The sequence below is a fragment of the Beta vulgaris genome, chromosome 2 (genome assembly GCF_026745355.1).
Source record: "Beta vulgaris subsp. vulgaris cultivar EL10 chromosome 2, EL10.2, whole genome shotgun sequence".
NCBI classification, from domain to species: Eukaryota; Viridiplantae; Streptophyta; class Magnoliopsida; order Caryophyllales; family Amaranthaceae; genus Beta; species Beta vulgaris.
In genome coordinates, this window is record NC_079203.1 from 41,268,870 (window position 1) to 41,340,958 (window position 72,089).

The following is a 72,089-nucleotide window of genomic DNA, read 5'->3' on the forward strand; positions in this document are numbered from 1 at the left end:
AACTTTAAAAATTAGAACATGAACCTCCATAGTCACAACTCACAAATTGAACTAAAAATAAAAATCCAAAACTACCATTCCTAGACAAAAATCCATAGCCATATTATTCTAAAATATAAAAATAAAAAAAAAATCAAAACAACAGATATCATAACGATAAACAAAATGTAATCAAGTTAGGAAGAAAACAAAAAAAAATTAAAATAAGAACAATAGGTCGTAATTTCCAGCGAAGAAAGAGGAGAAAGAAGCCGTATATTTCCGGCGAAAAAAGAGGACAAAAGGCGTGTAGATTCATCCTCGCAAAAAACAAAAACTAAAAAAAAAAGGAAAAACAAAAACTAAAAAAAAACAAAGAACAGACTTTAAAAATACTTTTGCTGTTATTTATTTAACAATAAGATTTATGTTTTGGTTTGTAATAATTAATTTACATTCTATTTAGTTGGTATGTAATAATTAGTTAAAACTTATGGTTTATTGTTTTAATTAGAACCATTAGCCTTGCGGTTATTATTAATAAAATTATCGCTGCATAGTCCCTTTGGATTTTCGACTTTATTTATATAACTTTAAAAATTAGAACATGAACCTCCATAGTCACAACTCACAAATTGAACTAAAAATAAAAATCCAAAACTACCATTCCTAGACAAAAATCCATAGCCATATTATTCTAAAATATAAAAATAAAAAAAAAATCAAAACAACAGATATCATAACGATAAACAAAATGTAACCAAGTTAGGAAGAAAACAAAAAAAAAATTAAAATAAGAACAATAGGTCGTAATTTCCAGCGAAGAAAGAGGAGAAAGAAGCCGTATATTTCCGGCGAAAAAAGAGGACAAAAGGCGTGTAGATTCATCCTCGCAAAAAACAAAAACTAAAAAAAAAAGGAAAAACAAAAACTAAAAAAAAAAACAAAGAACAGACTTTAAAAATACTTTTGCTGTTATTTATTTAACAATAAGATTTATGTTTTGGTTTGTAATAATTAATTTACATTCTATTTAGTTGGTATGTAATAATTAGTTAAAACTTATGGTTTATTGTTTTAATTAGAACCATTAGCCTTGCGGTTATTATTAATAAAATTATCGCTGCATAGTCCCTTTGGATTTTCGACTTTATTTATATTAAGTTGTTTTTTAGAAGTATTGAAAATTTCGGGTTGTTACACCAATATTAATTGGGGTTTATTATTAATAATTATCGCTGCATAGCACCTTTGGATTTTCGAGTTTATTTATATTAAGTTGTTTTTTAGAAGTATTGAAAATTTAGGGTTGTTACACCAATATTAATTGCGGTTATTATAGATAATTATCGCTGCATAGCACCTTTGGATTTTCGAGTTTATTTATATTAAGTTGTTTTTTAGAAGTATTGGAAATTCAGGGTTGTTACACCAATATTAAGAAGATAACGAACCACCTTTTTGAACATAGTGACTACTTTAATCTATTTAGTGACCATTTTAATCGAGTAAGGAACTAATTTAATATATTCAGTAATCACGTTCTTAAATTTATTTAACGACTGATTTAATCCATTTAGTGACTAGTTTAATCCATTTCGTAAGATTGTCATATTATTTCTAAAAATTATTTGTTGTAACTCGAGATTCAAAAGGGAAATAAAGGAAGGAAAATAGAAGAGACAACTACGATAGTGCAAGATCCCTAGAAATAGTGTTGGGTTATAGAGAATTTATTTTTGCTAAGTGATTAAAGAGAAATTGAATAAGCTTGTTAAGAGAATGTAGACTTAGGCTATGTTCAGTTCACCTTATTTTTGCTTATTCCAGAAAAAATAAGATCAGATCAGATCATAAAAAATAAGTTCAGATCAGATCAGATCAAATCAGATCAGTTCAGATCATGTTTATATTTAAAAACTCATTATTACTAGGAAAATTGGATTTTAATAATCCAACCTTTAGGCGGTCTTCTTAAAACAGTCCCACTTATCAGTTATTTTTGAATAATCCAACCTTTTGGTAATATCTTCTCATAATGGTCTTTGACCTGTTGTCACTGGCATAATAGGTCAAGTGTGACACATGTCACCCTCTCGTTGATCAGAACATTTTCTCCCTCCTCAACTTCTTTTTCTACATAATCACCGCCATTACCACCACCCTACCCCTGCCCCTTGCAGCACCACCCCCACCCCCACCCTATCTCATCCCACTGCAACCTACCCCCAGCCGAATCCCCTTGCAGCCCCACCCCCACCCTAGCCCACTGCAACACAAGCCCTTGCAGTCCCACCACACCCCAATTCGCTGCAGCCCCATCCCACCCCCAATCCGCTACAAACCCCACCTCAGTTCGATGCAGCACAACCCCACCCCTACCCCACCCCACCCAGCCTGCTGCGGCCCAACCCACGCTATCCCAATCCCTATAGCCTTACCCAGCCCGCTGCAAACCCTAAACTCCACCCCCACCTGATCTCTCCACCCGATTCCCACCCCCGTAACAAACCCCCTGTAATCCTCCCACACCTCGCCGGTAGCCCACCCTCCCCCCTTTTCCCTTCCCTTATGCCCCCGTTTCCCCTACCCTCTCTCCTATCCCTTCGTCTTTTTCCATCATGTCACCCCTTCCCCCTCTCCTCTCTCTTTGTCTCTTTTCACCCCTTCTCCTTTCCCTGAGCATTCCCGACACCACTACTATTAACGACGATGACCACCACCACTACACACAACCTTCGCTACTGTTAACGAGGACAATGAATACAACACAATTTGATGAGAGAGACAGGAGAAAGAGAAAAGCGGCGACGAAGAGAGAAAGGGGGTAGGGACCTAGTGGCTGGGGCGGGGAACTGGTCGATAGCGCGGTGCCGGTGGAAGAGATGGAAGGGGTCAAACTAGACAAGGAGGTGAAGGGGGAAGAGAGAGAAATGATTAGGAGGAGGGGGTAAAAATTACCTTCACAAGTCACTGGGATCATTATGAGAAGATATTACCAAAAGGTTGGATTATCAAACAATAACTGATAAGTGGGACTGTTTTAAGAAGACCGCCTAAAGGTTGGATTATTAAAATCCAATTTTCCTTATTACTACTCCATCTGCTTTTATTTATTTGCTACATTTTCCAAAAAGGGTTGCTTTTTTTTATTTGCTACATTTCCTTATTAGGAGACTTGGCCCACCAAAAAGTAATAGTATTATATTTGTTTTCCCTCTTTTTCCAGCAAAAGGTACTACTTTTTTCTCTTTTCTCACCCTATTTAATGCTAAAAGGGTCAAAAAGTACACTAAAAAAGAATGAAAATGACATTTCATAAATTCTTGTGTAAATCAAAATGTAGCAAATAAATAAAAGCAAAGGGAGTATTAAATATCTTTCATTACATATTAGTAAAAATTATAATAATTGAATATTAATAAAAGATTCATTGAGACGAATCAAACAAGACCCCACATGACTATATTTTTCTTATATATTGAGAAAAATCTGAAAGATTCTCTCTAATTGTAAATAGTTTCAAGATTCTAAGTGAGAAAGAAAAAATACAAAGGGAGTATTATTATTAACTAGTACATTTGTTCAAAAGGATTATTATTATTGTTGTTGTACTTATTAATTATTATTATTGGTAATTATTATTAATCTTGTTGTTATCATTATAAATGTCATTGTTATTATTATTTTAAGTTATTTTGTTGTTATTAGATAATAGAAAATTAAAAGTCACGTGTAAAGAACATAAGATTGACGCGAAAATAAGAAATATATAAATTATGATAGCTCAAATTCATGACAACGAAACTACTAAGTTCGGATTACATTTCAAAATAAGCTAAGTGCGAGATACAAATTATAAATTTAGATTCGGTATACCTCTTCCTACCGAATTCCAAATCTCTCTAGCTATTTGAAGTTGCACACTATTTATTTCTTTCTTGCGCAAGTCATATATACCTTATTTTATTTTATATGAAAAAAAAGAGTTGAGTCTGCCGACTTCTCAAGTGTGAAACATTTTTTTTAAGGGAAAGTGTGAAACATTGTATAAGTGCTCTTATAAATTAATGACTTGGGTTATATAATTATTTTTAGTTAAGGGAAAGTGTGAAACATTGTATAAGTGCTTGATTTGGGTTATATAATTATTTTTAGTAATTATTATTATTATTATGATTATAATTATTGTTATTGTTATTATAATAATGATAACAATAATAATTATTATTAATAATAAAAGTTGTAATGGAAATAAAATTATAATAGTAGTAATACTATAAATAAGATCTTAGAATGTATTGCATAATAATGATTTACAAAGTAATAATATAATAGTAATAATATATTTTATAAAAGATAAGATCTTGTAAATCTGATCAGATTAGAACAGACCAGATCAGTTCAGATCATATCAGATTAGTTCAGATCAGAAAAAATAAGTTAAGATCAGATTAGTTTAGATCAGAAAATTTCAGGTGAACTAAACATAGCCTTAAATTATCTAATTTAATTTTATATTAAAATTAGATCCTCTATTATAGTAATCATTTGTGTGATTCCAATTAACCATCACATTCCACCACCACATTTTTAGCATTGCATTGATCACCATTCTTAACAGTTAACCAAGCACAAATTAATGTTTTTGTTTCATTGTTCTGTAGACTAATGTTCACTGTGTTGTCCTCGTTCAAGATCAACCCCAGTCAGTTATGGCTTCCAAAGCTCTAACCAACCACTCTCTCTCCTCAAATTCATCCACGTCATTATTAACATCCATAACCAAAGCTCTCCATTCCGTCAAACCCCAGTTCCTCAACAACACCGCACCAAAAGCACCCAAAGAAATCCCTATTCTTACCCAATTCACCCCTCATTTAAACCCTAATTTAGTCATCCAAGTTATCAACAACCAAACAAACCCTTACCATGCTCTCGTCTTCTTCGATTGGGCTTGCAGACCATCTCCTAACCCTAGAAAGTACTTCCATACTTTCCATTGTTACAATGCCATGTTTGATCTTCTTCTCTCTCATCGACTTTTCACCACTGCTACCCAGTTCCTTGAATCCCATAATAAGCTATGTGACTTTCTTATTGCGAAGCTAATCAATGCTTTTGGTGTTGAGCGCGATGTTCGAGGTGCTATAGATTGGTTTAATCGTGCGAAAATGGTGGAGAAAGATGGTAATTGTATAAGTTCGTGCAATACTTTGTTGGGTGTTTTGGTTAAAACATGTAGGATTAGATTGTGTCGTGCTGTATTTGATCGGGTTGTTGAGGAGGGTGTGATTAGAGTGGATGTTGTTACGTATACGACGATGATTCGAGGGTATTGTAAAGTGGGGAAGATGGAGGATGCATTGAAGGTGTTTGATGAAATGCGGTGTAGGCCGAATTTGGTTACTTATGGGGTTTTGTTGAGTGGGTTTTGTAGGAAGGGTATGATGGTTGAGGCAAGACAAATGGTTGATAAGATGATTATGAAAGGGGATTGTATGCCGGATTTGGTTACGTATTCGACGTTGATTGATGGGTATTGTAAGAAGGGGGATATGGAGGCGGCATTGATGTGTTTTGATGAGATGGTTGTGCAAGGTTTTGAGCCGAATTTGATTATTTATAATGCGGTTGTTAATGGGTATTGTTTGATTGGTAAGGTTGATGAGGCTAAGAGGATGATGACTAAGATGAGATTGGATGGTGTAAAGGATGATGTTGTTACGCATACGAGCTTGTTGAGGGGGTTTTGTGTTGTTGGGAGATTAGATGAAGCTTGTCAACATTTGAGGGATATGATTAGTTTAGGGATTAAACCTGATGTTCAATCATATGGACTTCTTGTGAATGAATTATGCAAGTTGGGAAAGGCTAGTGAGGCAATTGTTCTTATGAGGGAAATGGTAGCACGTGGCGTGTATCCATGTATTAGTAGTTGCAATGCTGTGTTGAAAGCTCTTGTAGAAAGAGGGGAGCTTAATGAAGCTGTATTTTACTTGAAATGGATTCCCGCAATCGGGCGTGCTCCCAACTTCGTTTCGTATTTTACTGTTATATCTAGTCTAAGTAGGTCGGAAAGAGGGGTTCAACAAGTTGAGGAACTTATGACTTCTATGCTTCAAGACGGTCATAAGGCTGACTCTTCTATATATAGTTGCTTAACAAGGATGTATACTAAAAATGGTGAACTGGAAAAGGCATCTCGCGTTCTCTGTGATGCTTTGAGGGATGGATGTGTGATTAATCTTGACAGTTTTGCTGTGTTTATTGAGGGATTATACGCAAGAGGAAAGATGTCTGATGCTGAACAACATTCTCAAGAGTTACTTGAAAAATGTTCAGTTACTATGTTGGAGAAGTATCAAAGGATCTTAAACAAGCTAAAATGTAAATATTCAGATCACAAAGCCTAATTGTTGCTACTAAGCATAGATGTGGACTCACACCAGCTCATGATCAACGTGCACGCAGCACGCTAATACATAGGCAAGGAGAGTACAGAAGGTTACATAGGCCATTGTCAAACTACCTCTTAGGTTTCATTAAGCTCGTTATATGATCAATGCGAAAAACGTTAAATTGGATGATTAGAGGTCAGTGTTGTGGACCTTGGCCAATTTTGCTGAAAGCAGGGAAAGGCTCTTTTTTTTGTACTTAATTTACTTTTTTTTTTTCCCGTTCTTCAACATGAAAGAATGGAATAAAGGAGAGATTGGAAAGTAGCAGTTGGGTGAATGAAGATGGGCCTATGCATTTACTTATATGGTAAGAGAAGGTTATTTATGTTCATCTCTCGATCAAAATTTTAACTAATAATGCTATAAAGTGGGTAACAAATGCTATTATAAATCGTATGGAGTTTAGGATCTTGTTTTCTAACATCAATAAAAGGTTTTGTTTTTCCTGATAGTTGCACTTTCACATTTGTGCTTGTGTAGACACACATAAATTACATTCATTGGATGCAAAATTGAAACCTGTGATATTGTGAAAGTTTTTTTTCGTTCCCTTCTAGTTACCGATGGATATTATGGAATTATTGCATAGATTTAGAATTAACATAAAACATATTGGTAATTGGTGATGGAATTTGTAAATTCTAGACGGTTCGTGAAGAATATCAAGTATTTATTGCTTATGATGGCATCTACTTTCAGGATTTGCATTCTAAATCCTTCTGCAATTATGTTCTGATAATCTGATCTATGTTGTTATAGCTATCCAGACTGCATTTATAAGAGTATAAGACTAGTAAATTATTGACAACTTCTGAACTTTTGTTTTCTCTTCTTGTATATCTACCTTTCTCGTTTCTATTTCATCTGCTCTTCAACATAATTCTTCATCTAACACTATTGCCCAATCCTCAGTCCTTGACAAGACAGGAAAAAGGGAAGGAGTGTCCAGACGAAAAAGATTTTGCTCATTATTAAAAATCTGGAGATTTCTGTTGACCCTGGTCTTTGATTTAAATTAAGCTTCAGCAGTTTGTTCGCATGTCTTTTTGAGGTTATGATCCATGTTTGTAGTTTGGTATCTTATGAATGTATTAAGTCTTGGTGCTTAGTGCTATGAAGAGTTAGTTCTAATTTTGTTCGCTAATGTGTTATGACAGAGAAGGAAAGGCTTTTCCTCTATGGATGAGCAGGGAGTCAATATACCAGCTGAAAAAGTACCTTCAGAACTTCCAAAACATGTCCTCAACTTTCTGTAAGATGACATTTTCAAGGGATTCATCGTCTATTGCTGTGTGCGTAGCAATTCTTGGTTGCTCTTAGTGGCATCCTGATTTGGAGCTTGATATAATGTCTCAGAAGCTGACAAGTTAGCACTTCATACTAATTTTTGAGCTTGCCTAATAAAAGAAACTGAAATACTGGTTATATCAGAGGAGAATCTTTGTAGTCTAGAACTTCAAAAAGTGGGAGCAACTAACTCGTCCTTTCACATGATGGACAACAAATCACTATTACAAGCATTAAAACAATAGGTGAACAGTGAATGTGAATGACCTCTATTTGCACAAAATTACGCTGCCTTGTTCGTTAAAAAAAAAAACCCCGCTGAAACTCTTGATGAAAGGCATTCATCATTAAAATGTCTCCTACCAGAGAAACTAGTAGGTAAAGGAACATCTAAAGGGCGATTGTTGAATACATCTTAGAGATGTATCGCAAGTGGCAATTGTGATTTTTTCCCCTTCTAATTTTATGTGTTATTTATGAGTGATTTTGTGGCTTTCCTCTTTATCTTATTGTTTTTTGTAGCTAAAGCTTTGGCCCTTTGTCTGTGAAGTAGTTCCATGACTACTATGGCTGGTCACACTTGACCTTAAACCTTCTGGCCACTTGTACAAACGAAGAATAACTATAGTTAGAGTTTTGCACATTCCTAAGTTACAGACCTTTGTTATGGTAGCTTAATAAATTGTATACGGTCAAATGTTCTACGTCAATATGTCGCGTTGTCATTGGTTTTTTCAAATGTCCATATGCAGGTTAGTTTGTATCTTAATTATGATCTCCGGCCTTGTCGTGACTCCTCAAGATGTCTATAGCAAGGTAGTCAGCAAATCCGACAGAATAAATGTATTTAGATTTAGTTTGGTGATCACTGATATCATGGGACCAGGATAACAAGCACTGAACACAGATAAATCTTTTGCTCCATCCCAAATCCCAATGGCACAATTTTTGTGTTGCTAATTGTGGTTGAAATGATGTTTTCTCTTAACCACATGCTACTGTTCTGTAGTTAGCACTATCAAAGGACAAGGAAGAACAAAGCTTAGAAGTTGGGAAGACAAGGATAAATGGATAATGAAGACGGTACGCTGTATGGAGCATGTGGTGAGAGCTGTGTGTGATTCAGGAGTTGTGGTTTTGTTGTTAATTTGTGATGCATGTCAAAATGCGTCAAGATTACTCCTGTAGATTTTGAGCTCTTTAAGCAGTAAAAATGTTCGTTACGCAGCAATGGGCAAAGCTTTCTCTCGACAGTTTAACACTTAAACAGGAAGGTTATTAGATCTTATTGTATCATTTCATTATCTGTAAGTAAATGACAAAGTAAAAAATAATATGGTCTATAATTTGTTGAAGAGGGATAATGGGATATATTGTGTTTCTTTCTATCAGAATATTGGGTGACTAGATATGATATTCTCTTCCCACCCCCACCAGAAGAAAAAGGAAAAAATATCCAGAAAGAGTGATGGAATAGCTTGGTGTGTAAGCAATTGGAGAATAAACAATTGGTAGAGGCAGCAATTAGAATTCAAGAAGGTTACCATAACACTTGAAGGGTGAGTTCGTCCTTAATCCTTATGACCTTATCTACCAGTACCCGCCACACTTGGGCTTCACTACAAAGTCCAGTAGTAACTCAGTGAGTGGGTGTTGCTAAAGGTGTAGGGGTATAAATCTATACTGATATAGGCGTTTCTAAACAAGAGATGGTGGGCACATGAAATTGTATAGTATAGAGTTTGATCTTGTGACTTCAAGTTTATATATCAAAGTCTTAACCATTAGGCCAAGTGATGTATAGTGTTATCATCTTAAAGTATGATATTAATAAATGAAAATTTTCCTTATCCAGGGTATAATCTGAGCCTAATAATAGTTTCGCTTTCCACTTGAATTAACTAATAGAGCACATGCTGCTTTATATGGCTAAATGTGCATAATTCGTAGACTAACTGTTCTTCGATTAATTGTATTTTTTGAAGGTCATAAGAGTACATATTTTTGATAGATAACAATGGGTTTAAAGAAGAAAAATGAAGGGTTGAGAATAATAGTAATTGGCACAAACAAATGATAGTACTGAAGAGTATTTGAAAAACATAAATATATAATCAACTAGGAAGGAAGGATATAAGCTCCAAAGGTTTCAAATATTATGACTTGATGAGTTATCTCAATTATTATTGTTATGTTTCTTGTTCAAAGGAGAATAAAAATCTCTTTATTAAGATATTAGAAACTAAAGGTATCAAATAATGTACTTAATAGAAGACAAAGTAAAATATAATTTAAAATTAGGACTTTTGTTAGTATTTAACGAGCATATTTGGGAGAAAATGCTAAGTATTAGGGACGATACTCCGGGTAAGTTACAATTATCAAATATATTAATATTTATAAGTTTTATGATTATTATTCGAAATTTTCTAGCTAGTACAAATTTGAATAATGGACATTGTGACATGATAAGTTTTATTACATAAAAAAAAGTATCGAGGAAGTGCATGATAAAAATAACAATTTCAATGGAATTATAAAACTTTATTATGTTTTATTTTAAAATATTAAACATTAAAATTGAAGTGGATTCGTGGTTAAACTCTTATATTTCATTTTAAAGGCCATGGGTTCAATCCTAGTAGCTACACATTGTTAATATTTTTAGTGAGATAATAAACATGTGATTGCCCTGGATTGGAATTGTTTTTCGAACTTGATATGCATTTTTTCCATTCAAATTAAAATATATTAAGAAAAACTCAACATTTAAAAGGTACAAATATAATTATGTGGACACTTAAAGTATGACTAAAAGTTGGTTGAGATCGTAATTATGTCATGTATATAATAGCAAGAGGTCATGAGGTTCAAATCTTATTGCAAGCTAATTTTACACATTATACAATTCTAGTGGAGTAACAGAAGTGCCACGTCGAAAGTAAACAAATCCTAACTGAAACAAGGGTTAAGAGGAAATTGTAACGGGTACCCGACATAAAAAAAAGAGAGGAAAAAAGGGTCGAGTAACAGGCCTGCCACACGCACGCCCTCACCTGACTCGCAAATTGATTTAGGTTTTCTTCTCTTCTCTCTCGACACTCTACCCTCTACCCTCTACCCTCTACATTCTACACTCTGCACTCACTGATTTGCAACAATGGCGCTACTCAATCATCACTTAACTCTGTCAACCCCACTTTCTTCATCTTCATCTTCCTTATTCTCTTCTTCCTCCTCCAATCTTAATTCTTCCAGGTACATTTTCCCTCTCACTATTTTTTTCTATTCATTTCAATTCCTTATTTTATTTTTATTAACATTCTAGTATTATTATGCTGAAATTGCAGAACTCAGCTAGTTTATGTTCGAGTTAAAAATGTAGGGGTTTGCAAATGTGTTGCAACTTCATCTGCTGAACAAACTGGTACATTTCAATTTTTAGTTTCTTGTTTATAATTCACTTCGTTTTTATTATCTGATGTTGATTTCTACTTTTGGTGAAGCTTACACTACTAAGGTTTCTCGGAATTCCAATATGGCTAAGCTTCAAGCTGGTTATCTCTTCCCTGAGGTCTGTTTTTATGTTTCTCTCATAAAAATCAAGCGCGTTTCGTTTATTTTAGAATGGAGGAAGTATATGTTCTATCCGACCTAATTACTTTAGTTAACGTGATTCGGAAAAGTAAGCATAATATCTGGTTGGAAATTAAGTTCATTGTTGTATTCAACAATCATAAGGTTTTAGGAATTATATGTAGAGGTGGCCTGATACCACCAATTGTATCAATTCAGATTCTAAACTGTTACTTCCTCGAGGTTTTTTAGTTCTACCATTTCTATTTTGCAAGTTTGCTAAAGCGAAACTTTAAGCATTAATGTATTGAATTGAAAGTTTATATTTTGAAAATGTATATCGAGAAGAATCTAAAAAGATCCGACATGACTATATGAATAGGAAGTATTAATTAGAGAAGCAAGCCCCCCCAAAGCTACTAAACTCAATGCTTGATGGCTGAAATTCCTGTTGTTGGAATTTTTATTTCCTATATTGTTGTTGCTATCGTTCATAATTTATTTATGTTATCATTTTCAATCTTCTCCGCAGCAAATTCTTACTGATATAACTCAATATGATGGTCTTGCATTTATCTAGTCTGTTTCTTTGCTCGCTCTTTCTTTGAATTTGCTCTTTGATCTTGTATATCCTGTTGTTGGAGGTCAGATTGCCAAAAGAAGAGCAGCACACTTGGTAAAATATCCAGATGCTCAAGTGATAAGCCTTGGAATTGGTGACACTACTGAGCCTATTCCTGATGTTATAACATCTGCTATGGCTAAGGTACTTTGATTTTTTTTTTGTTTTGAAATTGCATCTCTAGAAGCTTATGGTTCTGTTCTTTCATTGTTACCAAGTTTGACATTTATCTAATGTTGCTTTATCGTTTAGCTCCTGGCTCAATAACTACTGTTTTCTCTTTTACTCTTGCTGACATACTTTCCAACATTTTGAAATAGCTAAGCCTTGTTGTCTGGTTGTAATTTGTAAGCTTACAAAGAAGTTGTCTAGTTGATAATCTTAAAAAGAAGTTGTCTAGTTGGCTGGTGTCTTATATTCTGGTTAGTGGTCATGCTATGTTTTATTTGCCTTAGAATTTGATGGATGGTTTTAAATGCATTTATGTGGAGACCTGTACCACAATTTAGTATAAAAAGTAAAGTGATCTGTCTCTGTATTATGTTCTCGTCATTGTTTCAGATTTTTGTTTTCGTTTCTTTGAACTGTTGTGTACCAAACTTGTAGAGAGCACATGATCTGTCGACGCTAGAAGGTTATAGTGGTTATGGGGCTGAACAAGGCGAAAAGGTATGACACTTTGTCTTTTGTTTCTTTTTTTTCTTTAAAGGTGCGTTATGTATGTTGTTCCATGTGCGATGTATATAGTTTACATGAAGTATTTTGACATGATATTTTATCTTCAACTTAATTACCAATTCTGCTTGAAGTTTTGGAGGACGAGAGGCTGGTTAGTCTTTTTATGGAAAGGAACATAAAAACTTTGTGACCCGCTATTAAATTCTATATAGACCCTCCCTACCTGGGGCAATACAATCCTTATGGTTTATATCTGTTAAGAATAATAAGAATTGAAGTCCAGTTTGGATGGTGAGTTAGTGATAAGAAACTATCTAGCTTGGTTTGGAGCATGATTTTGATACTCGGATGTGATCGCGATTAAAGTGATGGCGTGGAACCACTTTTTTGGGAAATGTGGATGGTTTGCTACTGTCGCAGGGACCTGTATCTTGGTTGTGGTAAGCTCAAAACCCTTACATTATGGTGATGAGGCCAAGTTTCTATACCATGGTTTAGAGAGCACTTGTTGGGTTAAAGGTTTTCTTTATTTATTTTGTATGAAGATTGTTCTTTAAAGGTCATCTCATACCTTTCATTCTATGAGATATAGATATGGAAATTTTTTCATTAGTTACATCATTTTGATGAATATCATCTCTGTAGGTATCTTAGAAGATTTGAGTATGGTAATGTGATTCACTTATTTGGATTAAGTACAGAGTAGATCTTTTGACTTTCTTTATTTGTGATATTGGAAAGTGTTTGTAGCCTATAACTCACAACATTAAATTTGTTCCATTAATTAATGATGTAAATCTTTGGAATTTGAAAAGAATAGGTATATTAGTTTAAATAATTATTGATATATGCTCCAATAAGTTTGCGAAATGTAAAAAAGAACTTTTAGGCTCTCTCAATTTTTTTTTTTTGTTTATATCTAAAGTTATTGATCATATACGTAAAAGAAGGGAACTTTGTGCTCTGTATTACCCTACTATCTTCTTTCCATTTCTGTTAGCCCATCGTCGTAGAAACAAAGCTTTTGAAAAAAGAGAGAATCGCAATATTAGCTAATTCAGCTCTCAATTCTCATGAACTTTACCTTAATAATAATTACGCTCTTTACTGAAGTTGGCCTTCGTAAGGGGAAGGGCTCCTGCAGGATGTACATGACAACCTTCCTACAGAACTATTAAGGGGGTGTTTAGTTACACTACGGCATGAAATGGAAGGAAGTAAACTTACGATATTAGACAGGTATAGGCATATGGAGTAAGAATTTCTCCTCTCCTTATGGTGTATGCATATGGAAATCCATTTCAGATGGGTTTCAAAGTTTACTTAACAATTTTGTTTTGCCGTGACATTGCACAGTAATCAAAGAGAAGGTCCATCAGGATATTCTTAAGAGAGGGAACTTCATCTTTACTAGTCTTGTCCATTTGTACCTTAAGAACATACCTTAATCATCACCTCTTCTTTTGTCCCTGGCATCCCTTTATTTGTGAATTTGGTTCTTTTCTCTTTGGCTCTTTTCCGGGTTGAGCTTGGTTGAACCTTGTCTAGTGGAAAATGTTCTTGTTTCTGGGTATAGGAGAACAAAGCATACCAACGGTTTCCAGAGGGTTTACGGTCATGAAGGTTTTGAGTTCCATTGCTTGAGGCTTTTGTACAGCTGGAGTCAAGTTATAGTTTTTCAGTGTCACTTGACTTTTCTCTATAGATTGCTAGCCGATAGCTTGAGGCTTCAGCATTTCTGTCCTTGGCCCTCCTTTGGTACATGGGAGACAAGTAGACAACTCCCTTGTTGCCTTTCTTATCTAATTCTTCTTTACGTATCAAATATAGCCTTGCTGGGGGAATGACTGGTGTCCTTCGGTTCCTAATTTTCTATCCTGAAATTAATGCTTATTTACTCATTCGGTTCACGACTTTGTGTCACGGTCATGGTGCTCTGTTTGAACTAGCACTTCCAGACGGCAATCAGTTGCAATCATTTCAGATTCTGATAAAATAAATTTGCTACTTTCCTCGGTCATTTCCCTAAGCCGACATTTATTTGTGGTCATTAGTTATAATCATATTGCTTAATGCATCAGCTGCTCCCAGTGTTGGGTGTGTGGTTGTGGGCATATATCAAATCTAGCAGCTGCTTCTTCACCTGCTAGGGTGCATCCTTTGTGTCAGGGAGGATAAGTGTTAGGCTTGCTGAGAAAATAAGTTCTAAGACTTGGGAGATGGTACAGATTTGACAGCAGTAAGGGAGAAAGGGGACTATTTTTTATTGTTCGGCGATTTCTGTCTTCTTGAAAACCACTTTGGTGTCTTGACTTTGCTCTTTCTGCGCACCCATTTTCTTCAAAATCTCCTGAATGTGAAGTTAGCGAGACATCCATGATGCTAGATGATATATTATTCAAAGTTCTTGGATATTCCAAATCGTAAGTGCATGTTGATGAATTGCTGCATCTACTAGTCAATATGGAACTTTACAATTAGGTATACCATATACATGATGTGAGCACTTTGTGAGTGAATTACTTTGGTGTGTAGACATTCTAAGAAGGCATTACATTTATCATGCATCATTTCCTGAAATTACGTCATTTCTCAAATGTTTCAATGTTGCGTATATGCTCGTTTGCTTTGTTATAATTATATTGCATGTATCTAAAGATGATAAATAATGGTGATAGAAAGTAAGAGCTGCAATTGCTTCATCGTTTTATGGAAACCTCGGCATTGAAGAAGGCGATATATTTGTCTCAGACGGAGCTAAGTGTGACATATCACGGCTTCAGGTTGGCTTTTTAATTTGTGTAACCTGAGATTTGAATTATTGATGAGCTAAGTGTGATATACACTTCTCTTTATTTATTTATTTTTATAGTTGCAATGTTTTGATTTGCACATTTGTCTAACATACAACTTTGACCATTTAAATCTTTTGTTTTCTATCAGTTTAAAAATACAAAAATTGTATTTTATGAAAAAATATACATTGAGGTAAGTATATAAAACATCTAACATACCAACATCTGTTTATATATTTCATATGTTTCAGAATATTTGCTACACTTTCGTAAATTGAAAACATTACAATTTACAATACTTTCTACATACCATAAATCGACTTTATTTATTCCTAAACTTTCTAAAATATCCTCAAAATGTTGGTGGTTTCCCCCTTCCTCCTTTAAAATACCCATACTTTTTTCCTTAATGAATGTTTTTTATTCAAAAGGTCGTGGTCCCCACTTTCTCTGTCTACCTTTCGTAAGAACTCCTAACTTTCTCTGCGTAGTAAGTGTTAGAATAAATTACGAAATGAACAAGAGTCACAAGATGACAATCTTCTAGGCGTGGATCACTTTCCCAAAAGTAATATTCCGACCCTATTTGTAAAGCACGGGTATCATGGAACCTTCGAGATACAAAAAAGAAAACAATAGTGGTCACGCTTACTATGAAGTATGAACACTATCAATTGAGAATGAATTTGTGAGAATTTGTGAAGATGATGAATCTCTTAGATTGATCTTTAGAGTTTGTATCCAAGAGAGTAGTTTTTTTTAAATCTATTTCATCATATGAGAAGTCTCATATATATATACCAATGCTATATTATTTCAGAAAACCGAATCGCTACATTGACAAACCGTCAAATCACGCGAAATCACGCAAAGAGCAGCGAAAACAGACGCTTGTCGCGAGTCGCGACTGAGCACTGTCGCAACCAGGCTCGCGAGTCGCGAGCATCTTTCTGCCTTGCTTCGTCTTTTCTCTGCTTGGCGAACAAGCACTGTCGCGCGAACTGTCGCGAGGCGCGACGTAGGTCGCAAGTCGCGACCAGCAACTGCCTCCCTCCTTGTGCGTGTGCGAGAGAGTTTGAGAGAGGTTGCGAGACTTGAATGCATTGTATAATACTTCCTCCGTTTCTAAATAAGTGCAACATTTGCATAGTGTTTACTATTCACAGTTTAAACTTTAATTAGCTTTGGTGATTTACATTTTAGGAAAAACATAGTCATGTGGGATCTTGTTAGATTCGTCTGAATGTGAATTTTTTTAATATCAACTTTTTATAATTTTTACTTATTGATAATTGAAGATATTAATGGTTAAAATAATGCATTGGCAAACGTGCAAACAAGAAATGTTGCACTTATTTAGAAACGGAGGAAGTATATGTATAGCTTGAGTCACAACTCACAACACCATGACCAAGTAACTCAACTATGCATCATGAAATAAGCTAATCCTATACTCTAAATCTCCAACAGTAAGTATTATGAAACAAAGAAAGTATGTTAGTAAGAAAATCTGGTAAAAGTTAATTACAGTGTCAAAAGTCAAAACGCTCCTATCAAAAGAATGGAGGTATTTTTTTTCTTTTTTCTTTTTTAATTTTATATTTTGACTTTTGTACTATTCACATACCTCATTTTAACCATATATTTTACTTTTGTCTCAATGGTATATTTTCAATATAACAGCTTTTAGTAATTTCAAAGTTGTGCTTTGACAAATGTGAAAGTCAAAGTGGTAGAATTGAAAAGAAATGGAGATTGTATATTTTAATTCTACATTGATCTGAAGATTGGTGATAAAAAATTTCATTGTTAATTGCGGTGTGCGTTTACAACTTTACATGGGGATAGTTCAAACAAGATTGCACTACATTGATCTGAAGATTGGTGATAAAAATTTTCATTGTTAATTGCGGTGTGCGTTTACAACTTTACATGGGGATAGTTCAAACAAGATTGCGTTGTATTTTTGTGAGTATTTCACATTCTCTGTCATTCTTTTGTTTATAACACTAAAGTTCTGTACTCTTTTCTTCTATGACAGATGCTTTTTGGATCTGATGTTTCAATAGCTGTTCAAGACCCATCTTATCCGGTATGTTGTTTTGGTGTAACATTACCTTTCTCATATATTTGCATGGATACTTTTCTATTTATGTTGCTGATTAGAATGAGAATTCTTCTGTGTGCTAGGGACTATTTTTCATACAGTTACGTAGGCAAATCACATCCCCCATTTCCAAATAATAGGCCAACTTTTCTTTTCCAAAATGAGATTTTACCTTCAATTTTATTTTGCGATTTCTTTTTAGAATCAGTCAAACAACTTCATATATCGTGATGAGTTTCCGTCTTTATAAACAATTCTTTTGGTTAAATGTATAGAATGGCGACCTAATGAAATAGACAACAGTAATAAGCCTAACAAGATTATTTATAAGTGTACCATCTATACATAATCTAATGACTTCATGGTCGGTGGTAGTACGTTAGAATTCAAATGTGACTTTATTTTTTTGGAAATGGAGTATTGCATAATAATATCCTTGTGTGCGGGTGTGTATGCCCAGATGTTTGTGCGACGTGTATTTATACGAATTTTGGAACTGCAATAAGAAGCTTTGGTTACCTCATCTAAATTTTATCTGAAGATTTGTTCTAAATGTTACTGGTTTGTGGTGACTGTAATGTATGTTATGGGCTCATAAATCATGGTCCTACTTTTTTTTTTTGAGATAGTGTATTGTTGTTGCTTAATTGAAATTGGAAGAGCGGTGTTTTCTTTACGATTTTGAAACCATCAATATAATTCAGAGTCATCTAATTTAAAATTTGTAACACAAAGAATGGAGAGTGTTATTTTCCTTAAGAAAATTGTTTGGAAGACCTGAACTATGGGCCATCCTCTTTGAATAATTCCAACTTTGGGTTATTTTAAAACAATCTTTACTACAAGGCTTTTCTAGAGTTTCTTGTTATTCGTTAAGGAGGTAGCTCTCAGTATCTTTTTTCTTTCTCACTGCCCTTTTTTTCCTCCTCTCGCGTGTTGTTACCCTTCCTTCCCTAGCCCAGCGTTTATCCTCTAATAAATGCCGTCTGCTTTTTCTCCAAGGAATAGAACATGGGAGCTGATTAAAATGCAACTATTTTTATGGGAGAAAAACATACATTTTCACATTTATTATCTATTTTTTCTTAGTGCTGATGAGTATGACTAGGTGAATCTTTTTCAAATTTGGGATAATTGGTGGGTGCAATGTTGACGATGTGAATTGGAGCCGGGGGGGGGGGGATTTGAGAAGCAGGTGTGATAGACACCAGAGAGATGATAGGAGAGAGAAAAGAAGCTAAACTAATAATAATGAAGTAGCCAGTCGCAACTTGCCATTTAAATGAAGTAACCCATTAAATCAAATGCTTCTGATCATGAGTTCATTCTTGGAAGACATATGTTACACTTGGTATTCTCAAGTAACCCGTTTGGATTATTAAAAGCAGAACGACAATAGTTGGATTATTGTTATTAAATTTTCCTTACTAAGAAGTTTTTCCCTAGATATTGTCAAAATTTTCCCTAGATTGTCAAACTTGAACTTATTTCCGTCCATACCATCCACATAGGACAGGACTTGAGAAAAATCATTTTTTTCATTTTCTCCAAATCTAACCGCTTAATGCTAGTAGCGGTTAACTTTTGAGGAAATCGCTGCTCAAACTAGTGGTTAAGAAGAAAAAACTAAGTAGTTGTTTACTTCCTTTAACCGCCAGTTGTTGTAGCGGTTCGCTTTTATGCTGTCACCTTATCCCAGTTCTTGAAACTTGTTATAAATAGAAGTACTTTCTGTGCTGCAGGCTTATGTAGACTCTAGTGTTATAATGGGACAGACAGGACAATATCAGGAGGATTCGAAGAAGTATGGTAAGATTGAGTACATGAAGTGTATTCCTGAGAATGGCTTCTTTCCAGATTTGTCTGCTGTTGGCAAGACGGAGCTTATTTTCTTTTGTTCACCAAACAATCCTACTGGTGCTGCTGCAACAAGAGAGCAACTAACCAAACTGGTGCAATTTGCTAAGGACAATGGGTCAATCATTATCTATGATTCTGCATATGCTATGTATATCTCAGATGACAGCCCACGCTCAATATTTGAAATTCCTGGAGCCAAGGAGGTAAGCTGATGTGATTTAATGGTGCTTGATCTTATGTTTTACTTCACTTCCTGCTGCTGGTGTAGCATTACAATGATTTCACTATATGTAAGTCTCTGTAATTAATTAGTTACTCTTGCTGGGTGAGTACATGAAGGTGGTTATTTGTTCTTTGCTATTATAGGATATACTGTTTATAAAAATTGGAATACAATCAATACATCAAATCTTTTCTGCATGTCAATCTGATTTTTTAACAGAAGAAGTAACACTTCTGTAATTGAGTTGAAAAAGGAAACATTTAGTGATACTAATATGAAACATAAATATAAAGTAATATAAAGGTTAGATTGTAAATGGATGAAAGGGGAATAATCAATGAAAAAGACAAGAAAAGGGTAATTTCTAGAACAGAAAAGGTCACTGTGCTAGTAGGATTTGAACCTGAGGCTCATTGCATACAAGCAAAGAACTCAACTGCAACGCTAGTGCTGAAGTAAGCAAACATTTAGGTATATTATGCTGCTATAAGTTTACAACTTAATCTTTATGAGAGGGAGCCTATAATATAAAGCGCCGCGACTTGGGCCAGGGTGGTCAGCCCTCCCCCCCGCTCCCCATGTATGCAAGTAAGTACCAACTTCTTACTTCACTGCCCTTGGGTGCTTTCTCGGTGGCTTCTCAGCTTCCTATTTTTCTAGGCTTGTTGGGTTGACTTGCTTTAACCAGGATGTGTGAAAGATGTCCAGGTTGCTTGCGATGTAGATTTATGAACAAGTGCTTGTTCAAGGTATAAACCTAAGTGCTTGTTCGATGTAGATTAAATTGGTGGAGTTTTCGAGAGCACGATTGTTCAAGGTATAAACCTAAGTGTTTGTTTGGTTCAAGCTATGGAATGGAAAGGTGAAAGATTACCTTTATTGGGTGTTTGGTTAAGCTATGGAATAAAAGAGGAAGGAATGGTAAAAGATTGTTACCTTTATTGGATGTTTTATTCAAGTTGTGGAATGAAAAAGAAATGACAACCACTACCATTGAGAAATGGGTTTTTTTACTTGAGGGGGAAGGAAAGGTGACAAACTAGGGTTAGGGGAATCCATTACCACCAAGTAATGTAATGATTGAGGAGGGACTGAACCAAAAAAGAAGAAAGAGAATAGGTAATTTATTCTGTTTCATGGAGCTCAAAAATGTTGAACCAAACATGCTCTAAGTTCTTCTGATGATTTTGCTTGATTGGAGCCTACGTTGCTTTGACTATTCATTTTACCTCAAATATCCATGTTGGACACTGACACTCGAATGTAGGTATGAAACTTAGACACCTCCTTTTGTACAAAAATAATGCAAAAGTTTGAGAAATTGGTCAGCCAAGTCTGAGTAACATAGGTTGGAGTCAAGTGCTTCAGTCACTCTTCAAAGTTGAGGGAGGGATATGTATGTACCTAACCCTCTGTTTGTATTCTGGAGTTCTATTATTTCTGTATAAAATTACGAACTTGTTTATTTGACTAGGCTTATCAGCACACAAAATAAAAATTACTTGAGTTCAAAAGTAATATAAACCAACCCTTGTGTAGTTGTGTCTCAATTTTTCTCTGGCCACCATCTTCTGATTCTTTCCATCAGTTAACTGGTTTATTTAAACTTTAAGTTTACCCTCCAATTATCGGTCAGTTTCTCATTTTTCTGTTGCCATATACACAACGATTTTCTTTCTAGGTAGGAGAGAACATGGTTAATTTGGATAATTGCTAATAAACACATTTGGTTTAGGGATCAATGATGTGTTCTCGTTGTTCTTGATGCTTTGGTAAATTTTTTTGTGCTTTCCCTGATTTCTATGACTGGCCATTATTGATGCTTTTGGTTGCGAACACCTTTTGGCCTTGGCAGTTCTGTCTCCATGATATTAAAATGATATCTTGTTGGACCATCTAGATGTAGGTTTCTAAACTATCTTGCATTTAAAGTATTTTAATGGTATGAACTATGAAGTAGTCAGTTATGGATCCATTTGTTTTTTGTTTCCCAGAATAATGCTTGATGAGCATAATATCTCTCGAGTTTTGTCCTACATCTAATTTGTTCTGCTGGAATAAACTAGGTCTTCCTTTCGTGTACAACTTATCCATCTGACCTATTGACTTCTCATGCCTGCGTTGTGTCTATATAGTCCTACTAGATGTCTTTATTGGACCACATAAGGCTTATAGGAATTTTAATCTATTTTGGTCATGGCAAGTGTAGGTTGCTATTGAGACCGCCTCTTTTTCTAAGTATGCTGGGTTCACCGGTGTTCGTCTTGGCTGGACTGTCGTGCCGAAAGAGCTTTTATTTTCAGATGGTTTTCCTGTTGCGAAGGATTTTAACCGCATTGTATGTACTTGTTTCAATGGCGCTTCCAACATATCCCAAGCAGGTGCGCTAGCTTGCCTTTCTCCAGAAGGCTTCCAGGTCAGTTTCTCTGCTTTCATTCTTCTATATACTTGAGTGTAGTTCTATTGTACTGAAATTTTTTCGATGTTTATACAAACAATCTTGCAAGTTAGCTCGTCTTGAGATTCTTACTCTTTGCTAATACTGCTATCAGAATACCTTTCGCTCTCTACTCTCTCCCCTTCATGACTCACTTTCTTAAAGGTTTACATTAACAAATACAAAAATGAAAGATAATAGTACTACCTGCAATCACCTGATTTAGGTGTTGGACCAACAGTAGAATGGAGACAAGAACCTAGCTCTTCTCGTAATCTTGTACTCATTGGTTACACACAAAGATTATTTTTCTTAGAAAACTCTGAGAAGCCCATCTATACAGGTGCCTCACTAATGTTTCCTCAAATTGTATCTATGGCTTGTGGGAAAGGTCACTGCCCGCCTATTTAATGTGTGCAGACTAGCATTTGTTCTGATTGCCTAATTACATCTATATCTTCTTACTTCATTGCAAAACCCAATAATTAATGTTTGAACATGTTGCAGGCAATGAAGCAGGTAATTGGTTTCTACAAAGAGAATACTAACATAATAGTTGATACATTCAAATCCCTGGGCTTTAATGTGTATGGGGGAACAAACGCGCCATATGTGTGGGTGCACTTTCCTGGCCGAAGTTCATGGGATGTTTTCAGTGAGATTCTCGAAAAGACTCATTTGGTCACCACACCTGGTAGTGGGTTTGGACCTGGAGGTGAAGGTTTCGTCCGGGTTAGTGCTTTTGGTCACAGGGAGAATATTCTGGAAGCCTGCAGCAGATTCAAGCAGTTGTACAAGTGATTTATTCTTGAACAATTTTCTTACCCTTAGGGCTCTCAACTTGAATAATCATGGCCATCTTGCCTGGTTTCTGTAAGAATTTGAATAATGATGTGCATTTTTTCTTTCTTCTTTATGCCTCCTTTCATTTTTTTTTTCCTTCTATCAAGTTTTGGACACATCCTATTATCAGAAGTTATTGGCAGGGTCAGAATCCGTGTTAATTCAGACCTTTTTTTGGTCTGTATTATCTGCCTGAAATCTTATGTAAAATAGTTCATCTTTAACCCTCCATAAGGTTTCTATAAACGTGAAATAATTTTTGTAAAAGTTGGATCTTACAATAGAAGTCTATAAATATTAATCCTTCCTCAATCCCGCAACAACAAAAAGAAATTCTCAACAATGTTAGACTTGTTCTTTAGCTTAGTATATCGCAAACATAAAATAGTTCCCAAAAGTATGCTTTACATAAGTTTGCCTAGCACTAGTTTTATGACAGTCTTTCTCAAAAAGAAAAATGTTTATGATATTCTTGTCTATGACTGCACCTTTTTTCCTGTACTATTCAACAAAAATAAGAATAGCTCTTGTATCATTATACTTATTGAGAATTTGTTATTTGAGTTTCAAATTCTTTAGTGAATTCTGAATTGAGAAGTGGATCTTTAATTAAATTCACAGTGACATTAAAATAGTAAGAACACTTAATTTCGTTCATTTTATATATTAGCTTTAAGGTTCTTAATTCATATCCTTATTCGAGTGTATTTTCGAATTATAAACCTCGAGAAATGGTCAAAAACCCATATTTCTTTCAAGATTCCTGGTTTTCCATAAATGTTGACCAAAGTACTAAGTCTTACACATCGGTTTAACACTTGAACAGGAAGGTTTTTAGTTCTTATTGTATAATTATCTGTAGTAAGCAAACAATTTAACAGTGTAGGAAATAATATGGTCTATAATTTGAACAGAGATATGATTGTGTTTCTTTCTATTGGATGACCGGATATGATATCCTCTTCCCACCCCCACGGCCCACCAGAAGAAAAAGGAAAAAGTTGAGAAAGAGTGATGAAAAAGCTTTAGTTTGTAAAAGTGATGGGAGAATAAGTTGGCAGAGGCAGCAGTTAGAATTCAAAGAAGGTTAGGACCATGCAGCAACTTGAAGAGTGAGTTCGTCCTCATCTATCAGTACCCGCCACACTCGGGCTTCACTACAAGGTACAACAGTAATTGAGTGAGGTCGTATTCTTTTGTTGGATTGAAATGGATTGAAATGAACTTAATTGAAATTAACTGAACTAAAATGAAATGAATGAAAATTGTGAGAGGTAACTAATTAAACCGAACCGAATAGAACTAAACGGAACTCAACTGAACTGAAAATAAGTCCAAAAGAACAGGATTTGAGTGGGTGTAACTGATGTGTAGGGGTACAATATGCCCATATTATATATCATTATATTGAAAAGGCTAGAAAAATATTAGGTGGCCCTTTTCGTGAAGGATAGACCTAATGTAATATGCTCATATTATATAGAGGGATATTCATAATCCCCTTTGGCCTTTGCAGTTGAATAAACAAAATAAATATAGCACATTTGGCTGTTTACGACTAAGAGGGTGTTTGGTATTGAAAATTTTGATGTAGGAAACGGATTCAAATAAGTGTTTCCATTTCTAATTGTTTGGTATGAGTGTTAAGTAACAAATAACGTTTCCAAGGGGAAACATAATCCCCCATTTGTTACCCTTATCAAACTAGTGGAAACAAATCATGTTTCCTTCCTCAATCATAATCCTCTCAATTGTTTCCATTCCACTAAGATACCAAAAACAATTAAAGGTAACGGTTATTATTTCTATTTCCCCTCCTTATCCAAATCCTTTCCATTCCGTTTACGTTTTTTCATACCAAACACCCTCTAAAAGTGTTGAATTTTGATTGAGGTAGGCACTTTTAAGAAGAACATGTGCACGATTTGTAGGATCAATTGTTCTTCGATTAACTCAATTTTTGAAAGTTGTAAGAGTACATATTTTATGTATAGTTTTTTGTAAGGTTTTGATAGATAGTAATTGGATTAAAGAAAAATCTCTTTATCTGATATTAGCAATTGATAGAAGACAAAGTGAAATATAATTGAAAATATTATTTAATTAGTATAATCGGGGGAGAATGCTAGATATTAATACTCCTATCGTTTCATAATATAGTACAAAAGTAAGTTGAGTGGAACATGAATGATAAATAATAAATGTTGTGGAAAAAAACTAATATTAGAAGAGAATGGTGAATAATGAGTGAATGAGCATTAAATATATGACTAATTCAACCTTTAGGTTGAATAAACAAAGAAAAAAAAATTCCAGTGAGCAAATAAATGATGGTTGCATGCTTTTTTTAGGAAAATCAAGGAAAATTGTGGAATTAAATAATAGAAACAAGAATAATATTTTAGGACACCCAAAATAAAATGCAAGCATTATATTATGGGATAGAAGAAGTAAAAGATTGTAATTGAAACTTACCAGCAGAAAAAGAAAGTGTGTTTGAATTTTTTAAAAATAAATAAAGAAGAAATATGAGAAGATGATTAAAAAATTGTAGGAAGTTGATTTTAGATACCGGCTATAAATTCTTATTATAATAACTCATTGCAAAAGAAAACATGTAGTAGATTAGAGTGTGTCAAATTCAAATCTTTGACCACAATGTGACCTATTTTTAAGATTTAGAGGTAGTACTAATTCATTTCAAAAGATGATAGAATTTGTTACATCACTAATCTTAAAAAGAGTTACTCTCTCCGTCCCAAAATATAGTTTTTGTTTCTATTTTGGAAGTCAAACTTTAAAAATTGACCAAATATTCTTACTAATATATATATAAAAATATATATTAATGAGGGGTCTTGTTAGATTCGTCTCAATGTATAAATTCGTAATATCAACTTTTTATATTTTGTTTCTAATAAGAAATAGGAAATATCTTAGGTCAAAGGTACGTATTGAAGAATGTGCAAAATAAAACAAGAACTATTTTGAGACACAGGGAGTATATTGAAATGTCTAGTCATTAGAAAAAAAACAAGTAATAACTAGAGAATTTTTTCCTTGAATAATGCAAAAGTGGGTTTTAATTCCAGAATTATGCCAAAAAAAAAAATTCCTGCGTACCGTCCACGTAGGACGGCACGTGAGAAACTGTTTTTTTTTTTTTTGTATTCTCCCACGTAAACCGCTATTCATAGTAGCGGTTTACCTGGGCAAAATGTTGCAAGCACATTTCAAACTCTGGAGTTGGGGATTTCAGTAAACCGCTACTTGGAGTAGCGGTTTTTATTAATGAACCGCTACTTAAAGTAGCGGTTTATATCACTCAGCGCCAAGCTATGGATTGGGGGGGTTCAGGGACCAGTAAACCGTGACTTGAAGTCGCGGTCAATTAATATTAACCGCTACTTCAAGTAGCGGTTTTACTTAAGTAGAAAGAAAAAATATCTCGCGTGCCGTCTTACATGGACGGTTCGCAGGGAATTTTTTTTTAGACATCTTTCTGAAATTAAAACCACTTTTGCATTATTCAAGGAAAAAATTCAATAACTAAAAGAACACAAATGTGCGTGTCAGCAATACTCACTCGTCAATTCTTGAAAAAGTTGTGGCTTTGGGAGAAGGGCCATACAAAGCACATTTGTTAAAAGAATTTTTTTTATTTGAGAAATTGGCGTAAGAAATTAAAGTTTTAGATATTTTTTTATATTGATCCTGGCTAATGTATATATTCCCTCCGTCTCATAATATAAATCCTGATTTTATTTTTACACAGAATTAAGGTAAGTAGCATATTGTTTTATTTGGATCAATAGATTCAATTTTATTGGAAAACACTTACATTAGGTTTTTTTTTTTTTTATTTTTATCAAAAAAATAAAACTGAACATTAATGTTGCACGGTTTAATGTGTAGAGAAGTTCAATGGGGATAAAAGATCTATTTTTTATCATTAACTAGTATCTTGGCCTGGGCAATCCCCGGGACAGTTATACTTATCATATATTAAAATTTCGTAATTGATTATATTAGCTTTTAGTATATTTTGTTTTGTGCAAAATTTAAAAATGGATGTTATGGCATGATAAGTTGTTCAAAAAATATTTTTTTTAAAGAAATTGGGGATAAAAGTAACAATTTCAATGGGATTTGGGTAACAGAATATTATTACTTAACAAAAAGTTTAAAGGTCAAAAAGTTTGTCTACATGTATTTATAATTACATATAATTATAAGACTTTATTATGAGGACGTTTTGAAAATTAAATTTTTTTCATGAGAGTATCTTTGACATAATTATTGATTAAAAACATAAATAGGACTTATATTTTGGAACACCTTATAATGAAACAAAACTGATATTATTAGACGGAGGAAATATTACTTATTTTAAGGGGTTTTACATTCCAATTCGACTTGTGTGGACCTGGTTGATAATCAAAATTAGTGTGCACCAGGCTCACGCACGTGAATCGGGACACCCACTACTATAAAACACATAAACCCACTATATCACAAACAAATACACTATATAAGAGAGAAATACACTATATCACAAACAAATACAATATAGCACAAAGAAATACCATAGCTCTTGCAAAAATAAAAACACTATAGCACATAGAAACACGCTATACTACATACAAACACACTATATCAAAACTGACAATATTATCCTAATCTTATAACATATTCAATTGTACAATCAACTATAATACAGAGAAATAAACACACTATATCACAAACAGCTACACTATATGAGAAAGAAATACACTAGATCACAAAGAAACACACTATAGCACAAAGAAACACTATCACAAATAAACATATTATAGCACAAAGAAACGCACTATACCACACACAAACACACTATATCGAAACTGACAATATAATCCTAATCTTCTATAAAGATTCAATTGTACAATCACCTATATCACGAAAATTGAAAAACAGAGTAAGAACTTAAAGAGAAATAAAATGAAGCAATTATGAGAGATAAATTAAAAAGGCAAGGAAATATGAGGAGATAGAAAGAAAAAAAAATATATAAGTTGAAATCATTACAGCCTAAATAACTCTATTAGATGCATACTAATTATCTTATTCTGATACAACGTGCAAGCTACTATGGTCAATCGCAGGAAGACATCATGTGACTTTTTTTGCCTAAATTTGATCAACTTTGAATTTGGAGAAAATATGATAAAATAATCCTCAAACTTAAGATAATTCATAAATGAATCAAATTTATATGACATTTACTATTACGAATTTATAGTTTCAAATCTATATCTATACTAATATATTAAAAGGTATTCTTGACTAAGAAACGACGTCACGTGGTGCTCTCCCTTATGTTGTTTTATTATACATGATCCATATGCAACAACAAAAAATTAGTAAATGCATTGTATAGGATTTGATCTCACCACCTTCAAGTTTATATATTAAAGTATTAACCACTAAACCGAATGATATTTGGTTATATCATTTTGAATTAAATTATTAATAATAATGAATGTAAGTACCCAAGACATAGCCCGGACCTACAAACTAGTCTATACAAATCTCTATTATTACATAAGGGAAGAGGGGACCTATGGTGTCCTTTTTTAAACTGACTATTTTGCCCTCCTTTCCCTTACTAAATTACAAAAATAATATCAATACCAAAATGGGGATTCAAACAAAGCTACCGGAAATTAAATTTCAACATCACTCCCAGAAACTTATGTTAGGAAACTTTACAAATCCCTTTCTAAATCACGTTCAAGAAATCCCGCAAATCACTAAACTTTATAAAAAACTAAAAATTAACTTACAAACCAAACTAATATAGTAGGGCGTAAATACATAAAAAAAACATTCACAAAATTCACTTACAAATCATTTTCTCAAAAACTCACAAATTTCACTTACAAATTATTCTTTACCTATACACGCTATGCATAAAAAAACATAAAATTTCGACGGGAATACACATTATGTACATCGGCGATTTGCAAACTTCGAAAAAGGTACACAATTCTTTTAATCTTCTAAGTTATTTCAAATTAGTTGAAAAAACAATAGCAATTGTTATGTAGCGACTAACAGAAAAAAGGGAGATGATAGCAATTAGTTAAAAAGGACTTAAATGAGAGAAGATAAAAGTAACAAATTTAGTTTTTTTTTTTTTAAATTCCAATATTAAAAATTCTGCTCATAACTTTCGCAAAAAAAACCATTTTCACAAATAAATTTTGAAAAAAAACAACCAAAATCAAAGTTTTCGCGAACAGTTTTTGCAAAAATCAATTTTCAGAAAAAAATTAAATTAATTTGCTAAAACCATTTTCAAAAAAAATTACATTATTTTGCGAAAAAATAGTGAAATTAAGCACCAAGACAACTGTAAAATTTTGAAAAATGGAAAAAAAGGGCTTTTATACAATTTAAATTTAATTCATTTTCATGTTAAATCAGAAAACAAGATAAAAGAAACGATTTTTGTTTTTTTAAAAAAAATCTAATATCAAATTGTGTATGAAAATTTACAATTTTATCTCAAATATAATTTAAATATGAGACTGATGAAAATTTTAAATATAAGTTTGTGAAATCATAATTTAGATGTTAGGCAAAGGAAAAAAAAACTGAAATTGATTCATACTTTTCGGATTAAAATTTGGGATGATAGAAAATCGACCCAAGAAAAAACTAAAGTTGATTTAAGAAATTACCTTCCTTTGTTAGAAAATCGACCCAAGAAAAAACTGAAGTTGGTTTGCTTCCTTCAAAAGTGGTTGATACGGCTGATGGATTTTTGATGAATTAGATCTACTGATGTTGCCAAGTAGTGAAAAGGTAGTGAAATATTTTTTGTTAAAATTCTAGAAGGATGTGCCTACAAGCTACAACACGTCACTCAAATTTTGGGTTTCAAATAAAGTGTGGATCAAAGTATAAATTAGCCAAATTATAATATGGGTTTCAAATACAAGTGTAGATCAAAGTAAAATTAGCCAAATTATAATATTGTTGCATGGAAATTCAACGTAGCAGATAATATGGACTCAATTTTTTTTGTTCAATAGAGAGAAGTTTTAACTAAGGGAGTAATACTGTATAATGCACTTAAATGCAAAGAGTTAATGACTGCAATAGAAAGAACAGATTGTAGAAGGAGTACTATTTGATTGTATTTCAAAGAATCTTATTCACAAAATGGAGGTGAACTTAAAATACTAACTTGCATTTTCTTTTTGTTTACTATTTAGTAATAATTAGGCCTAAAAATGTCATCGCACGCATCACGTGCATAAAAAGCTAGTATATTAAAAGGCGTGCGAAAACAAGAAACTGTGCCACGTGGCGCTCTCCCTAGGGAGTTTTAGTTTATGTAATCCATGTACAATAAAAAAATTAAGAAATTGCATAGTATAGGATTTGATCCCAAGACCTCAAGTGCATATACTAAAGTTCTAACCACTAGGCTAAGTTGTATTTAGTGTTATTATCATAAAGTATTATGTTAATAAATGAAATTTTTTCTTATCCGGGGCATAGCCTGCGTCTAATAACTAGTTTTCTATATTAAAAGTTCGGTTATCATTTTTGAAAGGAAAATATAATCTCTAGGGACAATCTTATGTAATAAATCATGTTACCTAGGAATTTTAACAAGAGTAATGTATTTAGGCCTGTTGCAAAATAAATTGGTAAGTGGTTCCTCAATTTTTGTATGTCTTTTAATTCTTTATATCTATTAGTATATTTAAAAAAAATGGAAACTATAAATAATAACACAATAATGAAAGAGATGGTTTTATAAAAGACCGCCTACTATTAATTTCAAACTAGGTGACAACCTAAACCAAAATCAAGAAGAGAACAAGTCCATTTAGCTCATACTTTAATTCATTAATGATTAATGACTAGTTTAATACATTCAGTAAAACTGTCGGGTTAATTTTTATAATTGTCTGTTATAGTTTGAGATTCAAATGAAAACAAAAGAAGTAGAAGGGACGACTAAATTGGCGTGAGATATTTAGCGATAGTATTGGGTTAAAGTGAGATGGAATGATTTGTTAGGAGAATGTAGGGCTTGGATTTTTTTATATCAAGATTAAACAGCTTATTTTACTAATTTTTTTATGATGAAAACACCTTTAAATACTTCTCCTATCCTCCAAAAAGGGTCACGCTATTAAAAAAAGATAATGAATGAAAAACAAAAGGAGAAATATGTTATTCTTTACTATATTCAAATATTTCTCAGCCAGGCTTTTCCAAAATCTAATATGCACTTTAATGTATGTGTACCTAATCAGATCATCAAAATTAAATTAACAAGTCCATCATTTTAATCCAGAGGGTGGGAGATGTGGTAGCTTAGTGGAGTATCACCCCAAATTCCAAGGCATTGTCCATGATTCAAATCCGAACCAATTATTTTTTCTAGAGGAACGAAACCTTTTATAGTGAGAAACTAGAGTCTTTGAAAATGAAGAGTGAGATGTGGGTTGGCCCATGGCTGCTTCTAGGAATGCAATGGCCTAATACTTTATTTGTTTTTCTTGTCGACGACATTTGCAACTTGCTAAAGTGGTGGGACGTAGTTACGGGCCTACGGCACAGTCGCACAGGTTTCTTTTGTCACATTTTCAAACTAACCCCCTCCGGCCTCCCCCCACCTTGGACATTTTTGTTTTCAAGAGTCATGGACAACCATCCACATATTGTACCCTAAAATGGACAATTTGTGAGAAACATTAAGCAACTCTATAAACACTTTAATTAGTAAAGAAATATCTTATAAAATAAATTTTATGGGCATCTATCATTTATAAAAGTTTGGTGAAAAAACAATACTCTTTTCATTTCATATTAATTGCAAGATATATGTGTAAATAGTTTTAGGAAGTAGATAAAGTGACACGTAGTTGTATCATCTAATGTAAAAAATGATTTGGTAGAAGATAATAAGTATTTTTATATTATAGGTAAATTATGTGAGTCCCTTAATTGAATGAGTGGGGTGGTATCATTTTATCGTTGTTCCGTTATTTTCAATAAAAGTGTGGCGCCTAGTTGTAGAGTGACAATAATAAAATGATAGTGGACCCTTACCTAAAAGAGAACTGTTGCAAATTAATATATTAAGCCAATAAAAAAAGTGACAACAATCTCATTCACCATTTTCTCTATCCGACTACTACTCTCTTCACAATTCAATATACTCTCTATTTGTTCAAGTTATGAACTCCTTCGAAGATTCAAGTAATCCAGTTGTTTTTTTTATGTTCTTAATGGAGATCTTTTTGAAACACTAAAAAAAATCACACTAACAACTGTACAAGTGTGGGAAATAATTGTGTTAACCTGCTGTAGGTCTGAGGGTAGAATGGTACTTTACTAGTCATAGGTCTGTAATGTAAACATTATATATATTGAATGCCAGGTTAACCTACAGCAGGTTAACACAATTATTTCTCACGCTTGTACATGGTATCATAGCCTAAGTTTTTTTTTCTCTAAAATAAAAACAAAAATAACTTTTTTAATCGACATGGATCTTGCACCCAAGTCTTTCGTCGCGCCTCCCCCATCCGTGTCCCTGTCGCCGGCGTCGACCTGACGACTAGTGTAGATTTTCTTGGTAGTAGGATCAAAACATCGATACCATTTATATTCCAATGCATATCCAATAAAAACACAGAGTTTAGAGGTTGTAGTTTGTGATTTTTAGAGTTCAGAAACAAAGGAAAGCATTCACATCCAAATGTTTCCAAAAATTGATAGGAAGGGAGACGATGGAATAATTTTTCAAAAGGAGAAACACCCCCTAAAACCGAGCTGGGTAATCGATTGATAGTGTAATGGCAGTATATAGCATCAACCCAAAATTCCGCAGGAAAGTCAGAATGAATAATCATAATACGAGCCATTTCAATGATATGACGATGTTTGCGTTCGCAACACCGTTTTGAGCTGGAGTATGGGGACAAGATTTTTGAAAAATTATACCATTGTCAGAAAAATGTTGAAGAAGAGGAGAATTGTCAAATCTCTCCTCCATCACTTTGAAATATTTTAATTTTCAATTAAAAAGATTTTCAACCATCTTTTGAAACATAAGGAATTTAGAATAAGCTTCCGATTTTGACGTAAGGATAAATCCAGGAATAGCGTGAAAAATCATCAACAAACACAACATAATATCGAAATAATTGATTTGACAAAACAGGAGATTGCCAAAGATCACATGAATTTTATATAATGGATATGAAGAAATATGTTCAACGGAATCAAAAGGTAAACGATGTATTTTTCCAAGCTGACATCCAACACAATCATCATGAAACTTAGAGTTACATGTGATGTATTTATTTGAACATAAATTGCCTATAATGCTAGAAGATTTATGACCCAGAAGAGCATGCCACACGTCACCCGACTCCTTAATGGCTAGGAAAGCAGGAACTGAAGGCTCAAGAGGGACAATGCTGGGCTGAAGAGGGTAGCACCTTGCTTACTGGTTCCCTGAAGCAGAACTTCCCCGTTATCTGGTCCTTAACATAAACAAATTTTTATCAAAACTCACAACACAATCATTTTCATGACACAACTTGTTAACTGATAATAAATTATGTTTTAAATTAGGGACATGACAGACAGATGATAAACGGAGGGGACGACTTGCAGTTTTTAAGTTAAATTCCAGTACTTTTAATAGGGAGTAAGTACCATTACCAACTAATAAAGAACTAGACCCAGTATAAGGAGTTTTAAATGAAAACGTACCATCCTGATGAGTCATGTGAGATGCAGTAGCTCCCGAATCCGGGTACCAGACTGAGTGATTAGCTTCACCACCAACAGACAGTGCAGCTAAGGCTCGAGTGACACTTTCAGAGGAGGAGGGAACAAAGCTGGAATTGAAGCGTTGAGGACAATAGGCAGCGTGGTGACCTGGAAACCAACATAAACCACATGTATCGGAAGTAGGGGTAGAGGTAACATTGTTACTTTGTGAATTATTCCCTGCAGACGACAAATTATTAGTAATATAATATAGGCAAGGCATACTATAGGATGACAAGTTAGAATATTTATTCATACTATTTGAGCGTCCCTGATTACCATTGTTGTTGTTGTTGTTTCCTCCAGAGCCACGATTATTATTGTTTCCTCCATTCCCCCATTATTACCCCGAGCATTCTGATTATTGTTTCCCCCACGATTATTATTACCACCTCTGTTTCTGTTATTCCGGCCCCGATTTCTCCCTCCAGAAATAGTCTGGGAGAAGGACCTTGATCCAGTACCAGTAGATTTAACGGCAAGTAAGGCATGATGGGATGATGGGTCAAATGCATCCTTAAAATTTAACAATCTTTGTTCATGTGGTAACAACTTCGGACGCAAATCATCAAAACTAATTGGGAATGGATAATGCAGGAGAGTAGTAACAATATGATCGTACTCAGAATCACGATCTAGGCCAAAAAGAGTATACTGCACTAAATCCTGGTTCGACACAGGACACTGAATAGCAGCAAGGAAATCCGCAATCACCTTAATTTCCCGTAAATACCCATCCATTGTTTGGGAAGCAGTCTTTTTAATACGAGTTAATCGTCCCTTTAATTCCATTGATCTGGCCATACTAGCATGCATAAATCTAGATCGTAATCTAGTCCAAATTTCTACAGAGGTAGATAAATCATGTACATCCACAAAACATCCCTAGATAAGGTGGCAAAAATCCATGATTTTATTTGTTGATCCACACGTAAATATTCATAAAATTGAGGATTAGGAACATTCATGCCATGATCATCAATAACAGTAGCAGGAGGAATAGAAATAGTGCTTTCAACCATACCAAGTAATTGATGCGAAAGAAGCAAACAAGTAATCTGGGTTTTCTACAATAAATAATCTTCAGGAGAAGAGAGAGTAATAGTTACCAAATTACTGAGATTAGGGGAAGAGATCTGTGGGAGGGCAAAAACCGATGAATTATGCGGCAAGGTGAAAGGATGGAGGGAGCCGGCAGGAGGAGTCGGCACCGAGACCGACGGGAAGCCCGGCGGGTAACGCAGGGGCTGCGTCGGAGTGACGGACGGTGAACCGCCACCGTGAAGAGAAGATGCGAAGGAACTGTATCCGGCGGAAGAAACCGCATGTGGTGGCCGGCTCGGGGAGCCAACGCTGTACATGGCCGGCGTGAAATCGTGTAGGGGCGCAAAGGGTGCGCTTGCTGGACTCCGGCTGGGCGACACCAGAACATCGCTGGTCGTCGAGGAGAACAACGAGAAGGGATACAGGGCAGCGCTTGTGGTGGCCGGCGAAGGCAACGGCGGCCCGCAGGTCGACGCCGGCGACAGGGACACGAATGGTGGAGGCGCGGCGGAAGACTTGGGCGCAAGATCCATGTCGATTAAAAAATTGTTTTGGTTTTTATTTTAGAGAAAAAAAAAACTTAGGCTCTGATACCATGTACAAGTGTGAGAAATAATTATGTTAATCTGCTGTAGGTTAACCTGACATTCAATATATATAATGTTTACATTACAGACCTATGACTAGTAAAGTACCATGCTACCCTTTACAATATAATATTATCCCTTTACATATAATATTATCCAATAACAACATCAAAAGGGAATCGAATCGGTATAAAATTCATTGCGATTTGCGAATAATACCTTTTTTTTCATGAGATAGTACCTTAATTTATATGTTTGTCAAATAAAACCCTAAAGTATATTTTAAATTATATTCACACCGTAGGAGCTTTCATTTTATTGGACTAACATTTGTCTTAGATACTCTAATTCTTTTTCCGGTTTTTTTTGGAGGTGAAGCGAATGCTTCTATTATCTTTATTATTATAATAATTTAAAATAATGGATGAAATTACCATACGCTATGATTAGCATCTCGCTGAAGCTACCTTAAATGCTTAGACTTAGAGTTGTTTGACGTACTCCCTCTATTTATTGTCATTCTTACTTTTCAGTGCGGTTTTGCAATGTACGTCTTTGAACTTGAATATCTTTCAGGGAAATTCTACATGGTAGCCTTCAATTTAAACTTTTCTATGTGGTGACAAGACAAAAATAATATTATACAAAGTGACACTGTACTATGACTAATTACATTAAGTGACCTTAATCTACTTAAAACTGACTAACTCATTACTAAAACTTAATTTACTAACCCATCTCTTACTAACCCATCTCCCTAGTTAATTACCCTAATCTCTTTAAAAAAACCATCCTTAATTAAAATTCTATCATTTTCCTTTCTCCCTTTCTCACTTGTTCTTGTTTGTTATTCCCGCACATACAGTCTTTGCGCGAGTACTAATGTATTATAACAAAAATAGATCAAAAGTATTATAATCAAACTCCACTATCCCAAACGGCCAAACCTGATTCATTAGTTCAAAAGCACTACTTTAGTTACAATTAAAAAAGCGTAGGAATTTGCATAACCCTTGTCAGTTCAGCAGCATAATGAAGGGTTGTGTCCTTCGAATTTCATCAGTACGAAATGCTGCTTGAATCTGCATAACATAATAAAAGATGAGAAAATGACAAGTTTAATAGATAAAGCATACTACATGAAAGGTATGATTATAACCTTCAAGTCCTCAAGAATTCGAATAAATTGCAGAGAAATTTTATGGACAATGGAGCGAAAATTTTCAGTTGCAAATATGATGACCGGAAGGAGATGTGATTGACCGGGGAAGTTGAGGAGTTAGGGATTTTGAAAATAGGGTAATTAACTAGGAGGATAGGCTAGTAAATTAGGTTCTAGTAATGGATTAGTCAATTTTAAGTGGATTAAGGTCACTAAATGTAATTAGTCATAGTACAGTGTCACTTTGTATAATATTATTTACATAGAAAAGTCTAAAGGTGAAGGTTACCATGTAGAATTTCCCTATATTTTATTATAAGCAAAATTGGTCTTAACACCCTGAACTATAGCGGGTGCACCAAACAGCCCCACCTAAGACTTATAGCGAGAACATCCCAAAGTACGAACCCAGGTGCAGTCCGTACCATAAATGAGGCCGATGATCGAAATTCTTATCGACGACGGGAGAATCTTAATTTTTGTCGTTGTTGTTATTTTCCTTCCCCCTTTTTCTTCTTTTTAACCTTAATTCTTTTACTTAAACAAAAAAAAGACACGTGTCTTTCATTTTCTCCTTACTTAGTTGAAGACAGAGACTTTCTTCCCCAAATTCCATTTTTCTTTTTCGAATTTCGTCCCTCTTTCTTCCCGTTGCTGGTGAGAATTCAGGTGACTGACCTCATTTATGGTACGAATTGCACCTATGTCCATACTTTGGACTATTCTGGCTATATGTCTTAGTTGGAGTTGTTTGGTGCACCCGGGCAATAATTCAGGGTGTTGAGGCCTATTTTACCTCTATTTTATATTCGTAAAATTTATAATGATTGAATATTAATAACGTACTATTCTGGCTATATGAATAATGTCAAGATTTCAAGTGAGAGAGATTTTAAAAAATAAAGGGAGTATACATTTTAAGGAGCAGAATTGTAAAGAAAATTGATTTTTTTTTTACTGGAAAGAAATTGAAATGTTACTTTGAGTATCTTTTCAAATAAGGTGCCCTCGCCCAAAATTTAGTAACTTTCCCCATCTTTGCCATCTTAGTTTTTTTTTTTTTTTTTTTTTATACTTGCTACATCCTCTTTCTTTCTTTCTCCTCAAGTAGTATAGTCAACAATTGTTCTGACATCTTGTCCGACCATGTTATTCTTGGCATCATCTTTAATTCATGAACCCAAATATTACATGTTGATACAAATCCAACAATCCAATATCTTTAGTTTAAATAGCAACAAAATAATTAATAGCAATAACTAGCAGACAATTATCATTAGTCATAAACTCATAAGTGGAAACATGTAATAGCAATAAACATGTAATAGCGATAAGTGTAAAAGTAGCTGTAGAGATTATAGAAGATATTGTTTCATGGTTAAAATCAATGTTTATATTATTAACACAATGCATTATAATCTTTTTATGATAGATAAATTTTGGTTAAATTTAATGTTTATTTAATATTTATATTATGAACACATTGTTTATGTTATGAATACCCATTCAAACCGCTTCTTGTTGATAAAAATGAGTTATGCTATAGAATTTTTTTTTATTTTAGCCGACGTAAATGAAAGCTTTTCGCTTTCAATAACATGACAATGGACAAGCAATACATACTCAGCTTGTTTTTTTTCTTTTATGTAAATGAAAGATTCTAATTACTATGGTGAATGTCTGAGTGGTGACTATTCTTCAGTTAGGTATGAAAGTTTAAAATTATGAAATAGTTGAAAATGGATTAAAAGTTCTAAACACATAGAGGGCATCTCTGTCACACAAATACATGTCGATATCATTCTAATCCCTTCATATTTGACCCAGATTCTACATACAACAACATGCTAATTACAGCAGTTAACACCAATGCGAACATGTCAAATTACATTACTTACCCAGTAATAACACTTGATAAATATAGAAAAATCAGCCTACTTTCTGATATAATTAAGAAAAAGCAGCTTAATATCAACTGCTTAATACACAATCTGAAAAAATCAGAAGGGAGGGGATAAATAAGGAGGAACACAATTAGGTAATACTTGTAATTTCTGATAAATCACATACTGTCATTTCAGGCGTTGAATAACTGGTGATAATTATGAACTTAGTGGCAAATGGGAGAATCTGTAAAATGATTAAAAAAAAATCATACTTTTTTAAAAAAAAATAAGGAGCAAAAAACTCAGTCATAAAGTTAAATATAATGGGAGAGAAGGAGGAATTATAAATTGACGTGGAGGAAAAAATTTGTAGAAGCCACTGCTTAATTCCCAAATAACTTGTATATATATATATATATATATATATAAGTTGTTATTTTTAGGAGACATAAAAAAAACCTAGAATATCATGGGAGAGAAGAAGTAATAGCACCGAAGAAGTGTGATTTTCAAGCAATATAATAGCATATTCTGGTAATATCCCAAATTCATCAATAAAAAAGTGGGATTTTTGTTTGAAGATATTATTAAGGTTTCCTGATTGTAGCAAGTCTTCCTGATTGTAGCAATATTTTTTTAAAATATATGTCAACTATAGGAGTAGTCAAATATATGTAATATAGATATGTATTTTGTAAATTAGCAAGTCAATATTTGTTGCTTAGAATTAGGAGTCATGCATGTTATTGTACTATTCTACAACATAACCTTGAAACATGCTATTGTTTTGTATATATTGACTTGCGAATAGCAATCTTTGAAAACATATTATTAATAATATTATTACTTCATATCATTATTATCTACTGTTATTATTAATATATCAATTCATAAGAATATTATTGTTATGCATATTATTAGTATTAGTATTATTATTATTTATTAATTATTATTATTATTATTATTATTATTTATATTATTATTATTATTATTATATTATTATTATTATCATTATCATTATTATCATTATCAATGATGATAAAAATATTAATCTACTTGTAATTATTAATAATACTCAATTCAGATCAGATCAGTTCGGTTCAGTTCGGATTAGTTCAGTTCAGACTAGTTCAGTTCAGTTCAGACTTATTCAGTCTAAAAGAATTTCAACTAATTGTATCAATCATAGCCATAATTCCAGAGTATATCAAATGTATCACGACCAATTTAATCATTATGTTTTTCCATTAATCTCTATTATATAAGGGAAGGGGGGAGCAATGGTGTCCTCTTTTGAAATGCCTATTTTGCCCCCCTTCCCATTCTAAATTACAAATTCATTACAAATCAAAGGGGGCTTCAAACAAAAATACCAAAAATATAATTATAACAATCACTCACAAGTCAACTAAAATCATAAAATTGCATAATTTACATTATGCAAAACACTAAAATGAGGAAACTTTATAGAAACTTAAAAATTCACTTACAAACTACAACCTATGAAAAAATTGACTTGAAATCAAAGTTTCCACTTTCTTTACAATTTATGAATAACTATACTTAATTCAAAAATCAACTAAAAAATTATAATATCAGAAATCATAAATAAATTCAATAAAATTTCTATTTTGTTCATAAAATTTAACTTTGAAAAGTAAAAAAAAAAAAAAAAAAAAAAGAATGGTGAGAGACTTAAGTGCCGGAAACTAAACCAATCAAATTTTGCAACTAAAAACAATTATACTTTGTATGTCTAATGTTCAAATTTTGACTCTTATGCCGAAGAAAATCGAGTTTCTGTTTCGAAAAAAATTCAAGCACGCATCGCGTGCAAAAAATTCTAGTGCTTTTAAGAACCAACTGGAAACAAAAATCTAGTAATTCGAAGAAAAAGAACGAAGAGATGAAAGAAAAATAACAGAGAAAGAAAGAGCATAAGTGACATAAATTGAAAAAAGAGTTAGAAAATATGCACAAACAAATCAAGGAAAAAATAAAATCCCTAAAATTTGTGTTTTTCAGCGTAGTGGGGGAAGAAGGTATTGAAACTTAATTATATATAAATTTTAAGGTAGTACTCCCTATGTTTTTTTTATCGTTCTCACTTAGAATCTTGACACTATTCATACTTAGAGAGAATCTTCTCAATTTTTTTCAATATAAAAGAAAAAATATAGTCACGTGGGGTCTTGTTTAATTCGTCTTAATTAGTACATTATTAATATTCAATTATTATAATTTTTACTAATATATAATGAAAGATATTTAAATTCAAAGATGAGCATTGGGAGATGTGCACAGGATAGTGAGAAAGATAAAAAAAATAGAGGGAGTATTTGATAAAAACAAATTAATTAAGGTACTAGCTCACAAAAGTTCAAATACTTTTCGACAAAAAGCATTTGGTATTTAATTAGGAGCCGTTTGGTTGCACAAATAGGAATGTAGAGGATGATGTACCCTCCTTTAAACTACGTCCTTTTACTATTTTTGGACTTTATGATTTTAAAAAAAATTGTTGTTATTTGTTTTCTTAATTCTTGCAACTTCTTTTTATCTTTAAAAAACATCTTTGTCCATCTCGAGATGTCCCCCCCCCCTAACCCCCCGTCGAAACCCCCCTCCCTAACACCCATCTAATCCCCCCTCCCCTAACACCCATCGAATCCCCCCTCCCCTAATCCCTGTCGAATTCCGCTCCCTCCTCCTTCAATTTCCACCGCACAGGGGGTCCTTGTTAAACTGAAATGGGGTTGGGTTGCAGGGGTTAGGGGAGCAGGGGTGGCGGTTGGGGATGGGGTTGGGGTAAGGAAGGGGGCTGCGGAGGGGTCCTTAAGTGGTCACAAAAGCAGTGTTAACTGAGACTTGACCATAGAAGGCGGGGATGAGCGGAGGAGGGGGGCTGGGTGGGGGAGGCTGCATGGGTGGTGGGAGGGTGGAGGAGGGATGGTTAGGTTAGGGTTAGGGATAGGGTTAGAGGTAGGGGTTAGGATTAGAGGTTAATTAGGATTTAAAATAGAAAATCAGTGTTAATGACTAATGACGGCTAACGCATTATCATTAATGGTTTTTGGGTGTATTATTATGAAATTTAGGGGTACCACATGTTATTTCGAAAAGTTGGGGGATACCTCGTGAAAACATGGGGGTACTTGGTGAAAAACTGTTAAATTCCCTTACTTGTTGTTTGTTTGCTCAGTTCAATGGTACCCTTTACCCTAACCGTCCTTAGCTTACCTCCAAAATCCTCTACTTTTATTCCTTCGCCCCCTAGGGTTTCACTTAACATTGCTGTGACTCACTGTTGACCATCTAACACCACTTGACTCAACCATCCAATGAACACCAAACCACTACCACCTGCCTATCCGACCATCGCAGCCCAACCGTTGTAACCTAAACTAGCCACCACAACCTGACCCCTCCATTCAAAGACACCCCGGCTGAGCTACCAACCACCAAGAAATAGCCACCACTATCGACCCCTAAACCACCACTCACCCACAAGGCACAAACCCTTAAAGAAAGAAGGAAAAGTGACGCAGCTGGCAACGGTGGGAACTGGAAGGGAAGGGGGGGGGGGAAGGTGACGACGCGGGAAGGTGAGGGGGAAAAGGCCATGATTTAGGGAAGAGGAGGGGGAGAAGGCCATGATGCATGGAAGGGAAGAGGAAGAAGGCGCGAGTAGGGAAGGAGAGCTGGGAGAAGGCGCGCGTAAGGAAAGGGAAGGGGAATTTAAGAATATTATTGTTATGCATATTATTAGTATTAGTATTAATATTATTATTATTATTATTATTATTATTATTATTATTATTATTATTATTATTATTATTATTATTATCATAAGTGGAAGGGAAAAAATGGAGAGCGAAAGTGCGATTTCTCTCTCTAGCGAAGACTCTGAAATCTTCAGAAAATCGAATAAAAAATTCAAAAATAATTCATGGGGTTTCAATGGGACTCCCATGGAGGAGGATCGACCCAAGTCCGGGGAATCGAGCCGTGCTGGGGAGAAGCAAAAAGCACCCATGGGGGTGTCATATGTTCAGGCGACGAAGGCACAGGGCAATAATTTGGATTCTCTGTATGATTTGAATGGTGATGATGAGATATGGGCATCGGACGATGATATTCCGGATCAAGAAGAGCAGGGAGATGACAGCTGCCCTACTATTTATCTTACGAAGGAGGAAAAGCTTCATTTGAGAAAGCCCTGGAAGGATGCGTTGATTATCAAATTGTTTGATCGACGCCTTAGTTATGATATTCTCATCAGGCGCCTGAGATTGAAATGGTGTTTGAAGGGCGATATTACTCTTACTGATGTGGGTTTTGCGTATTATATTGTCAGATTTAATAATATGGAGGATTATAAGTTCGTCCTTACTCAAGGACCTTGGATCATAGGAGATAGTTACTTGACAATTCGGAAATGGATTCCCAATTTTGTGCCGGACGGTGAACCGATCAAGAAACTGACAGCTTGGGTTCGAATTCCTCACTTATCCGTCGAATATTTTGACAGGCAATTCTTATATCGTATTGGTTCCAAGATTGGTAGAGTTATTCGTATTGATCGCAATACGGAGTCACAGGATAGGGGTCAATTTGTTCGATTCAGTATAGAGGTAGACTTGACTAAACCCCTCTTGTCTAAATTTCGTATGAACGGTAGGGTTTGGATTATTCAATATGAAGGACTGCGGCAAATTTGCTTCAAGTGTGGTAAATTGGGACATAAGGAGAGCGATTGCGAAATGGTGCGAAAAAATGGGGGAGAGAAAGGGGCTCACGGTGGCCTTGTGAATGGGGAAGGCGGAGCGGAATGGTCTCCAAATCATCGATTGGAGGGAGAGCAGGAAAAATATGGAGCCTGGATGTTAGTACAACGAACTAGTCGAAAGCAACAGGGTCAACCTAAGACCAAGGCTCATGTGGAGGCTAAGGGACATCAGAAACAGATTCCTAAAGATAGGAGTGTGATATCTCATAAACATGGACAGAAGCAAGGGACTAAGGAGGCTGATAACATTAAAGGAACAAGATTTGCCATCCTTTCCAAGGATGAGAATGCTTCAGCAGAGAGTGGGGTGTTGCCGAGGAACAAGACGCACGAACAGAGGCAAATCACTCCAGTAAGTGAAGACGTAGTTAAGGACGCCATCAATCTTGATGAGGATGAAGTGATGGACAGGAACATCAATGTTCCAGGAACTAACCTTCTTAATGAGGAAGATACAACCAATCCAGACCAGTCCACGGTTGACTTAGCAGCGTCCTTGGAAAAAGAATCTTCTAGGCCGGATAAACTTATTGGTGGACTCGTTGAAAAAGATATTGCCATATCTTCTAAAGGATCAATCTCTAGAAATCCGAAAAAATCGGGCAGAGATCCGCTCTCCTTATTGAATAAGGATTTTACCAAAAATCGTTCTCCGTTTAAGAAAGTGAATATAAGTAAGAGCAAGGGGTCCAATCCTCGTGCAGCGTTGCTCTCTAACAAGGAGAATTTGATTTTAGTAGATCCTTTGATTTCATCTTTGAACTACAACCATCCCCCTCAAGACAGTGAGTCTCCTAGGGTTACTTTGCCTCGTAGCCATGAACCCTTTGCAAGTGCCAGTGACTTTGGAACTGAAGATTCCGCCCAGCTACGAGACTTTTATCGAGAGTCCAATGGAGGGTCCTTTTCTAATCAAAGTTCACCCTTTAGCGAACAAAGTCCAAGTTCAGGTGACTTCATAACTTCCTCCGCAACACCATCCGGGTGTGATGATGGCTTCGTTCCATCTCCCCTTAGCAGTGGCAGGCCCGATGAGAGCGCTACAAGAAGCGTTTCTATCTCTCCTGCCTAACATTCCCTTGAATGTATATGATCGGTACCCATCCTTCCCTATGTTTAATATGTCGTTAAAAATTATGGTGTGGAACGTGCAGGGGGTGCTTAACAAGGTAGCAGTTATACGGGAATTAGTGCGTATTAATAAACCGACTGTGCTAGTGTTGGTTGAGACCCATATCAGTGGCGAGCAGGCGAGTGAGGTTTGTACGAGGATCGGATTTTCTGGGAATCTTCGTGTAGAAGCACAGGGCTTTAGGGGTGGTATTTGGATGATGTGGAGGAAAGATGAGGTATCTATTACTCATATGGGAAGTCATACTCAACATCTAACTGTAGAAATAAAAAAAAAACAATGAGGATCCTTGGGTGTTTTCAGCTATATATGCTATCCCCGAGAGTTCATTGCGTCAAGAGTTATGGGAGGAACTGGAGCGTCTTAAAAATTTGTTTACTGGCCCTTGGATGCTTGCGGGAGATTTTAATGAGACGTCTTCTATGATGGAGCGTAATGGGTCGTACAATTCTGTGATGCAGAGGAGGTGTAGGGAGTTTGCTAATTGGATTGAGAATAGTGGTTTGATCGATTTAGGGTGCTCTGGACCAGGTCATACTTGGTTTAGGGGTAACTCACCTGAAACTTTTAAATCGGCAAGGTTAGATAGAGGGCTTGTGAATGAGGATTGGCGCACAAGATTCCCCGAGGGTGCAGTCCGTAACATTCCAAAAGTTAAATCGGATCATTGCCCGATTTTAATTAGTGTGAATGGCTTTGCTCCTCTTCCGAGATCCCTGGCCCCTTTTAGGTTCCAGGCTGCTTGGATGAATCATGAGAAATTTGAAGAGTTTGTTATGACAAACTGGAAAAACAATGAGCCTCTAGTTCCTTTTCTGAAAAAATTTGCGGGATTGTTGAGTAAGTGGAACCGTGAAACTTTTCATAATATTTTTAGAAGGAAGGCGGAGCTATTTGCTAGACTTGAAGGTGTGCAAAAGCTGTTGTCCAAAGGGAGATACCCTCATCTCATCAAAATGGAAGCGCGACTTCGTCGCGAGATGGATGATGTTCTAAACCAAGAAGAGTTACTATGGTTTCAGAAATCACGTATGGATGCTATAAGAGATGGAGATAGAAACACAAGGTATTTCCATCTATCTACGATCATTAGGCGACGTCGAAATCGCATTGAGGCGTTACGTAAAGACACGGGGGAATGGACTTTTGATCCTGACGAGCTGAAAAACATGGTTCTGAGTTACTGGAAAAGCTTATTTCAGGAGGATCAAACTGAGGCGAGGGGTCATACATTGTTATGCGACCGTTTTCCTGAAATTACTCTTGCAGATAGGGCCTCCTTGTCGAGACCATTTGCTGAATGCGAGATCAGAAGGGCATTATTTGGGATGAAGCCATTTAAGGCTCCCGGCCCGAATGGTTTTCAGCCTTTATTCTATCAGAAATATTGGGAGGTGGTGTCGCCAAGTCTTATACAACTGGTGAGAAATGTACTGGAGGGGGTAGAATTTCCAGAAGGGTTAAATGATGCTTTCCTTGTGCTTATTCCTAAGATGGATAACCCGCAAGCCCCTAATCATTTCAGGCCAATTGGCCTGTGCAACAGTGTTTACAAAATTGTGACTAAGGTGGTTGTGAATAGATTCAAACCTCTATTACCTAGTCTTATTTCCCCCACTCAATGCAGCTTTGTTCCGCGCCGGCAAATAACAGACAATATCATTATTGTCCAGGAAATGATGCATACGATGCGAAGAAAGCAAGGTAAGAAAGGGCTCATGGCGGTCAAGATTGACTTTGAAAAAGCCTACGACAGATTGCGATGGAGTTTTATTCGTGACTCTCTGCTCCAGCTCAGACTCCCTCAACAAATGGTTGACTTAGTAATGAATTGTATTCGTTCGGCCAAATTGCAAATCTTATGGAATGGGGAACCATTGGAGGCTTTTACTCCGAGTCGTGGGATTCGACAAGGGGACCCTCTTTCCCCCTACTTATATGTTATATGTATGGAGCGTCTTACCCACCTTATTGAGTTTGAAATTAGCATGGGAAATTGGAGGCCAGTGAGGGCTAGTAGAGGGGGGCCCCTGTTATCTAATTTGGCTTTCGCGGATGACTTAATTTTATTTGCTGAAGCTTCTGTCGATCAAGCTCAGGTAATAAGAGAGTGTCTTGACAAGTTTTGTGCCGCCTCGGGGAGTAAGGTGAGTTTTGATAAATCACGGGTATATTTTTCAGAAAATACGAACCTAGAACTGCGAGATAGTATTTGTACTGAGTTGCAAATGGAGGCTACAAGTGACTTGGGGAAATATCTAGGGGTTCCTACAATTCATGGGAGGTCGACCAAAGGGGACTACCAATATCTGGTAGATAGAGTGAATAGTAAACTGGCAGGTTGGAAGGCTAAGACCTTGTCCTTAGCCGGTCGAGCAACGTTAGTCCAGTCTTGTATTTCCACGATTCCATATTACACAATGCAATCTGCCAAACTACCTCGAGCTACATGTGATGAGTTAGATAGGAAGGCAAGGAAATTTCTTTGGGGAGGCAATGAGACCGTGAAAAAAACACATCTTGTAGCCTGGGAGAATGTCTCGAAACAAAAAGGAGAAGGAGGGCTAGGAATACGGTCTATGAGGCAGGCCAATGCGGCTTTTCTCGCAAAGCTAGGGTGGCGAATCTTAACGGAGCCTGATGCTTTATGGGCCAGGGTGTTGCGAAGCAAGTATTGTGCTGGCCGATGTGATGTCCACATGTTCAAAGCAAGCCCAGGAGCGTCTAATGCGTGGCGGGGCATTACAGACCACATTGATGTGCTGAAGAAGGGAATTAGTTGGGCTGTGGGTAATGGAACTAAAGTGATGTTCTGGAAACACAATTGGGCTACTAAAAAGCCGCTCATTGATCTTGCGACATCCGAAGTCCCTGGTGAATTTCAGGATGTTCATGTTAAAGATTTGTGGGACAAAAATACGGGGTGGAAATACGAGTTGTTTGCCCAATATCTGGCTGCTGAGACATTGGAATTAATTGAAGCTCATGATGTTCTCGATGATGAAGAGGCTATAGATGAAGTCTATTGGAATGGATCCCCATCTGGAGGCTTCACGGTTAGTTCAACTATTCAGATAGTTCGGAATTCTTCGAATCTAGACATGGTAAATAATTCGAGATGGAAGAAAATTTGGAGGGCACCGGTTCCACAGCGAGTACGGATGTTCCTCTGGTTGGCTTCCCAAGATCGATTAATGCATAATGTTAACAGGTTTGTGAGGAAATTTACTAGTGATCCTCGATGTTATGTGTGCGGTGAAGGAGAAGAGAACACTAACCACATTCTGCGTGGGTGTCCTGCTGCGCGAATCGTATGGTATAGCCTAGGGTGGGATGTAAACCACCTCATGCAAGAACCGGATGTTGATCGGTGGATAGAACGAAATTTAGAGGAAAAAACAAACTGGAAAGTTACGGAGTGGCCTTCCATTTTTGCTGTGACTCTCTGGTGGCTATGGAAGTGGCGTAACGAGCGGTGTTTCTCAAGAGAGGCGAAGGTCCCCTTGGATCAAGTTGCTTTCATCTTTGCGAAGGTGGGAGAATTCTTGCGTGCCACAAAACTTGACATTCAGCACAATGGAATCATCCAACCTCGCGTGGAGCGGTTTATACGCTGGAATTATCCCCCGGAGGGATGGGTCCGTTTAAACACGGATGGAGCGGCTAAAGGGAATCCGGGGAAGGCAGGAGCTGGAGGAATCATTCGGGGTAGTAGGGGGGAGTTGTTTGAGGCTTTTGCGGTGAACTGTGGAGTGTGCTCTTGTACCTGTGCTGAGTTGTTGGGGGTGTTAAGGGGGCTGGCTATTGCGTGGAATGGTGGTCATCGCAAGGTGTTATTATCGGTGGATTCTGAAGTAGTGGTTAAGTGGTTGTGCTCAGATCTTTCAACTCCTTCGCCATTTATTCATCTGGTTAGGAGATGTAAGGCTTTGGTAGATCGCGGTGAGTGGGAGGTGCGTGTGTCACATTGTTATAGAGAGGCTAATCGAGCTGCTGACTGGCTCGCAAACTATGGGGTGTCTTGTGCTCAGAAGTTGGTCATTTTTGAGGCGGTCCCGAGGGATCTTCGTGCTGTTTTATTGGAGGATTTGGGTGGTTTGGCCTTAGCTCGTATGGTTCCTGCTGCTGCTGATGGGATGTAGGAGTCACTGGCTAGTTTGTTAGAGTAGTTGCTTTGTTTGTTTTGTTTGTAGGTTGGTGTGATGTACTGTAGTGTTCTTGTTCTTTTGCTTTTTTGTTATTTATGTTTTTTAGAGGTGTTCCTCTCTCTTTTCACCAAAAAAAAAAAAAAAAAAAAAAACTCATAAGTGGAAACATGTAATAGCAATAAACATGTAATAGCGATAAGTGTAAAAGTAGCTGTAGAGATTATAGAAGATATTGTTTCATGGTTAAAATCAATGTTTATATTATTAACACAATGCATTATAATCTTTTTATGATAGATAAATTTTGGTTAAATTTAATGTTTATTTAATATTTATATTATGAACACATTGTTTATGTTGTGAATACCCATTCAAACCGCTTCTTGTTGATAAAAATGAGTTATGCTATAGAATTTTTTTTTTTATTTTAGCCGACGTAAATGAAAGCTTTTCGCTTTCAATAACATGACAACGGACAAGCAATACATACTCAGCTTGTTTTTTTTCTTTTATGTAAATGAAAGATTCTAATTACTATGGTGAATGTCTGAGTGGTGACTATTCTTCAGTTAGGTATGAAAGTTTAAAATTATGAAATAGTTGAAAATGGATTAAAAGTTCTAAACACATAGAGGGCATCTCTGTCACACAAATACATGTCGATATCATTCTAATCCTTCATATTTTACCCAGATTCTACATACAACAACATGCTAATTACAGCAGTTAACACCAACGCGAACATGTCAAATTACATTACTTACCCAGTAATAACACTTGATAAATATAGAAAAATCAGCCTACTTTCTGATATAATTAAGAAAAAGCAGCTTAATATCAACTAGCTTAATACACAATCTGAAAAAATCAGAAGGGGAGGGGATAAATAAGGAGGAACACAATTAGGTAATACTTGTAATTTCTGAGATAAATCACAAACTTTCATTTCAGGCGTTGAATAACTGGTGATAATTATGAACTTAGTGGCAAATGGGAGAATCTGTAAAATGATTAAAAAAAAATCATACTTTTTTTTAAAAAAATAAGAAGCAAAAAACTCAGTCATAAAGTTAAATATAATGGGAGAGAAGGAGGAATTATAAATTGACGTGGAGGAAAAAATTTGTAGAAGCCACTGCTTAATTCCCAAATAACTTGTATATATATAATATATATATATATATATATTATATATTATATATATTAATATATATATATATATATATATTATTATTATATATATATATATATATATATATATATATATATATAAGTTGTTATTTTTAGGAGACATAAAAAAAACCTAGAATATCATGGGAGAGAAGAAGTAATAGCACCGGAAGGAAGTGTGATTTTCAAGCAATATAATAGCATATTCTGGTAATATCCCAAATTCATCAATAAAAAGTGGGATTTTTGTTTGAAGATATTATTCAAGGTTTCCTGATTGTAGCAAGTCTTCCTTGATTGTAGCAATATTTTTTTAAAAATATATGTCAACTATAGGAGTAGTCAAATATATGTAAATATAGATATGTATTTTGTAAATTAGGCAAGTCAATATTTTGTTGCTTAGAATTAGGAGTCATGCATGTTATTGTTACTATTCTACAACATAAGCCTTGAAACATGCTATTGGTTTTGTATATATTGACTTGCGAATAGCAATCTTTGAAAAACATATTATATTAATAATATTATTACTTCATATCATTATTATTCTACTTGTTATTATTAATATTACTCAATTCATAAGAATATTATTGTTATGCATATTATTAGTATTAGTATTGATATTATTATTATTATAATTATTATTATTATTATTATTATTATTATTATTATCATTATCATTAATATTATTAATTATTATCATTATCAATGATGATAAAAATATTAATCTACTTGTAATTATTTATAATACTCAATTCAGACCAGATCAGTTCGGTTCAGTTCGGATTAGTTCAGTTCAGACTAGTTCAGTTCAGACTTATTCAGTCTAAAAGAATTTCAACTAATTGTATCAATCATAGCCATAATTCCAGAGTATATCAAATGTATCACGACCAATTTAATCATTATGTTTTTCCATTAATCTCTATTATATAAGGGAAGGGTGGAGCAATGGTGTCCTCTTTTGAAATGCCTATTTTGCCCCCTTCCCATTCTAAATTACAAATTCACTTACAAATCAAAGGGGCATCAAACAAAAATACCAACAATATAATTATAACAATCACTCACAAGTCAACTAAATCATACAATTGCATAATTTACATTATGCAAAACACTAAAATGAGGAAACTTTATAGAAACTTAAAAATTCACTTACAAACTACAACCTATGAAAAATTGACTTGAATCAAAGTGTCCACTTTCTTTACAATTTATGAATAACTATACTTAATTCAAAATCAACTAAAAATTATAATATCAGAAATCATAAATAAATTCAATAAAATTTCTATTTTGTTCATAAAATTCAACTTTGAAAAGTAAAAAAAAAAAAAAAAAAGAATGGTGAGAGACTTAAGTGCCGGAAACTAAACCAATCAAATTTTGCAACTAAAAACAATTATACTTTGTATGTCTAATGTTCAAATTTTGAGTCTTATGCCGAAGAAAATCGAGTTTCTATTTCGAAAAAAATTCAAGCACGCATTATCGCGTGCGAAAAATTCTAGTGCTTTTAAGAACCAACTGGAAACAAAAATCTAGTAATTCGAAGAAAAAGAACGAAGAGATGAAAGAAAAATAACAGAAAAAGAAAGAGCATAAGTGACATAAATTGAAAAAAGAGTTAGAAAATATGCACAAACAAATCAAGGAAAAAATAAAATCCCTAAAATTTGTGTTTTTCAGCGTAGTGGGGGAAGAAGGTATTGAAACTTAATTATATATAAATTTTAAGGTAGTACTCCCTCTGTTTTTTTTATCGTTCTCACTTAGAATCTTGACACTATTCATACTTAGAGAGAATCTTCTCAATTTTTTTCAATATAAAAGAAAAAATATAGTCACGTGGGGTCTTGTTTGATTCGTCTTAATTAGTACATTATTAATATTCAATTATTATAATTTTTACTAATATATAATGAAAGATATTTAAATTCAAAGATGAGCATTGGGAGATGTGCACGGGATAGTGAGAAAGATAAAAAAAAAATAGAGGGAGTATTTGATAAAAACAAATTAATTAAGGTACTAGCTCACAAAAGTTCAAATACTTTTCGACAAAAAGCATTTTGTATTTAATTAGGAGCCGTTTGGTTGCACAAATAGGAATGTAGAGGATGATGTACCCTCCTTTAAACTACGTCCTTTTACTATTTTTGGACTTTATGATTTTAAAAAAATTGTTGTTATTTGTTTTCTTAATTCTTGCAACTTCTTTTTATCTTTAAAAAACATCTTTGTCCATCTCGAGATGTCCCCCCCCCCTCTAACCCCCCGTCGAAACCCCCCCTCCCTAACACCCATCGAATCCCCCCTCCCCTAACACCCATCGAATCCCCCCTCCCCTAATCCCTGTCGAATTCCGCTCCCTCCTCCTTCAATTTTTGCCGCATAGGGGGTCCTTGTTAAACTGAAATGGGGTTGGGTTGCAGGGGTTAGGGGCGCGGGGGTGGCAGTTGGGGATGGGGTTGGGGTAAGGGAGGGGGCTGCGGAGGGGTCCTTAAATGGTCACAAAAGCAGTGTTAACTGAGACTTGACCATAGAAGGCGGGGATGAGCGGAGGAGGGGGGCTGGGTGGGGGAGGCTGCATGGGTGGTGGGAGGGTGGAGGAGGGATGGTTAGGTTAGGGTTAGGGATAGGGTTAGAGGTAGGGGTTAGGATTAGGTTAATTAGGATTTAAAATAGAAATCAGTGTTAATGACTAATGACGGCTAACGCATTATCATTAATGGTTTTTGGTGTATTATTATGAAATTTAGGGGTACCACATGTTATTTCGAAAAGTTGGGGGATACCTCGTGAAAACATGGGGTACTTGGTGAAAAACTGTTAATTCCCTTACTTGTTGTTTGTTTGCTCAGTTCAATGGTACCCTTTACCCTATCCGTCCTTAGCTTACCTCCAAAATCCTCTACTTTTATTCCTTCGCCCCCTAGGGTTTCACTTAACATTGCTGTGACTCACTGTTGACCATCTAACACCACTTGACTCAACCATCCAATGAACACCAAACCACTACCACCTGCCTATCCGACCATCGCAGCCCAACGTTGTAACCTAAACTAGCCACCACAACCTGACCCCTCCATTCAAAGACACCCCGGCTGAGCTACCAACCACCAAGAAATAGCCACCACTATCGACCCCTAAACCACCACTCACCCACAAGGCACAAACCCTAAAAGAAAGAAGGAAAAGTGACGCAGCTGGCAACGGTGGGAACTGGAAGGGAAGGGGGAGGGGGGAAGGTGACGACGCGGGAAGGTGAGGGGGGAAAGGCCATGATTTAGGGAAGAGGAGGGGGAGAAGGCCATGATGCATGGAAGGGAAGAGGAAGAAGGCGCGAGTAGGGAAGGAGAGCGGGGAGAAGGCGCGCGTAAGGAAAGGGAAGGGGAGAAGTGCTATGGGAAACGGAGGGGTAGAAGGTGACGGTTAATGGCAGACACGAAGGAGAGGTTTATGGACATGACGCGACAGCGTTACTAGGGTGGACAGAGGTGGTACGAGAACATAATAACATCACTAGAGGGAACAATGGTGGTGTTATGGTGGAAGAATGGTAAGAAGAGGAAAAAAAATAGTAATGGCATTGTACCAACCAAACAACCCTTCAAATCTAAGGGTTTTGCTTTCCTTTCTCCCTCTATCCCTTTCTTAATTACATTCCCTTTTCCCTATTGGTATCAAACGGTCGCTTAAAAGTTATGTTTCCTTATTAAAAGAGTGTGTTATCTTTCCGAACCTTATGTCTTTTTTTTTATAAGTTTGACTTTATTTCATTTCATTGAATTCAGCAAGGAGAGTTACAATCAAACCATTCACAAAACAAATTGATTCACACTCGATTAAATCAATCACATTAACGAAAGCAGTATAAAGTTTAGAGATCTGTTCTATTCAATGGAATTTCTTCTAAAGCCTTAAGTAACCTCTCGTTTAATTGGTAGTGTTTTTCAACTAACGGTTCCAAGCGAGTCACTACTTCAGTAGCAAGAGACGTTGACATTGCCCTGAAGGTCACACTCATAGTGTCATTTATATCTACGAGTATACAGTCTATCTGCCTAGAGTTAATGCCTCTATTCTCTTCACTTATCCTTTGAAGGATGTCTGTGAAGACTCCGGCTGACTCATGGGCTAAAGTTCTATAGTTGGAATCAAATTGTTGCCTTTGACTATCTCTGGCTTCCAATAATAATTATTTCACTACTTCAGTGAACTTGCCATACAAACGGTGCACGAATTCTCGGCCAGTACTACCTGGAGATGAACTGTTCCTTTGGGGAGTTTCTCCTTGTGACTCTCCTGAGACATTATGAATTGGTTCATTTTCGTCCACAGGCACCCTAGACTCTGAATGTAATGTATTAATCTCTTCCATATTTTGGGAGTTTGGATCAATTCTAGGACCTCTATTTCTTCGGGAACGTGTACTCGGCATTTAAAATCAACAGACAAGTAGGAAAAATAAAATATTTTTAATTAAAAGCTAGTTTTAAAATTTAACAAGGAAAATTTCACAATTGGATTATGAATTTTTTTCCTCCCACTGTGGTCGCCAAAAAACTTGTTAGTGCAAATTAGTTGGAGTCAATGCACACCCAATAGTTAGATACTGAATGTCACGGGAGTCTTAGTCCTTGGGGGGTACCAGTTTTAATTTGATAAAACCTTGCTAACGTACATTGCTATAGCTTAATGTAATCAAACTATAACGCCGAATAAATTCAGGCGATGAGTACAACAATCAGTGTAATAATTAATCTATTAATTAAAGCTGAATATTCCCACTTATAGCATAAACTTCTAGAAAGATTCTATAACACATATATGGATAAACCAGGCTGGACAATTAAAGGATAAACATGAAGATGAATACCTCCATGGATCTCGACTCGAATTGGAGATTGAACAAACCCTGGAACTTAATACATGTCCTAGTTCTAAACTATTGGCTAACTATAACCCAGAAGGGGGCTGGCTAAGCGAGGAAATGCTACGCTAGTAGAAAGTAAATTGCACGTCTGTTGTATGTGTGTTTGTTGTTTTTCTTCTGATATTCCTTCTTGTATTTATAATAATACCAAGGCGTGTATAACTTCCTTGCTTTTTGGAGGGAAGTGTTTTGAATCATTTATGATTCAAATCACAACTGCCATCTTCTGGCGCCATGATGATCACGTCCTTTGCCCACGTTCTTGCGTGCCCTTGTGATCAGATTAGCTTCCATCCACGTCTTCATTTTTGGCATTGCTTAATCTTCATCTTCAACTGCTATCTCTTGATTATTTCTCAGAGTTGGGCCTTCCTTTATAAATTGCTAACTATTGATTTTTGTTGACTATTCATCATGGGCTTTTTTTGGCATAATTGGGCCGTCATTTTGCATGACTATCACACCCTTTAGGGTCTGATTCAATGAATCTTAATAAATGCTAACTAAGATGCAAAAATGGTAGTAACAAGATCTAATCTAAAACCAAGCAATGAATTCATCTTGGTGATGGAGCCCTTGTTTGGCAAGGGCATCAGCAACAACGTTTGTGGCTCGACTTTTGTGAATAATATTGATCCCTTGACCTATAGACATTGCATTTTAAATGAAGTTGATGATGAAATTCAGATTCCAAGGGATGCAACTTTCACCATTGCACCACCTTACCACATTGATTTAGGCTGATTCAATTACGAGCTTCCAATGACTGCATTGTGCACATGCTAGGAAAATCTTGATGGCTTGATGAATAGCGAGGACCTCAACATGGTTTATTTCCATAAGAGGAATGGGGCTAGAGAATAGACATTTGAATAGAATTATCTAGAAGGACACGTCTATTGCATATTTGAAGATGAGAGGATTAAGAGAAGTGTCGATATTCCATTTAATTGAATCAACATGAAAGGGTAGCCACATGGGAGGGGCCAAATTGAAGGTTTGGGCCATTCGAAGAGACAGAAGGGCACCATTGGAGGCCATGCAGATTCCGAATGTCAGCAGGGCTATAGGAAAAGTCTTTCCCCCAACCTTTAATCCACCAACTAACACAGATGAGAACAAGATCTTGAACCTGAGCGATTGTTGAGGAGATATTCCCAATGATTCAGGCATTTCTTTCTTTTCGAACCTTATGTCTTAAATACCTTATATTCTTGTTTGAACTTGCGTCATCAAACACAAAATGATCTAGATAGAGACTCCAATACACGGCAGGAAAATAAATAAATTTATTTATGCATAAACAAATCTCTCAAAAAATCCATGAAGATAGAATTCAGTCTCAACAGTCGGCTGGCAAATTTTGGTAACATAGGTACTGGTCGTGCCTGACTTAAGGAAGGTGTGGTCGAAGTGAGCCATCTTGATAAACTCTTGAGGCTGATAGTTCTAGACTTCTAGAACCAACTAATAATGTGTTCTCTTCACCTTAAAACATAAATTTCAAGTCGAATCAGTTCATATTAGGTTTCATAAGATTTGATTAGGTGTAACACAATATCCAAAAATTAAGATCATCTTTAAGAAATTCAGTTCAAATAAGTTCATGGATTTTAAGGTGAAAAAAAATGCACCCTAAAATTAAAAATAGGTTTCATCGAATATATGTAGTGTGAAAGTTGACATGCAATTTTTGAAAAAGGACATGGAGTATTAGTTCCTGCTCTTCCCTATAGCTAAAGGAAAAATGGAGTGACTGCCAAGTGGCCAGGGCCCATGGTATTTCTAGCAGAGAGGATGATGAGCCAATAAAAAATCTTTCGCGCCCGTTGGTTTATGTCCCCTCGATGGCTCGATCATATCAAAACAAACCTTTTGACGAAAATCCTTTTTATTTTATTTTTTGGGTTCTTAAGAAATTAAGAATATAAAATCATTATTAACAAATACATTAACTGCAATTTATAAAGGTAGAATGTAATTCATTTTTCGATATTTTACTATACTAACAATTAATTACACTAACTGCTAACTTTTTAAAATGATGGTTTGAGAACTACTCATAATAGATATGGCAGTGGGACGGGTCAAGTAGGACCACCGCCTCATCACAGCCCAACTGGGGCAGGGATAGGGATGAATATCGTGCCAGCGATGGGTGGTGAGCGAGTGTCAATTTTATGCTATACCTGCTACATTTCCGTTCGTCCTGTTCCATCCATCCCATCCCCATCTGGCACCTAGACCGCTTATCCTTCATCTCGTACCCTACTATCTATTAAAAACATATTATATATTAGAATATTTATTATTAAAATCCATTTTATATACTTATATTATTGATAATTAAAGCAACTATAGTACTGGCAGAATGTTTGTAATTATTGGGAGATAGTTGCGCGTATGAAGGGGTACGAAGCGGGCGCGGGTATCCATCCGGGCGGTGGGACGGGGATGGGTCTAAACTTTAAATACGTTCACTGGGGCGGGGATGGCTTTGGAATTTTCAACCGTAATGGGTGGTGGGACAAGGATGGGGATGGGAATTTTATGGGGTGCAGGTGTGGAGGGCATCCTTTGCACCCGCCCCGCCCAATTACCATCCCTAACTCATAACCTCCAATAGCTACTTTTACCATTTATGAACTATTACGAAAACTAACATCTACTACAACTAGGACTAGCAACTCGTGTCAGTGGGTCGGATTCATGTTTGATTTCGTGTCAATTTCGGGTTGGCCCCCAAATGTATCAAAATTGATATAAAAAGTAGAATAGTTGCATAATATGATAAATGTAACTAATTGGGTTGAGTTCATGTCATATTCGTGTTTCTCTCAATGACTTAAGGTCGGATTCGTGTCGTGTTATCAAGCCGTGTCAGGAATTGCCAGCCCTAACTACAACAATTTTTGTGTAAAGGGATCCTTAAATAACAATTAACAGGAACATATGCATTATTGAAGTTGTAATTTACAAATATTGGAATTGATGAACGATAAGATAATAAGGCTTAATACCTTCCAACTAAAGTCTTATGTTGACCTGGTGTTCACTAAAATATTATGGACCAAAAGGCCACGCGTGTGAAAAATTATAAATAGAACACATAGTGACCCCTATTTTGACATAGCGACCTTTTTTTAATAAAGTGGTTTAGACATGTGCCCGGTTCACTGCCTCCAAAAAAGATGGTCACTATGTTTTAAACAAGAGTCAATATATTGAAAATAAGGAATAGTTAAAGATAAATGTATGAAGGTGGTTTTATTTTGTGAAAAATATTTATAACAAGGAATAACTATATGTTAACATTGCCAAAAGCATTAGTATGCTAAACAAATTCTTTAATTGTGAGTTAGAGTATAGGCTACAAAAAAAGTTGTTATGTAAAAAAAAAAAGTCACTATATTTAAATAGGGGTCACTATGTATTTTGCGTTTTTTTATACGTGTGACCTTTTAGTCCATAATAATATTATTGTAAACTAGATTCTCGCAAGTCTTACTCAAACTTCCATCTCCAAAGTAAAAACCATTTATGCACGTAAATAAAAAGGTTTATAGACCAATCCATACGAGTGTGTTTTAATTAAGTTTGTGGTTAAACACTAGTACTCAAACACTTCATTAAACTTCATCAGCAATTCAACACTATGTGCCATGTTGTCCCTCCAATTCATGAAGGGATGGCATAACTGCACAAGGTATTAAGGTGTCCCTGTTCGCATAAAGTGTCTCTGTTCCTTTTATGACCCAAGAATCAAACAAACATCTATTTGACTCCTCATTCCACCCTTTTAAGTTTCAAATGGTTCCATATTCTCTTCTTCACAGAAACTAATGGATAGAAAAAAATTGGTTTATATCAATTTTCTTCTCTATTTATAATTACTTGCTATATTTACTTTTAGGATTTTTTGTCTCAAACTATTTTTAACTTTGAAGTTTTTGCGGGAAACTACTTTTTAAAAAATTGTTGTCCCAAACTACCTTACTTTTACAATTTTGTTGTTAACGGCTACCTTATGTCGGTTTCCGGCATTAACTTTTGTTTTTTCAGTTAAAAATTGTGGGAAAAACAAAATTACCCTTGTGGAAATTGCTTGAGATTCGACGATATTATTGAGAGGGTGATTGAGTAGGGTGATTGTTTCGATTTTAGTTTAAGTAAAAGAGTAATTTAATGGTGGATTGGTGGTACAAAGTGTCACATAAATATGATAGAGAGAGCGCGCGCACACAAAAAAATGAAAAATTATGGTGGGGAAAATTAAATAAACGGTTTGAAGAGATCAAGTGATATAATGTGACATTAAAAAAATGGAAAAAACAAGTCAACGCCAGAAACCGACATAAGGTAGCTGTCAATAATAAAATAGTAAAAGTAGTGTAGTTTGGGACAACAATTTTTTTTAAGGTAGTTTCTCGCAAAAACTTGAAAGTTAAAGGGAGTTTCGGACAAAAAAAAATCCTTACTTTTATACAAGAATTTAGGAAAGAAGGTGAAAACCAAAACTTTATGGGAAAGCGACAAATATTTATGTGGAGAGTTATAGGTAAGATGAAGCAAACATGAACATAAATATTGATACTTTTATGTGGGTCATAATTAAGGGATGTTTATGGGTGATTAAGTGGTTTTTCGATTAACCATTTACCCTTATTCAAATTATATAATTTTCTCTTTTTCTAAACATAAAAAGCAATACATTAATACAAAATGATGAAATTAAATCACTTGTTTCAGGAGGCAAGGAGTTATTACAAGCTTCCAACATTTTTATAATTTGGAACCCACCAAGATAGTAACAACTGAAAATGAAAATACTACTAAATACCCGACTCGAGACCCGTTCTTACCCGAAGATATGAGCCGAAATAGAATCGAAACACGAAAGTAAAATAGACACGAATATGACCTGACCCGAAGTGACATGACAATGATGACTCAAACCCGATCCGAAAAGTTGTCATATTAGTTACTTTTTAAACAAATTTAAGGAAAAAATTGTCATGAAATACTTTATATGATTTAGCCACTATATATTGATTATTTAATCTCCTCTCATTAGTCTTATATGTGTCTTATTTATTTGTGAGATTGAAAATCTGATTTAACCCGACCGATCTGAATTGAACCGAAATCTCATGGACCCATGATGGACTCGTACCCGATTGAATCCGACCCGAACGTAACCTCAACACAAATAAAAGTTGACCCGATTATGATCGACCCGTATCTACCTATACTAATCTGTTTTAGGTCTAAAATATGTAAAACATTAATAGTTTGAATTATTTTGAGAAGATACACCCTGAAGTTAGGATTTTAAAAAAACTGGTGAAAATTGAGGTTATTCATATTAATTTTTCCATTATAAAAAAAAAGTGATTGTGAGACTTGTCCAAATAAAATGGCATGGCATCTTTAGCAAGTATTATTTTAGATATCAATTGAAGACGCTCTTATTTGGTTTATAACTTTCTTTTTCATTTAGTATTCTCCAACCATTTTGTTTTTTTTTTTAAGGTAAAGAGAATTCCCTTGCAAAGAAGGGGGAAAATTGGGGATCATTCTTGCAAGGGGTGAGAATTAAACCTCTGTCACAAGGGTGGAAGGAAGACCTTATAACCACTAGGCCCAGCCGCCCAAGGTCGTAGTTGCGGGTGTGCAAAGAGCCCCTTCGCACAGGGCCCCAATCCAATTTTTTTGGTCTTATTTGAAAGGGCTCAATTTGAAAAATATCATGCTTTGTATAAACGACAAACACTCCACATCTTCATCTTGTACTCCATGATTCACGCCATCTCCTATCATTTTCCTCAATCTCTTTCACCAAGAATTCAACATTCCATGTCTTTAACTTTAGTATTCTCATCAATACTTTTTCATAATTATCAATAATAAATCGATCCATCAATTAGTATTGATTCTCTCTACTCTTTATGAAAAATTGTGGTCCTTTTCTCTCATTAAGGAAAAAGAAAAGACTCAATTTCCATTATATAGTAGGCCCCATAAATATTCAAGACGACCCTTACTAGGCCAACCTTGATTCTCAGTATATTCTCCAACTTATTAACCCGCTTAATTACACAATCTTTCACAACTACATGCTCTCTTGTTTTGTAAAAGAAATACAAAAAGAAAGCACTTTCACACTAATTCTTCTCTTTGCCTCGATTACTAATATTACAACTTACAATAGATATATGTCTTTATAGAACGAATAAAGTACTATAAAATGTACTATTTATTTTAGGAAAATGATATATGTAGCCCTTAGGGCTATGTATAAGGTGCTTAAAATGGAAATGAAATATTGAATCAAGCATTTATTACCTCAGTTGATGTGAAAATATGTCTTGAATTCTTAAACTATTTCCATTTAAAAAAATGTATTTAATACTTATATGTAGCCCTTAGGGGTACATATAACATTACCCTTTATTTTAAACTTGTATTAATTCTCATTTTTCGTAGGCCCTATTAGTAACATTATTGCCAAGCGTAGATACTTTGAAAGTGTTAATATGATAAGCAAAAGGTTCTATTAAAAGCTGGAAATATCTTTTCTTATGTCTTGTTGATAAAGATGGAAGCCAGTAACCAAGTCATGTTAGTCATATGATACAGTACTTCCCAATTTCTGGATGCACCCAGTCTAATTGCTATTTATTCAATTTAAGAAAGCAACTTGACGGATTATGTCTAATTAGTTCAACAAATTATCAATATTTTTTAACTCAAGTTGATGTTAACCAAATTAAGTACAATTAAAGCTGACAACCATAGCATTATCTTCTCCAAAGTAAACCAACTAATTTATGAACTTAAAAAAACCTATCCGTATCCAAATTATGTGCAAAAAAGTGCAAGACAATGAGGAAAAAAAGAGGATTATTTGTATCAAAATAAGCTGCATTTCCTATGTACACCCAAACTTAGCTCTAGCAAAAGTGCAAAACTAATAGTTTAATTCTAATATATTTACAACTTCTATTCACTTCCTCTGTTAAAATTAAACAGGAGAAGTGAAGAAGTAAAGATTTGAAAAATCCTAAACTAAAATTAACTGAGATTGAGTTGGTGTTGGTGTTTAGTAGACAATCTCTTAAGCAACTCATAGGTAGTGACCATTGTAGCTGCAGACATTGACATTGAAGCCCACCTTGGCCCCAACCCTCTGTAACAAGCTGCAAATCCTCCTTCCTTCACCAAATCTCTAACCGTTTGCGCCACCGAAGGCGGCCGCCCTCGACTGTTTCGATCTCCTTCCAACACTTGCAATCTAGTCTTAATGGTGTCAAATGGCATAGTAATCAAAGCTGAAACTCCACTAGCCAATGCTGCACTTACCCCTTGAACACCCACCATACACAAAGGATTTGGCTCCAAAATCTTGCCATTTTCACAATTTTTAACATCATTTTTCCACTTGCATTTGTAACAACTAATCCCATCCCACATTACTCTATATGCCACAGAGTATGAACCCCACCAAACAGCACTTGAAGGTGCATATGTTAAAGCAGATATACCAAATCCCCTATATAACCCTCTTATTCCATCCACTCTCAATATTTTCCTAAATGCATCAACCCCATTTGTGTAATTTGATGTGGGTATACTTGAAAAACCTCTTTTGGGAAAATTTCCTTGAACCATAAGTCTTTGACTCACAACATCAACTGGGGTCCACACAAGTTGAGCTGCCATGGATGCACTCAAACCAGCAGCAGCATTAGCAATGGTGGTTGATGAAGCTTCAGAAAATCCAACCCTAACACTTGCTTTCCCTATACTACTCTTTGTAACCTCAAGTGCAGCCATGTATAAAGCACGTGCTGGAATTGTTCCCATCAATGAAGTTCCAAATCCTCTATAAAATGAACGAGGGCCTTCCTGACGTAACATCAGGAAGGCCATCTTCGAACATGGTATCGAAGCCAAATTAACCTGCTGTCGTGTTTTTAACACAATAGCAGGGTATAAAGCTGCCGAAACCCCTGAAAAAAGGGCGGCTCCTAAAAAGAAGAACCTTGATTTATCAAGCATATGCCAATCTACATCTGCTGGCAAGCGGATTTCCCTAGTTTCCTCTTCAACTGCACCTAAACTCATTTTTTTCACAACCTACTTTGCTCACTTTCCAAAATAATTAAACGTCTTTGGATAAGATTCTGATCTGGGTATAGAGGAATTTTTTTGTTTCTTTGACACTTTTGATCAAGCAAATAAGAGACAAATAGAAGAAGTACAAAAATCAACTGAGAATATCTAGAATGAATAAATGGATGAATGATATGCTAGCTAATTTGGGGATCTGAGTATTGAAATTTAGAGAGAAAAAAAAGAGATGATTGAAAGTTAGAGAGAAAAGATGATAAGGAAATGGAAAATGGGAGCATGAAGATGAGCTGAAAAAGGGATTATGAAAAGAGGGAATTTATAAAAGGGGGTTCGAGGTAAGTGGATAGGTACGTGTAGGTTGATGTATGGAAATGACAAAAATATAATAAGTCCAACTTTCGCCTGTCGAATGGGAAGACCTGTGGTACTAGCTTTAGTGGTTTTTAGCTTGCAATTATGAACCTTGGGGCAGACAAAATGCTGCCCTATCCTTGAGATTGGATCTTTTCATCTAATTTTATTTGTTTTCATATTCTAATTGAAGTTCTCACCAAAATATTAAAAAAATCTAATCAAAGTACTAATTTTTTCTCCTTTGTTAAGTACATCCTCATGACTCATCTAGAGGTGAGCATGGGCTGGCCCCGTCCGACACGAGCCCGCTCAAGGTCCGGTCCGTTGTCCGCTACGTAGGCCGCGGGCCTGTTACAGTCAAGAAAGTTTATTTCCGGCCCACGCCGACACGAGCCTGCGTGGGCCGAACTCTCATGTCCTTTGTTTTTTTATCCTAAAACTGTTAAAAATACAAAAAAAAAAACATAAAACATGGGCCAGGTCCGCGGGAAGCACAAGCCCGACTCGTGGACAAATTTTTAAAATATCAAGCCCGGGCCGTCCCGCCATTTACTCAAGCCCGTGAACAGGCCCGCCCCATTCCCACCTCTATCCTCATCCATATTAAGAACACTTGGGTCCAATCAATGGTATAACATCCTATATAATGTATAGTCTTAAATGCACGCGATGCGTCTGAGACATATTAATATTATTATTGACATTAAAAGCACTAAATACACTTAGATAGTGTTTGGAAACTTGTATTTCTAATCAAATAATGGAATTGAAATCTGAAATTTAAAGTTTGTATTTCAATTCCTAATCACTATTTTGTAAAGAGGGTTTGATAGAGGAGATAAAAATGAGGGTTTGATGGAGGAGAGAGAAAAAGTATGGGTTTAGTAAAGGAGAGATAAATGAGTGAAGTTGGGATATAGATACTCATAGAGTTGGATATGTATGAGAAGAGAATTTCAAATGACAAGGTAATAGCTTGAATTTCAAATTCTACTAATATAAGCTTTTGATAAGAATTTGGGCAAATTCCATAATTTCAAATTCCATGCCGTCCAAACAATAGATTTCATCCAAATCCAGAATTTGAAATGAAATCTTACTGTCCAAACATAGCATTATATTATTTTATTGTAGTTTAATTTGATTATTTAAAACTTTTTTTCAATGTGATAAATGAAAGTGTGCCATAATGTACTATAAGTTGATATTATTGGATGATATATGCTAATATCTTTAATATATGTGTAATTCATTGCGTAACATTGTATTCAGAAATTGGATGGTATAAGCCTATTTCTTTGATAAATTTGAATTACGAACATATTTTTAAATAATGATGAGATGGATTCTCAAAACTAACACAAACGACCACTATGAGCCTTTAAATAAACAAAATGATAAATATCCTAATCGATGACACATAAGACAATTATAAAAGGCAAGATATAAAAAGATGAGACTGTCCCTTTTTTTCTTGGTATGTTTATATTTATATATATTCTTTGAAATTGTGATTGCAATTGAAAGTTTAGTTACAAAGAAATTTTGTAAATTCTTACTTTTTTAATTGTTTGGAATTGCTTTATTTAGATTAGTTTAATTTTCAATCAAAAATATCTCTATTTAAACATATTTTTTTGGGAAATATTTTATGTGTACGTTATATCTTATTATAAGTTAGACAATCTTAAGTTTCTTTATTAATTATTATACATACCTATAGATCAAGAAGGAATTAAAGATTTTATAATTAGCATTTTTTGATAAGTGAAGGGTAGAAAAATAATCTTACAGGAAAACACCGTAGCTCACCCCTTGACTTACATAATAAAGATAGGAGATCAAGGTTCAAATCTTGGTGGAGGCAAAAAATTTCAATAATGTGGGACTGGAAGGTTTAGGGCTTGTTGAGCCTCTAAATGAGTGACCTTGTGCGAGGACAGTCCATAGGAAATTTTTCTTACCACGTAGTTCCTGAAAGACCCCCCAAAAAGTATTTTCTCATCTCTAAATAAGTTGTAGATTTGCAATACCAATAGTATTTTAAAAATAGTCACTTGATAATCTATACATATAAAACAAACCTTTAATAATACTTCATCGGTTTTTTTGAAGTGCAACCGCCCATTTTTTTTACTAACATATAAAAGCAAAAATGATCATATAAGATGGTGTTAGATTCGTTTCATTGAAAATTTTCATAAATACCAAATTTTTATAACTTTTACATATATATATATATACATATATATATATATATATACATATATATATATATATACATATATATATATATATACATATATATATATATATAATTAGAAATTTTAATGGTTAAAATTGTTTATTGACAAGCGTGAAGGTCAAAACGTTACAATTATTTAAATAGGGAGATTTTAATGGATTAGTAAAGCTCACCAGAAACAACATATCTTAAATTATACAAGTAGTCTTAGAGGTGGGCATGGGTCGGGCGGCCGAGCCGATGCGAACCAACACGTTTTTGGCATGGCCCAGCCCGGCCCGACCGATTTTCCACTTTGTGGGCCTGACACGGTCAAGAAATTTTATTTCAGGCTCGTTGCGACACGAGCTCGTCTATATGGCCCGTGGGCTGAGCGCCCCTTTTCTTTGATTTTTAGTCTAGAATTGCCAAAAATTCAAATAAAAACATAAAACATGGGTTGGGCCTGCAGGCTTGGCCGGGCCGAGGACAAAATCTGAAAATTTCAGTCCAGACACGTCCCATCACTCATGGGCTCGTGCCCGACCGGCCATTACCCAAAGCCCTGGGCTGAGCCTGTGAACAAGCCCAATCCGGCACATGCCCAGGTCTAGTAGTTTATTTATTGGACAGGTGTAGTTTTGTACTTTGCAGTATCAAGGAGAATTAGGGATGACAACGGGCCAGATTTGGACCGGTTCTTGGTGGTACTAGATCCAGATCCGTTTTTTGAGCGTAGACCCAAATTCGGACCAGATCCTACGGATCTCAAAAGGTAATACCCAGATTCGGATCCACTAGATTCATGGTTCTACGGATTTGGATCTGACTGTTTCCCCAAAAAGTTGTACAAACAATTGCCAATATTTTATCACTAAATGATATAATTATTATAACATTCACCAAACTACAATATAGCAACATCCCAACATTTAAAATATTCAATCTTGTATGAGAATGAGATAAACAATAGTCTTAAGTTACTAATTAAAAATAAAAATATTCAAATTATAAAAAACGGATCTACGTGTCGGATCTGGATCCTCTCCATAAGATCCAGATTCAGATCCCTACTTTTTGTGTGGGATCTGGATCCAACCCAGATCCGCAGGGTCCAAAATGCTAAGATTCAGATCCTTCAAAACGAATCTGGATCTACGGATCTGGGACGGGTCCAAGATCCATTGCCATTTCTAAGGAGAATAAAGAAGAAGAGAGAAAAAGATATAAGAGGAGGGTCCTACATTAGGAGAAGAGAAACAGAGAGGACTTAATTATGAGTCGTAACCAAATAAATTAATATCGCAACTAATTCGAAAATCTTGAAAGGGAAACCATTAGCAACTAATGTGAAACAGCAGGGGCGGATCCAGCGTGGGTTCAGTGGGTTCAACTGAACCCACGCTGGAAAAAAAATGAAACAGCGGTAAATAGAAAAAATAAAATTTGTTTAAAATTAAATCTCGCGCTTTGATAATCATAATCAAGAGGTTTGTCTCAGTAGTTTGTGCCAGGCGGAATACACCTTGGCGTAATAAGTTGACCCAGGTTCGAATTCTATTGGCGATATTTTCCTTTGTTTTCTTCTTTTAACTCATTTTTTGTCAATATGCTAGGAGAGGTTAAGAGTAATAATCTCCTATCCAAGTATCCACAATTCGCTTTCCATTTTTAGGTTTTGTACTCTTTACATCTACAATTCTACACTTTTATAATTCTTGTTTCCTCTTTTTTTTTTTTTAGTTTTATGGACCATTTGTCTAATTTACTTTATTTTATATTAAAAAGAGGTCTACATAAATAATTTGAAACTCCATTTATGTTCCGAAAATAAGTTCAATTAATTATTTTCCAATAATCAGATCGATAATGGATTAGCGAGAACAAGAAGCGTAAGAATTTGAATAGTTTTAAAAACCCAACTTATTGTTTGACGGTCACTTTTCGCGTTACTTTTATTTATTTATTTATTCTTACATCCACTTTGTACATAGTTCATATCTACTTGGATATAATGATTTGTGTTGTTGTATAAGTGTTTATCACTAAACATTTTAGACTATTCATAGTTGTATGTTAGTTTGTGACAAGGTTAACAATTAAAATAAATGAGAATATATCTTTTTCTCAAAAAAATAGCAATTCATCAACTTACTAATTATTAGTTGATTGTAATTTGGAGTTCTGACTAACCATTAACATATTAATTTTTTGATTAATTAATCTTGATTTTTTTAATAAGTTCGAACCCACGTGACCTAATTCCTGGATACGCCACTGTGAAACAGGCAAAGTAACACTATAGGATTACGAGTTTGATTTTGAGTGAACATTTTTGGGATCCAAATGGGATCACTCCGAATCCTTCAAGTTTGGTAAGCTTTGCCAGATCTAAATGTATAACAACATTTAACAAGACAACCAATTTTATATTAGCAAAGTAATGAATTCAAGATAAATAATGCGAAAATCTCACATGACACGTCTTTCCAAGAGCTTGTGGCAAGATAGGATTATAGGAATGAGTGACAGACTCAGTGACTTGCATCAAATTAGGAGGTCTGATCCAATATTTTTTTTTTATAATATAAAGAAAATCATTAAAATATAGATGATGAAGAACAAGAATCATAAACTTGTTACCTTTGAATCTCTCTATAGTCTGGAGATAATAAGTTAACCCATTTTTACATTATTACACATGTTATCTGATCCAATATTTTATGTGTACGTTTTTGGGCCGGGTTTTGGGCAGAATTTTTCGGTCCGCGAGGCAGGCCCGGCCCGGTCCGGTTGTTTTTTTTTGTCTTTGGACGGGCTTTGGGCAAGCTAAAAACGAATTTTTAGTCTATTTTTTGGCCCGGCCCGTTTTGGCCCGCAAAAGCCCGCTAATTCCGGCCCGAAATAGCGGGCTTTGGACAAAAATTCGGCCCGAATTTAGGCCCGGCCCGGCCAATGGGCAATTTTTTTTGGCCGCGGCCCGGCCCGGCCCATGATCATCTCTAAGCATTACTTTATTTCTACATTTTCGAACGTAAATATTCGACTGTTAATATTTTTTATTATCTATTTGCAAAAATAATAAAAGTTTATGTTTAAAAAAATTACATTGATATACTGATATTTATGGAGTGACATTGATATACTTGCATCTATTTTATGGGAGTTTGGGACTTGTTGGATCTCTAGGTGAGTGGCCTTGTATGAGGGCAACCCAGAGGATATTCATCTTACCACGGGTTTCCGAAAGAAAGCCCAAAAAAAATGAAATGAAGGATAAGATAAACAAAATTCATCTAATTGTATACTGAAATGTTTATACTTACGCACATAAATATATAGCAATTAAAAAGAACAAAAATTACATCAAAATATGAAAACCTGTTAGGAAAAAATCGGGCTATTTGAATAAATATTTAAAATTGTATATATTAGGACAATTTTTTATGTAGCCTTTTTTAATTAGACAAACTATATAGTATTTTTTAATTTTAGACATCTAAAAATGAATGAGAAAATAATACTTCTGCTCTAAATAAAGTTAGATAGATCCTCGTAAACTCATACTTTAGTTACCTTACCTACTATTCTTATTCTCCATAGGTCAATTATCATGACAGGGTGATGAATTGTGAGCGATAGTAACTACTCTCCTAGAATATTGCTGACTATGGTAATAATATGTTTCAAATACAGTATATATTATAGTAGTAGGTGGTGTCAATATGTCATTGACATTAACTTTTTAAATATCCGAAAGAGTGAGTGACCGCATTTTACACCATTTGTATTTATGTAATAAGTTGTTCACTTTTTCTAATAATAAGACAAATTTGAGCTCCACCTCAAACTTTGATCATTTGGTAGGAGGGATAATTCGAGTTAAACAAAAAGATCTACTTGTAAAGGTGGATCAATCAAAATACTATACATCAAGTAAACTATAGCAATGTTCTTTTACTGGCTAATGTAATGGATCGGAGAATCAAAAGCCACTAGTCATTATTTAGATCGGAAACAATCTTGGGTACACAAAATTAATCATGCTGCATGCACTTGTCACATATAATTATATATAATCAATTCAGCAACATTCTAAGTAATGGAGTGCACGAAACAGGGCCTTTCTCTCTAAATGTAAAAATTCATAAGAGGGGGTCCAAGTTTACTATTTTGTGATTTTCATAGGTCTTGATCAGGGGCGGAGCTACGTTGTAACAAGGGGTAGCACGTGCTACCCCTGTTTTTTTTTTAAAAAAAATTGATTTTTTCAATAAAAAAAAAATGCTGAAGCAAAACCCTACGCGTCGTTCTCTCTCTCTCCATTTTCCTCCTTTCGTTCCACTCTCTCTCTTCGACGCCTTTCTCTCTACCGCGCCTCTCTGTCTCTCCAGTCTCTTCCTCTTCCACTCTCTCTCTTCTCTCTCTCTTCTCTTGGTCACTTTCTACTCTTGGTCTCTCTTTATTTGCTGCTGTCTGTTGCTCTACCATGACAACATTTTCCTTCAACTCTTCGCAAACTCTGTTACTCTCAATCTCTGAGTTTGGAGCATCTTCCTGTGATAGCTTATCTTGGTACTTTGAACTGCCATTGTTGGTGGTGTTGTTCTCGTGTCTTCTTCGTGTAGTTGTTAGTGTTTCTTTTTATCAATTCTTTACTTCTTTTCATCTAATTTACTTGTTGATTTCGAGACTTATGATTTATGAATTGTGAGTTTTTGGATTTTTGAGTTGAATGAATTTATAAATTGGTTTGAAATTGTTAATTTACAGGTTGAAATGCTAATTTGTTTGAATTTCTGGTGACTTGTATATAATACACAATTTGTGAATTTTTTAACAATATACAATTGTGATGTTGTGGTTGTGTAATAATATACAATTATGATGTTGTAACTTGTGATTCGTGTAGTCTGTCTTTTTGAAAAGTCTTCCTATGATTTTGTGTTGTTAGCTGTGAGGTTAACTGTTTTGTAGTGTTCTAATTTAGAAACATACTAGTTGGATTGATAAGTGAAATCTTGTGTTAAATAATTAAAGAGGTTAATCCAGTCATGAAAAGAAAAACTAGAGAGGAATTTCATAAAGGACATAATAAAAATCAAGTTTACTCTAATACAAGTCTTCTACTCAACTAAACCAATAGATTTGAGAACTATTTGTTTATAGATGTAAATCTTAAAACATTTAATTGTAAATCAGTTTTAGAACTTCGGGTCTTCGTCATGCATACGTGTAATTTTCTTTTATTAAAGTACTTTGTCATTGATGTTGTGTTTGGATTATATTTTGAATTTAGAAATTACGGGATGTTTCTTTTGTTACCCGATACAATCGCAAAATTATGGCGCTACCCCTCATCCAAAATCCTCGCTCCGCCCTGGTCTTGAGTTACTTATAATCAGTTAAAAAGGTGAGATTTTCAAACGTTTACCATCTTCGAACACTTCCAGCAAGTTACATATACCTATAAATTAGGACCAACATTTAAGAATCTAAATTGATTTAATCAGTCCCAACTATGGCGCCAAGACAAAAACAGTCCCAACTTCATTTATTATTGTTCAGTCCCAACTTTGGGTGGTATTTTACAATAACGGTCCAGGTTAACCCGTAACCGGTTTAAGAGGTCTTGTATTTTTTTTAACAATTTTTTTTTTACTGTTTTAATACCTCATCTTTTTCTCTCCTTCCTTCCCTTCCCCTTCCCCTACCACCTCCCCTCCCCTGCTTTGCCACATATATTCCCACCCCACAACCCCACACAACCAGCACAACAGAAGCAGCAACGACAACAACACGCGCGGAGCAGCAGCAGTAGTGAGTAGGGACGCAAAACACCATAAAACGAGGTGAGGCAAGGGATTTAGCACACCGAAGAGCCACGATTGGCGAAGACGAAACCGAAACGGTGGCAGCAGCACCACTCACGACACCAACAAGAAGTCGAACAAAAGGGAGAGAAAATAGGGGAACCAACGTCAAACACCGAGAGCGGTGGCAGCATCAACGTGCATCACCAGCGACCGAACGAACAGTGGCAGAGCAAGTGGTCCGAGGCAACATCGACAGTAGGAAGAAACAAAGCTACAAGGGGAAAAAAGAGAGTGACGGGGTTTGGGGTTTTGATTTTAATTGAGTGAGGAATTATACCTCGATTTGTATACCTTGGTGATCACTGGAGCCCAAGAAAATCTGTGGCTGAAGGAGATGAAGTCACAAAGAAGATGAAGCAAGAGGTGGGTGATGAAGATGAACGCATGGGAAGAGAGGGAGAGAAAGGGGTTTTAGGTATGGTAGAGAGGGTGGTGGAGAATGGTGATAGTTAGGGGACGTGGGTGAGGGGGGTAGTGGGGTGGCAGGGGAGAGGAGAAGGAGGAGGGAGCAGTGAAGGGAGGAGGGAGGAAAGATGAGGGAGAAGATAGAAAAAAAAGGGAATTTTTTTTTGGCAAGTTTACCTGCTATAGCAGGTTAGAAACCTGTTGGGACTAGTATTGTAAAATACCCTCCAAAGTTGGGACTGAACAATAAAAAATAATAATTGGGATTGTTTTTGTCAGGACGCTCATAGTTGGGACTGATTATATCAATTTTTCCTACCTTCTAAATCGGGTAGAAGTATGTCAGAAACTCAGAACCTATAAAAATCACAAAATGATAAACTTGAGACTTGGAGGGAATAATTCATACTTCAGACTTATAAAAGAAAATGGGTAATAATTAAACTGTCTCTTATTGAATTTTTCCTTAATAGTATATATGGATATTCAGTATTCATTACCTTTATATACCTGTTCAA

The 72,089-nt window shown here is 35.2% G+C and overlaps 3 protein-coding genes across 3 annotated transcripts; 2 read left to right on the plus strand and 1 right to left on the minus strand.

Moving 5' to 3' along the window:
* Window positions 1-4,547: 4,547 nt before the first annotated feature.
* Window positions 4,548-6,747, plus strand: LOC104886584 (pentatricopeptide repeat-containing protein At5g39710). Its single transcript, XM_057392641.1, has 2 exons — window positions 4,548-6,575; window positions 6,677-6,747. The coding sequence occupies exon 1, from the start codon at window positions 4,695-4,697 to the stop codon at window positions 6,393-6,395; it is 1,701 nt and encodes a 566-aa protein (XP_057248624.1). The 5' UTR covers window positions 4,548-4,694; the 3' UTR covers window positions 6,396-6,575; window positions 6,677-6,747.
* Window positions 6,748-10,760: 4,013 nt separating this feature from the next.
* LOC104886585 (LL-diaminopimelate aminotransferase, chloroplastic) lies at window positions 10,761-22,941 on the plus strand. The gene is made up of 10 exons (XM_010671045.4): window positions 10,761-10,985; window positions 11,078-11,154; window positions 11,234-11,301; window positions 11,953-12,069; window positions 12,532-12,594; window positions 15,282-15,386; window positions 17,440-17,490; window positions 19,248-19,568; window positions 21,798-22,004; window positions 22,533-22,941. Exons 1-10 carry the CDS (start codon window positions 10,888-10,890, stop codon window positions 22,824-22,826), a joined length of 1,401 nt encoding a protein of 466 aa, XP_010669347.2. The 5' UTR covers window positions 10,761-10,887; the 3' UTR covers window positions 22,827-22,941.
* Window positions 22,942-61,462: 38,521 nt separating this feature from the next.
* LOC104886587 (uncharacterized) lies at window positions 61,463-63,017 on the minus strand. The gene has a single exon (XM_010671046.4). The coding sequence runs from the start codon at window positions 62,701-62,703 to the stop codon at window positions 61,651-61,653; it is 1,053 nt and encodes a 350-aa protein (XP_010669348.2). The 5' UTR covers window positions 62,704-63,017; the 3' UTR covers window positions 61,463-61,650.
* Between the last annotated feature and the right edge of the window lie 9,072 nt (window positions 63,018-72,089).

Coding starts and splice junctions, on each gene's coding strand:
- LOC104886587 (XM_010671046.4), bottom strand. CDS start 62,703: ATGAGTTTAGGTGCAGTTGAAGAGGAAACTAGGGAAATCCGCTTGCCA.
- LOC104886585 (XM_010671045.4), top strand. CDS start 10,888: ATGGCGCTACTCAATCATCACTTAACTCTGTCAACCCCACTTTCTTCA. Junction 12,595..15,281: donor GGGCTGAACAAGGCGAAAAG/GTATGACACTTT, acceptor TAATGGTGATAG/AAAGTAAGAGCTGCAATTGC. Junction 19,569..21,797: donor AAATTCCTGGAGCCAAGGAG/GTAAGCTGATGT, acceptor TGGCAAGTGTAG/GTTGCTATTGAGACCGCCTC.
- LOC104886584 (XM_057392641.1), top strand. CDS start 4,695: ATGGCTTCCAAAGCTCTAACCAACCACTCTCTCTCCTCAAATTCATCC.